This window comes from Phallusia mammillata, chromosome 4 (genome assembly GCF_965637545.1).
Source record: "Phallusia mammillata chromosome 4, kaPhaMamm4.hap1.1, whole genome shotgun sequence".
Taxonomy (NCBI): Eukaryota; Metazoa; Chordata; class Ascidiacea; order Phlebobranchia; family Ascidiidae; genus Phallusia; species Phallusia mammillata.
The window spans coordinates 26707641-26768588 of record NC_137255.1 but is presented as its reverse complement, the minus strand read 5'-3'; the positions used below and the strand labels follow the sequence as shown (position 1 = coordinate 26768588).

General features: G+C 37.2%; 4 protein-coding genes across 4 annotated transcripts; all 4 read left to right on the top strand.

Annotated features, from left to right (window-relative positions):
• The first annotated feature begins 987 nt into the window (after positions 1–987).
• Positions 988–3404, top strand: LOC145223707 (protein NLRC5-like). Its single transcript, XM_080090101.1, has 3 exons — positions 988–1185; positions 1256–1646; positions 1768–3404. The coding sequence occupies exons 1-3, from the start codon at positions 988–990 to the stop codon at positions 3402–3404; spliced, it is 2226 nt and encodes a 741-aa protein (XP_079946227.1).
• Positions 3405–24781: 21377 nt separating this feature from the next.
• LOC145223244 (uncharacterized) lies at positions 24782–26275 on the top strand. Its single transcript, XM_080089634.1, has 3 exons — positions 24782–24981; positions 25044–25437; positions 25558–26275. The coding sequence occupies exons 1-3, from the start codon at positions 24808–24810 to the stop codon at positions 25944–25946; spliced, it is 957 nt and encodes a 318-aa protein (XP_079945760.1). The 5' UTR covers positions 24782–24807; the 3' UTR covers positions 25947–26275.
• LOC145223706 (NACHT, LRR and PYD domains-containing protein 3-like) lies at positions 26018–27223 on the top strand. Its single transcript, XM_080090100.1, has one exon. It carries the CDS (start codon positions 26018–26020, stop codon positions 27221–27223), a length of 1206 nt encoding a protein of 401 aa, XP_079946226.1.
• A 1697-nt stretch (positions 27224–28920) lies between these two features.
• LOC145223705 (NACHT, LRR and PYD domains-containing protein 3-like) lies at positions 28921–30126 on the top strand. Its single transcript, XM_080090099.1, has one exon. It carries the CDS (start codon positions 28921–28923, stop codon positions 30124–30126), a length of 1206 nt encoding a protein of 401 aa, XP_079946225.1.
• Positions 30127–60948: the final 30822 nt, after the last annotated feature.

The window sequence follows — 60948 nt, the reverse complement described above, 5'->3', positions numbered from 1 at the left end:
AATTGGTGGTTTGTGTTGAGCTTTTATTTGTCACAAACCATTCAAAAAAATTAGATATTTTTGTGGCAAACCATTTTTTATTTGTCGCAAAGAGGGTCAATGTATCAGTTAACTTTTAACCAAAATATTTTTATGACTTGTTAATAACAGATTTAAATTGCCTCTTTTATTTGTGCGAAGGAAAATAGTGGTATTTCGGAAACAGTTGCGGAATGGTAAACCAGGGTTCAGAAACCTTATGAGCGCAGGCTAAAGAATAACTTTTGGGCAATAAAAAAGAATCGTTTCGACTGGTTTTATTGCGAGATTCTGCAATTGCCAACTTTATCTGTAAAACGCCTATGGAAGTATACAATGTTTACAGCGTCGCTACCCAAGTTATTTACAGCTTTGTAAATTTGCGGCGCTGCACGACAAACAGCCCCGTTGTTTGCAAAACGGATTCTGTCGTCGTAAATCAGGAGCCAGGCAATTTTGCCTGTTTGTACTACTTTGTTGTTGCCTCAGCGTCGGGTAGTTGCTATGTTTACGAAATAGGCGCGGTCACATTGGAACCGCAGGAAGCATCAAATTGAGAGCTGTAAGTTGACATAAGAAATACTTTCCCTGCAGTGCGCACGCCACTTAAACCGATTTTGATCTGTTTCATCGGTAGCCTGGTAAATTAGAGTTAGTGTTTGAGTAGCGACCTCTCTCTTACCAATTTGGGATTTTATTTGGCTTACAGCAAATCACCGTACAATTTAATTAGTTTTTGTACTTCCGTTCTATCTACACTTGCTACAAGCTGTTGGTGGTGTACAATATTGGTTTGCTGTGAAACAACGCGACAGAGCTTTCGGTATAGCACACTGTCCTATAATTACATACAACTCATGCCACCTAAATATTTAATTTCATTTGTTAATGTAACTTATGGGTTCTTGTTTACAACATACAGGCTTTATCAAGTTTGATGATTTTATGCCTGTAAGCATGTCAAAAAACATGGAAAACCAACCTCGAAATGAAAGTTCTTATCCTACTGTTAACTCGACTCAAGAATCAGTTGACCGTAAACTTAACACAAGACTGCCTCAAGGTTCTCAACAATCTGGTGAAGTTGTTCCTCTACCCGAACAATCAAGAGATGTTGTACCCCAAACTCATCCAGCTCGATTGGGTCCAGTCGATCAAGAAAACCAAGTTATAAATATTGTAGGGAAGAAAAACACAGAGTTTATGTTGTTGTTAAACACGTTGGTATGTTTTACAGCATAAAGCGGAGGCGCCACAGTTCGGAGACACAATCACCCACACAACTGGACCAGTGTTCAACGCACCAGTAGAACTTCATCAACATTTCTATACTGTCCAGCAACAACAAACGGTTCAGCATATACATGAACAACCTCACACTTCAACACAACCACCTGCACCAGTTGCTTTGGAGGAGGAGACCTCACCAAAGTCATTTAATGAAACTCCGCCCACATCACATCAACCACAGACATGCCGCAACCAGTCGACATCAACTATGGATGCAGAACCAGAAACTCTAGGTCTTACAGCAACAACACCTAGGACAGCGACAAGTCAATCAACAGCAGCCCATGTATTACCAAATAAAAATCAGCAAACAACACAAGCCAATGAAAATAAAAACTGTGAGATGGGTTTGTTTGTTGTTAGTTAAAATACAAAATTAGTAAATCTACTACTGAATAAAATACCGTAAATTAAACTGGCTTGATGCTATTAGTGCTTCACAGAATGTATCTTGTTTAGGTATACAACTGAAATCTCTACTAAAAAGAGAGGTCAAAGCCATCGCCAGTGAGGAATCGACACTAGCAGAGTTTTTAGACCGAGCTATAGAACCCGTCCCCGTTGCCATGGTCAACAAACCACAACAAATTGGAGACGAATTTCTAGCAGAAGGACATTATCACCGAAGAAAGGAACTTTACAAAACACCAGAAAGTGGCATTACCAGTGAGGAATTGTTCCCTCGTGCAAAACAGATTGCACAACAAGAGGCGGAGAAAAAGTTCAAACCGCATGAAAGGGAAGCAAAACAAAACTACATTGATAAACATGGGAATGTAGTTGGTGTAGTTGGACAAGCTGGAATAGGAAAAACCACCTCAGCAAAAAAGTGGGCCCTCCAAGCATTAGATGGACAATTGTGTAGAAAAGTATCGTTTATCTTTTACATTGTGATCAGGCTCATTGACTTCCAGGCTAAGATGACGTTCCTCCAGTTTCTTATTTCCACCATGTTATCGGATTGGATCTGCACACCTGATGAGGCAACATTTATACTCGCCGCCATTTGCAGTGACCCTCACGTTTTGATCATTTTCGATGGTTTAGATGAGGCAGCATTCAAATCATTTTCCAGTTTGGTTTCGAAACCTCTGGTACATGGAAAAAATACTGCAGAAAGTTACTTGAAGCATTTAGCAGGGGGAAACTTGCTTCCACGTGCTCGAAAGATGATTACCTCACGACCAGCTCAACTATACAAGCTCCATCCTTCATATCGACCCACGTTTATAGTTCAGATACTTGGTTTAACTCCAACATCACAGAATCAACTCGGACGTCAGCTATGTGGCGAAAAATATGATGTTATACATCAAAAACTGACCCAAAACCCTAATGTATTTGCGTACTGCTATGTTCCGGTCAATTTTATATTGACCCTCAACTACCTGGTGAATTACGATGGGGATATTCAGTTTGTTTCACTCACGCGAGTTTTTGCTTTTACTTGTAGCCAATATGTAACAACAGATCATATGCAGGGCCAAGAATGCGAATTGGACAAACTGGCTAAAATGGCCTGGGATGCATTTCTCAAAGGCAAATTGGTATTTAAAGACAAGGACTTTAAGAGAGCTAAAATTAAATCTTTGACAGCCGACGCCTTCCTTACCACATCAGTAACAAAGCAAGTGAATCTCAAGCTAACGATATTAGACGGACACAAATTAAGATATTTTTCTCACCTCACCTGGCAGGAGTTTTTCGCCGCCTTCTATCTGATGATGATCATGCCCTTGAAGGAATTTCAGAAGCAAAAGAAACATCTAACCGAGGACAAATGGGAAGTTGTTTCCAAGTTTGTCTTCGGAATCTGCGATTCTTCGGTTTTCAATAGACTTGAAACCCTTGTTGATGCAAGTTCTAGTGAAGATTGGTCACTCAAGAAGTTCTGGCTGACCGAATTATTGACTGAAATGAGCACAACAAACATAAAGCGAGTATGCAGCTGGGCTCATGAGTCAAATGAAATTGCTTCATCTATCGCCTCCTTACTACCTGATGAGCTCGACCTCGTTGATTCATCTCTCCTTCCTGATGACATCGAAAACCTTTCCTTCGTGCTCAGACACAGAGCTAACCCGGTATTACTGTGATTAGGAATGTAATTTTTGCTTCCAGAACCATGTTTTAAATAGCAGAATGCTGAATCTTTACAGCATAATTAAATCTAGTATGATATGAATGACAACCTGTCTGATTAAATCAAAATTAGTTTAATAACTTTTCCTTCATCACAGAGCTAACCGATATTGATGTGGTTTAATTTGCGCTGTAGCAAACAATGTTCCAATCGGGTGAATGTAAAAGTTTGCAACCTTGGTTTAAAAAATGTTGTAACTATCTCGTTAAATCATTTAACCTAAGTTCCTGCAAGTAAATAGAGTTTAAAAACTTTGTTTAAGGTAGTTGCTAAAGATGGCAGTGAGTTATTTGTTACATTGTTGTTACGTAACTCTATGATATGTGACGTCACCAACTGTGTTACGCTTTGACAGCTTGTGATACTTTAGTTTGTCAAATAATCGACACATAAAAATTGCCAACGTCAGAAAAGGAAGTAAGATACTATTTTTTCTTCGCGAAGGTACTTGGTACTTTCACGTAATTTTAAAGATTTACCTGATGTGTAAAATGCACGTTTGTCCTTTCATTTATTAAATGCAAACATTAGGCACAGAACGCGGGAGTAGGCAAAGTAATTTTGTCGTAATGCTTTAACTTATGGGGAGATTCATCTACCTTCTAAAAAAAGAACTAGTATCAATATATATCTGCTCTAAATTTTACAATGTTTTTCATTTCAACTGCCTAAAATGTCCAACTGTATTACATACATAATAGGGGCATGCAATTTTGGACGTGATGATTAGTTTTATTTGAATATTGCGTATGTAAGCTATTGCTGCCAGGCATATAAGCTTAAACATTGCGTGTTGCCTAAAGGAAAGTCAGCTATGGCTTGTTCACCAAGTCACAATAATTTAAAAGATAAACGAAAGCACATATTTGAAGGTCAGAATTGGCCACTGTGATATTTGTAGTGTTTTTATGTCTGCTTTGTCATGTGTTAACATGTGTTTGTTGTTAATTCAACCTCAGCTTAAAAATCTCGATCTTTCCAACAACAAGATCGGTGGTCTGGGTGCAATTTCGTTGGCTCGTTGTCTTCACAAAATCAAGGTGATTGTGCTAATGGAATGCAACATCGGAAGCGATATAATCGGACTACTCTGCGATTCTGTACTGCAACTGAAAACGCCTGTAAGTAACTTATCCTATGTATGCGAAAAATTACAGGGAAAATGTTGGTGACAATTTTGAGTTGTTGCCTGGGTCAAAATACTATTATTACGTACAGGATAGGCATTTAGTGCTTTTGTTCTAATTTTTCCAGGGGTGCCATCTGTACGTTTAGGAGCGTTGACAATCATTTTTACAATGTTTTATTACTTCGGTATTGTTTGTTAAGACAACGTTCAGTGACATTTTACTCTGATTTATTGAATGAAACGGCCGATATTAGCTTTGCTGAGATCAGTTGTGAATTAGCCACATGTTATCGCATAGTTTTTGTCTAGTTTAAATATCCATCAGCCAAGAAAGGTTAGATAACATTACTGTAACCGAACAATCTAATTACTCGAAATGTTTATTGCTGTGAAATAAACGGACTTGTTTAAAAAGCCTCCAAATATGCCAATTTTTCGAACACAGTTAAGAGTTGCCCACTACTGTGTCAGACATTCGCTATTTTTACATTTTCTTTAAAAACTGTTTGGTACACATATACACATAGGGTTCGGTTCAGGTTTTTGAAAATGTATTTTTTCGGGTTCGGGTTTTGTTCCGGTTTGGGCTAATTTTCTGGTCCGAACCGGTTTGCGTTTTTCAATCCGTTCCAATTTTTTATTCGTTTTAATTTAAATCTACCCACCATCTACATGGCCTTATCAAACTCCAAAATAATTTTGTCCGTGCACTGTTATTTTTGACACGCCCTATAAGTGTTGTCTCTTTTAAGACGCCCTAAAAGTGATATTCATTTTTTTACTGGTTTGTTTCCGGTTTGGGTCCAACCCCAAACAAAATATGGGGTTCAACTCCGGTTTGGGTTTTCAGAAAATCGTAATTAGCGGTTCGGGTGTAATAAAATTAACTGTTTAAACCAGTTAGCGGGTTCGGGTTCAGTTCCGGTTCGAATCCCTGGTTCTAACGATTTTAACTGAAGCAACAGTGAACACACCTTACCCTGACACGTTTTATAGCAAATGAACCAATCATGATAACTGGTAGACAATAGCCTTCCAATTTGACTGTTACGCGTATATTATGAATTGTTTCGTCACAGAAGAGGTTTTAATGTAACAAAGGCGGTGATGTAAAACTTAATTTAGCGATGTGGCAACACCGTTATTTGAATTGCGTTGTGTTTAAATTTCTGGATTAATGTTTATTGCTTGTAGGCAAACATCTTTTGGCTGAGCGAATCAATCAGTTTCGCTGCAATAATTCTACCAGTTACCGAAAAAACAATTGGCCAAATCGCACAAGTGGTTTACATTTCATTCTTTTACAAGTTTCTGGATTAAATAACAATATTGAAAGTTTTGCCTGTTGCGCACTGCAGGCCTTGGACACCAGCTTACAGTGCAAACCACACATTTAATTTAAATGTTACTTGTTCGTTTTCTTATTATTTGTTTAAGCATTTAAAACCCATCTCTCAAAACATGCTTGATTTGCTATTAATAATCTAAGCATATGTTGGCAAATTTTCTTTGAAACATCGGCGAAAAAACAACACTCGATATCGTAACATAACCCGAAGATAACACAGACACCATTAAACTTGACACGGGGATAACACTTTGAACAAGTTTATCTGGGAACCCATTGTTCCGTGATAAAGCCTATGTCATAGGCCCTATGAAGCGATTTGTGTTCATAATACAGGGCGAATAGGAGGAAAAACACATTTATAGTTTAATTTTTACAAACTGAAGAGCTTAAACGCGAATTTGATTGGTCAAACAGAACAAAAATTTCGGGTTTTGAAATTTTAGCGTAATATTGAAAGCAATTGGGAAAATAATACTAAAAATACAGAAGAATTAAGGTTAAGTTGTTGTTGGTTCTGCCATCAAACAAGTCAGTTTTTTGGTGCCCTCTTCAAAAATTAATCCCGAACCTTGGTTTACAGAAATATGTAGAAACTTAACTTGCATTAACCTAACAAACGCCACTTTGTTGATTTCTCATATTTGCTTTGTTACGAATTGACATGTGATATTTTGCTTTAACATCAGCTAAAAAGACTCGCCCTCTCCGGGAACAAGATCGGCGATTTGGGTGCATCTTTATTGGCCCGTTGTCTTCATAATATCGAAAAGTTTGAGCTTGCAAACTGCAACATCGAAAGCGAAGGAGTGAGACAACTCTGCGATGCTTTACTGCGACTGGAAAAACCTGTAAGAAATTTTGAAATATTATCTTGTGATTATGCCAGAGTAATTTTCAAGTAGACTTTAAATATTAGCATTCAGCATGCATTATTACGCTTAAAGGATAGAGCCCAAAAGTTTCATTTAAGTTTGCTAAGCGTAATCGCGTTAAAGCTCACCAGTTTGCAAAAATCAGTAAAAGTTCATTTATTACCCCAATCAACGATAAAAAAGAGTAATATCTCATCACTAAATGCGACCTTGTAAAAAAAACTATGCACACTGCTACACAAGTTTACTTTCCTCTTTAGGGGATTTTACTTTATTTGACACTGTGACAAATGCCATACAATGTTATGTAGCAGCCCTTACGTTGTTTTACTTAGTGTTAACCAAAGTTTATATAAAACACTAGTTCTCCAACCTATTGTTACGCAATAAAGCCTATGGAGCCATTTTGTGTCGAAAATGATACAGCGAATATAGGAAAATAACACATAAATTGTCTGATTTTTACAAACTGGATAGCTTAAACCCGAATTTGATTGGCCACATTAAACGAAAATTTCTCATTCTAAAATTTAACGAATATTACAAGCCAAATTACCCTTTTTCATGTAAATTTGGCATCTTATTTTTTATGAAAACTTTAAATATTTGCATTCAGCGTGCATTATCACGCTCAAATGATAGAACTCAAAAGTTTTATTCGATTTGGCCTATTAAATTAGCGTTTAAAGCCAACAATTTGTAAAAATCAGACAATTTATGTGTTTTTTAATTCCCTATACCTGCTGTATTAATTTGGACACAAAATGGCGTCCATCCTTGGGGCTGTATCGCATAACAATAGGTTGGATTACTTGTGTTTTATACATACTCTGGTTTGAACGTGCCTGAAACACTCTTTATTGATGTGCCCATACGTATTAGTAATTTCGCTAAAATATTTAAATAATTTTTGTCCAAAAAATGTCCAAAATTAACTTTTTATTTTTTAATTGAGCATTATTGTTAGGAAGTGAGTATTTAGCGGAATTGATTCAGGTGTTGGCAATAAATTGGTTTCGATTTCGCTGTAAAAAGGCCCGGTTTCGAGGGTTTTTTCGTAAAATTCATTGTAAATTTGTAACTGATTTTGCCCTGCGTGATAAACGGGCTTTGGTATTCATGCAAACAAACTGAGTTTGTTTAGCCAACGAGTATTTCTCGAACTTTGTTTTGTTTACAACTTCTTATACTAGCCAATGCCGTACTAAAGTCAAGCTTGGTGCTTTGTTTAATCAAAACTTTCAAAAGAAGACTGTATGATCATTCCAACAAACCGATAAAAAGAAAATGCGGCAATTGTAACCAACGGCAATTAGATTTACCCAATTTTCTTTTGCTTTTATAAATACTTATACCTGCGTTTGTCAAACGAACGTTGGCAAATCACCCTGGACTGGATCTCCTATAGCACTGGTTCTCAACTCATTTCAGGCCATGGACCACTGGGCCAGTAAACATAATGTCGTGGACCATTTCATTTTTGAGCAATGTTAGGCAAGAAGTAAGCATACGAAACAACAATTTAGGCTTGAAACATATTACTTTAAAACCGATTTTCAAGAAGTGGGATATAATTATAACAGCTAACATTTCGATACTTCTTTAAAATGTAAAATGCAATCATCTCTAGTTTATCACCAAATTTGGTGGAAGTCTTGTGGACCACCCAAAAAGTTATCATGGACCACTCTTATCTGTGTTGTAACATACTGCCCTAGGACAATGCTCTTCAACCGGTGTGCACGGTCCAAAATATGCATGGGGTGGACCGGTACGAAATGGTATACAAGGGTGCATCACAAACTTTTAATGAACCATTAATATTTGACATTCGGGATATTAGAAAAAGTAGGTTTCAACTGATGTATAAATGAACATCTGTATTTTTCCTAAATGTTGATGTCTAACACTTTCAGTGCGATCGACGTATATCCAAAGATGGCAGTAGGGTACAGTACGCTCCGATAGTAAGGTACGGTACGCAGCAAATTTCATCAAAAAGTACGGTACGTAGGTACGGTACGCAAAGAAAGCTGAGGTACGGGTACGGTACGTGGTACGGTCCTTCACTAGAGCGTACCACCGTACCAAAAGCGTACCGTACCACCATACCGTACCAGGTTGAACACAACCCATTAATTAATTTCTTTATTTTGGACAAAACTTAAACCCCGTTGCAAACTATTTTGTATCTTGAGTATCATGAACAAGTTTGCTCGCATTTGACAAAATTCATTTCCAACTATTTTAATAGGCATTGGTACGAGTACGGTACGAGCAAATTCTTTTCGCTTAATACGGGAGTGTCGTTCATTACTTATTACTTACTTTTAGCTGTAATAAATTTAAACCCGGGTATAATACTGTCGGGCGTTACAAGATGGTCGTGTTTAATAAACTCATAACTTGGATATCTTGTGTTCTCCTTCTCCTATTGTGAGTTTGAAAGACCTAATGTGGTTTTTTTTAAATACTGTGTGCAACACACGGCACAAAACAAATTTTTACACCAGCGGTACATTGGACAAAGTGAAAGCGATAAATGTTTTGTAAGCCAATGATTTCATCATAATTTACGCAAACCTTTTAAGCGCCACACAAACACAATAAATTGGACCTGCACGAAACAAAATAACCATTGACTAAAGAATTAAATTCCGGTTTAAAACAAACATTTGTACACTGCGCAACATACTTCAAAGTAACGAATAAAAAATACAGAACCTACATTCGACGACGAATGACTCCAGTTCCTTAAAGCATTGAGCTCACTACAGGAAAGCCCTAAATGAAAATTTATTTATATTTATTTTGGTCAGGCTCTATTAAACTTTAACCTTGCTGTAATGGGTTTTAGATCCCAGGGATGACAGGATATTTATTTACAGAACATTTTACAAAGAGGCTGTAATTTCTTAAACAAAAAAATAACTTAAGCTTTGTTTTGTTGAGGTTTACACTTATCATCGACGGTGTATTTTGTGTATAGACAACATATACCCGGAATAAGAAACTATGTATGACGTAAGTAACCGTGTGTTGACACAGTGTGTTATTTCAATACACGACAAACATAAAGCAACGAAATGAATCAAGCAGTCACTTACCCATCTTTTTCATTAACACCAACAGTAATTACACAAAATCAAACCGAAAAACAGACGGGATTTTTTAATTCATGTTAAAAGGCGGTGGGGAAAAATATTGCTGAAAAATATTATCCAATACAGCATTAAATAGAAAAACAATTTGAACTGTTATTTTTGTGCAAACAATGAACGCGCGTTGTATTTGTTATGTTCAACGGTTCGGTATTTCCTTATCTACTTATGCATTCAAGCACTAGCTTTGGGCGTGTTATGACATGAATATTTTTTTGCGCATGGTGTCACCTGGTGTCTGGCGAGTTATTTAAAAACGATTCTCCACATACCAGTGATTTTAATTTGATCATATGATATGTGTTCCATAAAGTAAGTTGTTTAACAAATGTTGGTCTTTCAGCAGATTTTTAAGAATAAGTTTCGACGTCCCATACGAGTTTTTTGATTTTAACTCTGCATAGCTCACATGAAACAAAATATGCGATATGATGTTGCATGTAAAATTACTTACTGCGAGCAGTGAAACGCTATTCAAGCGCATACATGGTCCGGAAGATTAGCACATTTCTTGTCGCAAATATTAAAAAAAACGAAATTTCGCAACAAAAATGTAACGACCGAGGTGTCCACCATTGATGTTAAATCATCATTTCGAATACCTACCTTACAATTCGAGTAAGCTTTTAAGCGCTACACAAATGCTAAAGCACGAACCTGTGCGAATCGGAAAAACGAACTTCACAGGTTTTACAGCAATATACTGTAAGTTGACCTGCATTACCCTAAGAAACCTCACATTGTTGATTTCTTATGTAGGCTTTGTTACGAATTGACATGTGATATTTTGCTTTAACATTAGCTAAAGAAACTCGATCTCTCCCACAACAATATCCGTGATGCGGGTGCAACTTTGTTGAGTCACTGTCTTTACAATATCGAAGAGCTGGATCTGAGTTGGTGCATCATCGGAACTGAAGGAGTGAGACAACTCAGCATTTCTGTACTGCTACTGGAAAAACCTGTAAGAAATTTTTATTCTTGCTCGCAAACAATTATAAAAATCCTGTTTCTTATTTTTAGTGATTTTAGTGACAGAGTACATTGATTCTATAAAGGACACGCATCAAAAGTTAAACTTGAAGTAAACAACCCATAGGTTGAGAAACACTGATGTAGAATATGCTATTTGTAGGTTTCGATTGATGTGTTTCACCTTGTAGCCCCAATATTTACCCCACTAGACCCCAAAAATGGGTTTATTTTCTAAACAAGTTTGAATTAAGTATTGATATTTTAGCCCAGTGCCGATCACTGTGGTTTACCTTTCAACACCCGACCTTCACATGGTTATCTCTTGAAATGCATTATTTACAACTTTGCATGTGTGGGGGCCCATCAGTTTGTTTCTATCATTGTGATGTTATATCATCATTTCTAAAGCTATAATCTTACCTTTCGAGTTAGCTTTCAAGCGCTACACAAATGCAAAACCATTAAACTGTACGAATCAGCATTTACAGCAATAGACTGTAACTTGACCTCTATTAACCTAACAAACGACACATTTTTGTTTTCCCACGTTTGCTATGTTACAAATTAACATGATGTTTTGCTTTAACATCAGCTGAAGAGTTTAGTCCTCTCCGACAACTATTTCGGTGATGTGGGTGCATCTTTATTGGCTCGTTGCCTTCGCAATATTAAAATGCTGGACCTGCGAGAATGTAACATTGGAAGTGAAGGAGTGAGACAACTCTCCGATTCTGTACTGCAACTAAGGAAACCTGTAAGTAATTTTGTTGTACGCGCGTGAACAGTCTTAAGGAAAAAAATATTTAAAAGTTTTGCATATTTACGTGGTACAGAATAAACTGATTTCATACAGGATACCCATTGACTTTCAAAGATTTTGTTACTATTGAAAATAATCAGCACATTTTTTTGCTGATAACCACACCCGAAAACGCTTTAGCACTGCAAGTGACATTATATTGCGTTTGTGTAAAGACTTGTACATATAGCATTTGTGTAAAGATTGCGTTTGTCTTTCCCGGTCACGAATAAACATCAAATTTTTCTAAAGGAGACACATATTATTTTTGTCCGTATTTTTTTTCTTTGTTTTTTTTTCTTTTCTTTTTTTCTGTCTAGCGCTGGTGTGTAACGCTCGTTTGGTCAAGAAAGAGTGCTTTAAATTGATTTAAATTTTCCCAAATGTTAGCTATTGTACCGAATTTAATGCCGAATGAGCCTGCAGTTCACCAAAACGACTGTACTAAAGTACATATTCTAGGAGTTTCATGCTTTGTTGGTTAGTGTAATGGTATTTTAAAGAATTTTCTTTCTTTTTATTAGAATTTACATATTTTCATTCCTTAAACCCCGAAATAATCGGTTTTAGTTTTAAACAAGAAATACAGACCCTAATGTGCTGCAATTATAAACAATGGTTGGCAGTAGGTTATTCGTTTAGAATTCTAAATTTGGTGATATGAAGTCAACAATATTTGCGCAGCAATGCCATGTCGTTTTATTTTATCACGCGCAATTTCGGTTTGGGCGAAGGTTTCACACTTACGATGTGATTTCAACTCCATAAACGTGTTTCGGTTTCGCTTTTTCGACTTTGTTTGACACATTGTGTTAGAGCAAAACAATCGCAGCTCAATGTGGCCAATGTAAAACCCGAAGCTCAAATCCAACTTAAGTGATAAACGCAGTTCTTAAAACTGTCACACCAGTGTCAGTCGCGATGTAAGCGTAAGAAAAACAGCAAATAATTGAAACAAATAAGGAAGGCAAAACACAACAGTTATAAAATAATGCGCAGCTGAATTTGCTGATGTCAACAACAAACAACTGAAAAATATTATTTGAAAGTCGTACCACTACTGGTGTATTGTGAGAAATAACACCTGGCTAAGTTTCAAAAAAATACATGTTTGTAACTCGTTGTTTTGATGTCCTCTCACCATGCTGTTTACGTACGATTACGTGATAAAATGATATCACGAACTTTTAATTGGTTTTCTTTTTGCTTATCAGTTGTATCATTTAGATGGAATTTCTTGATCTGTCTTGCAACAACCTGACAGATGAAAGTGTGGACTCATTGGCTCGATGTGTTCACAACATCAGCGATTTGCGGGTTCGGGAAAACGACTTTGCAAAAGCAGGGAAGAATTTCATCAGATCAAAGTCGCGAGGTGTTGTTCGTCTCTAAATACGACGAAGAGATTATTTGGTAACAACTAAACCAAAGTCACTTGAATTTTATGCATAAAACCATCTCGATGTACTGGTAACTATATTATTGCCGAACGATACAAGCAAGAATTCGGGTTCTTCATGTTGCTGACGTAAATCTGTCTTTTATAGAACTCTTACAACACTGTTAAAATATGCAAATCACAAAAGTAGTGTTTTCATTTTTTGAATATACACTTTTTTGCAGTGTAAGGTAACGAAATGCAGTTTGTGTCCCGATATTTTTAGGTCGCCATTCGTGCTTTATTGCAATTTGTTTTTTACTTCTGTTCTTCTGTTTGTTTTTCGGATTCTTCTTCCATGAGGATGAGCCCGATATAAAACAGTAAGTCACTTCCTTCTGTACAGTCGACTCAAGTAAAATCTTTGTCTCTTGTTTAAGTAATATGTTTTGTTTTTTTAAATGAGGCGCTTACAAGAATGCTTTATTTTTTTCAAAAGTTTCGATAAATGCTCATGCGATTATAAGTGATAAACATGTCGCTTTTTACCTCTATTTGGGCCGTTATTTTTACAATTAAACTTATGAACAGATCTATATATTGTGTTCCGAAGTATCTGTTTTTGTTTGGTTTATTTACTCAACCACAAAAATATCAACCCCGTTTTCATGTGTCGGTTTAATGTCACTTGTCTATAAAAGCCTCACATACATCTTTGCTGCTCTAATGTTGGCCTGCTCCTGGGCGCCACCACCCGTGATAAACGTTTTCCTTTCTCGTTTGTGGTTTTGATGTTTGAGGATCAGCCCGTTTCAAACAATAGTATGAAAATTGTGTTGAGTCGTAAAACCTTCAGCCAGCAAACAGAACTACCAAAATGTTTAATTTGCGAAAGTTCTTACTTACTTCGCCTTGTTGGACAAATTTAAAATATTGATGTCAGCAAACGCCTACAGTGCTGTTAAAAATTACTAATGTGATGTGTTAAATAGGTAATTCATTTTTTCTTGTTTTCTTTAGTTTAGGTTTCCAAATTTTGATTTGCAAACTGGGCCTTGTTTTCACCGTTACCGCCCCTAATCCTGTGTATGCATTTTTGTCACTGTGGTGCTGTTTTGATTTCTGGCTCCACTTTACCTTTTAACACAAAGAGAAGAACACAAAGGCGATTTTCGGGCGTTTGTCGTGTAGCACCAACTAGCGATACACTATAACATTTTGTTGCATATTATTGTATTCGTTGTTCATGTATGCGTCAGATGTTTACATTAGTCCAAGTTTATTTCCTTTTTTCAGTTCCTTTCTGAGCAAATACATCTACATTCTGCTATGTATAAATTGGTAGTGCGTGGTTACAGCATAAGTGGCTGATGGCAACATGCCAACTGTCACGGTGTTTCCTGGGGCACAAGTTTTTCTGCGCCTATTTGTTTAATTGACTTGTTTTGTGGCGCCGGTCATTCAATTTCGGAGACGGTACTTGGTGACCCTGTGCTGGGGGTTGAAAGTATAGGCTTTCAAAAGCTTACAGCCGGTTAGTGACAGCTTCTCGATATCATAAGAAACACTCTAATGGTTATCTTTTCAAAAAAAAGAGAAAATAACGCGTGTTAAATGGTTTCATTTTTAGTGTGTACTAAGAAGAATCTCAATATTAATTACTTGTTCAGTTGCTAGTATACGAGGTGCGGTAGGTTAGCTAGATTGTTTTGTAACAAACTACGCGCATTCGTGCGATACTTTACATAAACCTACATTTACCTTAGTTGAAGAAAAGTAAAACTTGTTAAAACGTCTACACGTTCATCGGCAAGTTCATGTTGTGAGGTTACATTTTAGGAATAGTAGCCATGTTGACGTTGGTTTTGATATTGGTGTGTACACGTTGATTTGATAGTTTTGTGTTTAAAATTGAGGAACTACTTATGCGTGTGTCATGCAGAATGCTACTTTACGAGCAAAATGTTATCGTCAATAAATCTACTCGAAATTTGACCAACTTCGGTGGTCACCATTTGAACAAATATTTGTGGTAATAACAAATATTTTCCTTTTGCTGTCCGTGTTTGTTAATCACATATTTATGTCGCTTGGTGTCAATAGCGAGCAGGCGAGCCAAAGTAATTTACAGGTTACGATCTTACGATACGATTACCGCTGATTTTAACCAAATGTGTTTAGAATAGTAATCTGTCAAATTTTGTTTGCGCCTGATTTTATCGCACTTCCATGTGCTTGTTTCGTCTTTGGCCCTCATAAACTCATGATGTTTCAGTCAAAATTGTTGTTAGAAATATGTTATTAAGATGTTTATTTATTTGATTAAATAATGTAACAGTTTACTCTGCAGTATTAGCAATTAAGCAGAACCAATTTTCTTTTGCTTCCAACCAGTAAAACACGGACAGGGTTTTACCAAAGAACTCTAGGCGCTACTGGACGCGCTTGAGTGCATTATCACATCCGCGTACTTCGTGATGCGTAACACCACTGCCGCATTGCTTATCAGAAGCTTTGACCACGTTTGCATTTAAGTTCCACTGCTTGATGGGACTAAAGCACAGTTTCATCAGCTTTTTCGCCATGTTTAGGGTGAATGGGTTTTGTCGGCACCAAAATTCCGCACGTTTGAAACATTTTTGCTTTATACCTAAAGCATGTAAAATTTACTGTTTGGTCGAGAGGCATTGCACAAGGTAGCGAAATCGAAACAGTGTTCATACAATACTGTTTCAATGGGCAGCATATTGCTGGTAGTCGCCAATCCCGCGGATGAAAATTTAGATGGTTTTATGCTAAGCATTTTATTCAACGATAGTAGTCCACATAAGCGAGCATTAAAACAAAAATGTCCTCACATATCCAAATATGTTTTGTGGTTTTCGTTTTATAAGTGCATCCGTGTTTTTTTAACTTAGTTTCTTGTCGTTGATTTCGTCCGTTGCCTTGCATACCAGTTTTGCTTTTAGACCAGGTTTACGCCGTTAGGCATATTTTGCAGATGTATATAAAATAATGAATACCCTAACAATAACCACACTCAACATTGTGGTTTTCTGTACGTCAGGTGTGTTATTAATAAATGTGTTTGTTATAAAGCAAAGCTTGTCGCGGTTCTTGCAGCTTTTTTGCCATCTGGGCACTTACACCAAAATGCCTTTTTCCCACAGACGTGTTCCAGGCACCTTTCGAAATCGTTGTTACGTTTACCTACTTGTGTGCAGTTGTTTTTATGTTGGCTGTAGGTTTGGACGTTTATGTTAGACACTCAACACAGGTTGTAAGAAACTGTTTTCTGTTTTGGGGAGCAGCACATTTTTCACAAGTTTGCTATCATTGCTTTTGGTTTTATTTTATCTGAGATGTTACTAGTTCACATATTTTAATATTTATCAACTACATCATGCTTTTTAGACTTATATAATAAATTATTGTAAAGTTTACCATTATTCAGAGTTTAGACTTTTGTGTACATTGCGTTATTGTGATTTCTTAACAACATTTACCAAGTTGCCTTCGAACCAGTTATGATTTGTGATTTACCTTTAAGCCCAAATGCAGTGAAAATGTTAGCAATAAGGTATGTTCTCTCTAGATTTACTACCGATGGTAAAGTAGATCCTTTTTTCCTGATGAGCCATTTAACATTGCGTAAGTTGTCAACAATGTCAATGTGAGGGTTTTCACGTCGAACTTGGTTAGGATTCAAAATCAGTTGATTATTTGTGAATGCCTGCTGGGTCATGTTTTGAAACTAGTTTCTTTCAAAGCTTTTTCTTCATATGAATTGATTTTCATCTGCCATCCCGATAACTGTGTGAAAGGTGTTTTATTTCGTCTATTTTTTGAAAAAAAATCGAGTGGTTTTGACTCAAAAAAAAATATTAGTTCTTGTCACATCGTGCAGTTCACTTAAGCTGTTTGATTGTCATTCGAAACAATAACTCAAAAAAAAACGCGTAACTGAGTTCTTAACGATGTCCTGCTAAAAGCTTACTTGACTGTGTGATTTATTGTTAATTTAAAAGACTACAAAAAGGTTTTTTTCGGTTAAATTTGCTTCAACCTTTTAAAATGAGACAGACCTTACAGAAAATATTACGAAAGAGCTTGTAATCAGGATCCAACGTGCTAAAAGTAATAACTATTACTTATGTGACACTAGTTTGTCAGTTACCTCTGACATTTGTACTTTTGTTACATTTTGTGGTTTGAACATTTTTCGCTGGCGGCGCAGAGATTTTGTGGTTTGAACATTTTTCGCTGGCGGATGATAAAGTCGTGAAGTTGGTGAAGCATTTAGTAAGCATTGCTTGTGTTACCATAATTTTTGCGTCGTTGTGTTATCACCTTGTTTCACGTTAGCCACCACCTGTGTCTTGTATTGTCTTTAGTTCACTAAGTTTGATTATCAAGAGTTGTTTTCTGTGTATAGCCTACGCTTATTTTCCTAAAACGTAGTTACCTTAATTTCACGATGTGTTTTTCATGTTTTTCACTTTAATTCCGCTTCACATCTTTTTGTACGTTCACGTTTACCATTTAACTGTTCGTTTTGCTTTCCAGTGCATTGTTTATCATTATACGGGAATTTAACCCACGGCACACATGGTGTTCACTGCACCTGATTTAACTCCTCCCCTGTCGTTGCTTTTCGCAGCATTCCGGATACAATCCCAGGTGTACATTCTAAAGTAAGCCGCTAGGGCGATCATAATTGACTGGGGCGTTTCGACCACGTGACTTGTTGTTTTCCTTGTTTCTTTTTCTAGTTTCGTCGCTATCCCCTTTTCGTGTGTTTTCCAGTCCTTTTGCGGGCCACGTGTTGTTACAAGGAGTTCTTCCACGGCTGTCGTACTGTTCAGTTGTGTTGATTTTTGTGCAGCGCAGTGACTTTGCCAATATTGCAGAGATTGTTTTGTATAGTGTTTTAAATAAAGATAGCAGTGCTCGAACGCGTCTAAACTAGGTTTTTACGTGGCTAGCCGTTAGTGCAGTGTTCGAAGGCTTTTGGCAACCATTAAATTGGGCGCCATAAGTTAATATGGCAATAACTCATTGTTAAAGTCCAGACACCCCAGCAAAAGTGAATGAATGGAATCGAAGCAAGTGGGCGTTTTATTTATGGCGTTTTGTTTACTTGCACCCGCCTTACAATCATTTGCATCTTCCATATATTTAATGGAAGGTAAAGAGAAAAACAAAAGCGGTTTGTTTGTCACGTAGCACTGAGCTAACTATAATTTTGTTGGGTCTCATTGTATTCGTGATTAAGGTATGCGTCAGATTTTTACATCAAGTTTATTCCCCTTTTTCAGTTCTGAACTTGGGTAAAGAGAAGAAATTACAACAAAACAACAACGGATAGTTAAAGCATGCTCAAATATAATCATCCAGAATAAATGGTTCGGTCTTTTCAAACAAACTTGGATTGTCCCAAATTTTTAACTCCAGTAGATAGACCAATAATGTTTGTTGTTGTTTGCGGTATGTCTTTGTATTATGTAACAGTGGCAATTATGTCATGTTGTTTAAATGGAATTGTGATTCTTGTATCTTAGTAAGAATATTAATTGCTTTTTCAGTTGCTGGTTAACGCGGTGGAAGGTTGGTAAAATCTCGCTCGGCAGCAAACTACATTTAGGTAATATTATACACAAACCCACATTCACGTTGGCCGAAAAACAATTCAGGCGACGGACAAGCAGATTTCTATTTTGTGCAAGCAGATTGTTATCGTCAAAAAATGGTCACAAACAAATTTCAAGTGCATTTTTGGACGTAAAATTCTTGCTTAAGCAAAATAAGTCACGGCTGTCCATTTTTGTTAATCACGTATTTCTATCGCTTGGTGTCGGTAGGGAGTCAAAAATGTGAAGTGGTGCCAGTAATGGCCTGGTTACGATATTACAAAGCGATTACGGATATAGTTTGTCACAAAATTTTTTGGGCACCCGACTTGTTCACACTTCCATGTGCTTGTTTTTTTGTCTTTTGTTCCGTTAAACAAATATTATTCCATTCGGTTTTGTGGTTTGAAATATATTTTTAAGATGCTTACATTTAACGTGTGTTTTAAATGGTAAAAATTGTAACAGTTTAATTAGCAATTTTAATAATTAAGCCAAAATGACTGGAAGTTTTTTTTAATTTTGTTTCCAAAGGCAAAATCACGATGAGTCTAAAATATAGGCGCTACTTGACGCGCTTGAGTGCGTTTTCACATCCGCGTACGTCGTGATGCGTAACGACGCCGCCGCTGAGCTTATCACGAAGCGTGACCTCATTTGCATTCAAGTTTTACCGCTTGATGGAACTAAAGCGCAGTCTTCTTAACCGTTTTTTCATGTTAAAAGTTTGGCAGATTTTAAAGATAGGGTTTATGAGTTTTTTTAAAGACAGTTTCATCGACAACAATTCTACATGTTTGAAACATTTTTGCTTCTATTCTCCCCTAAAGCATGTGGGATTAACTTTTTGTTTGGGAACCATTGCAATGCGGCTACGAAATCGAAATAGCGAGTAATAGGCTTTTCGTCAAACATTTTATGAGTTCAAAAAGTTTATTTTGCTATTTAAACTGAAGACTGTTTAGCAAAAGTGGTCAACATAAGCAAGCATAAAAATCACAATGTTTTTGCAGACCCAAACAAGTTTTTTAAACATGTTTTCCTTAAATAGATTGTTGTCGTTGGGTTTCGTCTACTGCCTTGCATTTTCCTGCAGACCAGATTGCAAGCTTCGTTATAAATATGATGATATTCCCCAACCATAAAACACTCAAAAATTCGGTTTTCTGTGTGCCCAATTAGTTATTGATAGTTAAATGTGTTTGCTCTCTTGCTTCAAAACTTGCCGCGTTTCTTGCAGTCATCTTTTGCCAGCGATTACCAACCTGCCGCTCGGGCACTTACTGCCAAATGCCTTTTTCCCTATAGATGTTTTGTTGCAGGCACTTTTTGAAATAGTAGGCTATAGTTACGTTTATGTATTTGTGTGCAGTTGTGGTTTTTGTGATGGCTGTAGTTTAATTTTATGTCAGATTCTTAGCACAGGTTGTGAGGAATTTAGTTCAGCTTTATTTTTTGATTTGTAAATATTTCAGTAGAATTGAAATTATTTGAAACGTTTGTGGCATAGTTGTTTCCTTACAAGGAAATCTGTCGCAATATGATTGTTTGATTTACTACTGTTATTTCTGTCAAAAATATTGGGACCAACGATTTATTATTGTTGCAAACAAGTGAAAATTCAAACGTTTAGAAATATTTCTTTACATCGCGGTAAATTCTAAATGAATTTGACAATTACTTTTTTATAAGGTACTTCCGATGACATACTATAACTACATCATGCTTAGTTTATCATTTTAATTTCTACTTAATCTGATCTTTTATTGTTTCTTTCAGTAATTTACCTAAGTTGCCACGGTAGCTCAACAGAACGCCATTTTTTTAATTGAAATCAGCCAAATCGTTGGCGCCTGCCGCCTAGATGATCGTTTCATCGTACGTTTGTTAGGTGCTTGTGTTGGTGCACTATTTGTGCTAGCTTGGTTGAGTAGTAATTACTGCAGTTGAATGTTTCTACATTTTATGTATACGATGAAATAGTCAGCAACAAGGTACGCGTTTTTTAGATAGACTACCGATGCTGCGTATAATATAAGATGCTTTAGTGCTTTAAGTCATTATCAATGTTCTTGCGGCAGTTTGTTTGCAAAGTTAAATTGGTAAGAATTTTTAAAACCAATTTGATTGTTTGGTAAGGATAATATAGACGCCTAAACTTGCTTGCGCGTGTTTTGAATCTAGTTTTTACTTCATACTTTGCTTTCCAAAATATAAGATTATATGTCCGTTCCATAACGAGAGCTGTGTATATGCTGGTTTATTCTATGCTGTTCTAGATTTTATTATGTCAAAACTATTTGGTTCGTGTTTAGCTTTTATTTGCAATACGAGTCGTAATTAAAGAAGTGCGTCATTTACGATGACAAGGTAAGTCATTGCTATATAACAGTGTTTTATTATTTTTGCGGATGGTCTTTTTGCAACCACTTGGTTACCAGTTACTTTTTTGTTTGTCAACATAGCCGTCAATGGGATAAAAATGTATTTGATCTGTCGTGTTTTATGCGCAATGCAATTTTTATGCTGCAGTAGCACTGGGAAATAATACTGTTTGAAACAGTGGTTCTTAACCGGTGGGAAATTTCCCACTAGTGTGAAATTTGAATGTTTTCAGGGGGAAAATATGTAAGTCGGGTAACCAAACTCGGGTCCGACGGTCGAATCCGGCTTTTAATTAACCGTTGAAAGTTATTTTGCAAAAAATTTTCCGCAACAACATGTAAGATTAATTTCACCAAGGCTTACAAGACACATAGAAATCTAAAGGCCGGGTTTGTTACATCACAGACAAGACTTAGTATTAATGACTTTGCTATTTTGCTAATAAAAGCCTTTCCTTGGTTGATTGTGATGCAATAAATGACCAATACAAGCAGAAGAGACTACTTAATATTCCAAAATGTTTAATCTCTCACAGAAGCACTGTTTAAACTAAATAAGATTGCAGTATACCTTAAAGGTCAAGACCAAATCGCTTTACGAGATTATTTCATTTAAAATTGTTTTTTTTTTGTTAACGTGGGGCACAAAACATCATTATTAAAATAACAAATGGGAAATTCGAGGTGGTTAACTTTTAGTGGGAAACCACACCAAAAAGGTTAAGAACTACTGGTTTAAAACGTCCCTTCAGCATATTTTTGTGCAAAGTACATGGGATTGAGGTCTAACGGTTTGGTCACAATTGTGCGATATTTTATGACCAGATGACGCAGCAGATCTAGTGTTTGTTGCTGTTATTGTTATCTAGTGTTTTTTGTTGCTATTGCTATTGTTAAGGCAACGAATGTTCAAAGGATAGTTGATGGAGCCATATTTGCCTACACTTATGACTAATTATTGCGTTTTTGTTATTGTTGATTTGATATGTTCACATGGGTAATTATTTCATTATTTTGTTTCATACGCTATGACACATCTCAACGATATTGGAATGCATTGCCCGAACACTTTTTTCATTGTTATTGTTTTGGAGCATGTTTCTTGCAACTTGTGGTAACTATGAACAATCGTTGCTCCATTCCTTCCAATAACTTAATTGCATGACGATTTATAAAAAATACATAACTTTGTGCCGGGGCAAATTGGATTAAAATTGAATAACGATGATTTTTTTCAAATCCCAAAGTCCGTACGTAAGTTACCGTATTTGCGTTTTCTGGCGCAAGGAAGGAAGGTGTCGGGTCGACATAATGAGGTGTCGAGTTGCCTTAATAAGCCTTAACTTCCTTCTCTTGCGGTTGGAACGCACGCTGTATGGTTTGCGCTAGCTGTTGTTAACGTTGGCGGCATACGAAACAAAATTTCTCCAACATACCACCTATTGCCTACCCTACATATTGTTTTGCGCGTTCCTTACAATTTCTCGTCCCTGGACCTCAATAATAATCCACGTATTAACGTAAAACTTTCTTACGACGCGCAGGATGTGACCGAATACGAACGTCAAAACAAAGTGACATTCGAAAAACTATTAAACTTTGATGTCCTTCGTCGTCGATAAATGTTCGATAATTTCCGATTCTACATTCTTTCTTTTGGTTACAAACCAAACAAAATAGCCATGCCGCAAAAAAGTATGTTCTGACGAAGTTTCGTATTGGATCCAGGAAAGTTTGAGTTTCAAAGAAATTTGAAGCTTATTTTACCCATGGTTTGAATGCACGAAAGCAGGAAGTAACGCTCATCAGTCATTTCGCCAACTCAACCTTACTTCAATAGAATCGATAAAATGCGATATCATGCAGAACGCAGGGAAACTCCGCTGATTATTGATGAAGTTGCTGAAACCTTTGTTCCCACTTCCTTATGGAAAGTTTGGGACCTTCTAATACAAAGATTGCTTAACTATATAAAGATGAGAAATAAATGACGCATTTTCTGAAAGTAAACTTAGACACATACTAACTTTCATTTTCTCGTGGTGTTAAATTGCAATCTCTTCACAACTGTACAGCTCAAAGGCACACCACTGATTAAGTTTGCGCAATGTACATAAAAAGCGATCTCGCAATGTTTGCAGTAGAGATGTGCCGAATGTTCGGTTGGCGAATTTAATCGAAGATTTGGTTCCGTTCAAATAATTTGTTGGTTAAACCACGGTGGAGGCAACCTTAAACCCCATACAACTGCCTGGCAGAAAAACAACTACAACTTAAAAGATTTTATGTCAAACGCGTAGCTTACAACTTCGCATGAAGTCAAAAATGATTCGTTTAAATCGGCCGAAACCAAATTAAGCAGATTCCGTGCTTTTCTTGATTACATTGACTGATTGCGCGCAGCATGCCATTGTATAGGCCAGTGGTTCTCAACCTTTCATGCAACATGGCTCCCTAAAAGTAACTTTCGGGTCTCGTGGCCCCATAAGTAACCCTGTAAGGCCTGTGGCCCCCTACCAAAAAGGTTTGTAGCAAACTCAACTAAACTGTAAAGTCCATGATCTATCTGGACAATTTTTTTGCTAAAAATAAATCTCAAAATGGACAAATAGTGTGGACAATATTCGATTAAATATGGAAATTAAATCATTTGCAACACATACTTAATTCTGAGCAGTATTAAAAAAAATGGCTCACTGATTTTTGGTGGGTGATTATAGTGAGCCTACTCCTGTGGTCCCCCAGAATACAGCTCGTGGTATAGGATAATGGCAATCATAAATACGAAAGTTCACCGGTCAAGGGGTCACTACAATGGTTCAATAAAAACACTTTATTTGTCAACTTTTCGTTTCAAAAGAATCGATCTAAATTACAGTAAATGTGTTAGACGTACAAAATTTTGCGCTACCTACAATCTGAAAATTTTATGGGAAGGTCTGCTGCGTGCTCCAAAAACCCCAACCCAGGTCTTGTCTGCCGAGGCAGAAGGACTGAACCTTTTTGACAATTAACTTGAAGATTTTGTAGCGGTTTAAGTTTTGCAAAAAAGTTGAGATTTGACATAGATATTTATAGCAAGAAAAAAATTAAGCCACAACAAGAGAAATGCCAAAAATGCAGTTTAAATCGTACAATAATAATCGAAATAATCGCTCTGTTTTAATTATCTTTGAAATACTAAATTTCTTTGACATTAACGTTGATAAATGACCATGAAAGTCATGTGGCAGTCGAGCACATATTTCTGTACAACTTGTTACGGTTGACATCAACTGTATAATGTTAGCTATGGTAAAACTGCAAAACTTAGGGTGAAGAAACCGCGCGACAGGAATAGCGATAACAAATGTTGTTAAAAATGTCATTGCTCGTTTTTTATTGTTGGTCATGTTGTTTGCGATTTTTACAAAAATACGAGGAAAATATTGGTTATTGTTAAGTTCTGTAACCTTTTCAGGGAGATGCAATGCAACAATACGCGTTACGAACTAGTGTGTAGTTTTGAGAGTTTAGTTTTAATTTCTAAGCGGATTTGTTGCTGTCCATCAAACAGACCAAGTGTCTCAAAACTCGTTTGAAAATAACATCATCACTCGATTTTTAACGCAGCAATACAGCATAATTGTTGTGTTTGTCATGCAGGGAATAGGCAACTGTTTTTATTATTTTCAAAAATGGACGAAGATGCGTCAAATACGCCTGAATCTGAAAATGCTGAACCCCTGTCCCCAAGCTTGGGTGAAGTTCTACCCCAGTCCAGCCCATTCGAACAATCAAGGGAAGTTGTACCCCAAACACGCTCCAGTCAAATTTGTCCAATCGGTCAAGAAAACAAAGTTATAAATATTGTAAGAAATAAAAACAAAAACAAAAGTGTTTGTTTATTTTAATTACTTGCGTGAATTTGCAGGATAAAGCAGAAGCGCCCCAGTTTGGAGACACAAACATCCACACAACTGGACCAGTGTACAACGCACCAGTGGAACTTCATCAACACAATTATTATACCCTTGTTCAGCAACAACAAACCGCTCAGCATAGCCATGAACAACCCCACACTTCAACAAAACCACCTGCACCAGTTGCTTTGGAGGAAGAAACCTCGCCAAAATTTGCTGAAAATCCGTCCGAATCACATCAACCGTGTACAAGCCGCAACCAGTCGACTTCATTACTCGAAACGGCACCAGAAAACTTCTGTGCTACTGCAACACAACCAGGGACACCGGGAAGCCAATCTACATTAGCCCAGTCTTCAGCAAATCAACATGAACAAACAACACAAGTCACAGAAAATGAAATATGTATGAACAGTTTGTTTGTTCATTTAAAATACAAATCAACTTAAACTTACCACTCAATAACACTGCGTAGTGTATACTGGCGTGATGCGATTTGTGTTTCACATAGTTTTTCTTGTTTAGGTGAACAACTGAAGTCTCGACTAAAGAGAGAAGTCAAAGTCACTGCCAGTGAAGAATCGTCACTAGCTGAGTTTTTAGACAGAGCAATAGACACCGTCCCAGTTGCCATGATCAACAAACCACAACAAATTGACGACGAGTTTCTAGCAGAAGGACATCACAACCGCAGAGACGAACTTTACAAAAGACCAGAAAGTCACATTACCGGTGAAGAAATGTTCCCTAGTGCAAAACAAACTGCACAACAAGAAGCTCAGAAAAAATTCAAAGCTCATGAAATAGAAGCAAAACAAAACTACATCGAAAAACATGGAAATGTAGTCGCTGTGGTTGGACAAGCTGGAATAGGAAAAACCACCTCAGCCAAAAGTGGGCCCTCCGAGCGGTAGATGGACTACTGTGTGGACGATTAACGTTTGTATTTTACATAGTGATCAGGCTGCTTAATTTTACGGCAGAGATGACACTCCTCCAGTTTCTCATTTCCACCATGTTATCGGATTGGGTTTGCACACCTGAGGAGGCAACCATGATACTCGCTGCCATTTGTAGTGACCCTCATGTATTAATAATTTGTGATGGCTTAGATGAGGCAGCATGTAAGTCATTTTCCAGTTTGGTTTCAAAACCAACGCTACATGGAAAAAATACTGCAGAAAGTTACTTGAAGCATTTAGCGGGAGGAAACTTGCTTCCTAGAGCTCGAAAGATTTTTACATCACGACCAGCTCAACTATACAAGCTCCATCCATCATATCGACCCAAATTTATAGTCCAGATACATGGGTTAACTCCAACATCACTGAATGAACTCGGACGTCAGATATGTGGGAACAAATATCATATCATACATCAAAAACTTGTTCAAAACCCTAATGTATTTGCTTACTGTTATGTTCCTGTCAATTTCATATTGACACTTAATTACTTGGTGAATTACGAAGGAGATATTCAGTTTGTTTCGCTTACCCAAATTCTTGCTTATACTTGTAGCCAATACTTAACAACAGATCATCTTAAGGGCCAAGAATTCGAATTAGACAAACTGGCTAAAATGGCTTGGAATGCATTTCGAAAGGGTAAGATTATGTTTGATGCCGAGGACTTTGAAAGAGCTGGAATAAAACCTTCCGCAGCCGACGCCTTCCTCACCACATCAATAACAAAGCAAGTAAATCTCAAGTTGACGATATTAGATGGACACAAAGTCAGATACTTTTCTCACCTCACCTGGCAAGAGTTTTTTTCCGCCTTCTACCTGATGATGATCATGCCCATTGACGAGTTTGTGGATGTTTACATGCAATTGTTTGATGATAGATTGGAAGTTGTTTCCAAATTTGCCTTCGGGATTTGCAATCCTTCGGTTGTTAATGGACTCAAAGCCCTAATTCCAACCAGATTCAGTCAGAATTGGTCACTTAAAAAGTTTTTGATGGCCGAACTTACTACGTCGAACAGAAATCTTTGCCTAAATGACATCAAGCGAGTTTGCAGCTGGGCTCATGAGTCCAATGATGCAGAAATTGCTTTCTCCGTTGCTTCCCTACTTCCTGATGAGCTACACAGCAGCGATACATTTTTTCTACCCGATGACTTCGACAACCTTTTTTTCGTGCTTCAACACAGAGTCAACCCGGTATTACTTCTTATGAGGAGAATATAAAATTTAACAACATGATTTTCTTCAAACAAAATGAATGTAACGTAAAAAGTACTGATTATGAACACTAAATTAATGATTAGAACACAATTTACGGTTGCTGCTAATAAGGCAATATCTTTATTTGTTCGTTTTGTTGTGACCGTAAAAAGGATGTGTGACGTCAAAGGGTACCGTGATACAATTTTTTGAAACATTGGAAAGCTTTTTTTTCCTGGCAGCTTGCGCTACTTTTTTGAAAATGTCAACAACCGCCATTGTGAGTAAATGGCATTTTAAAGCATCTTAGGCGGTACTGTTGGTTTTATCCAGTATATTAAAACCTGCCACCGTCACCAAATAACAGTGTTGGCATTTTACAATGCGAAACTAATTACTACTTTGTCATGTGGAGAATATAATTCTCATGCTTTATTTTAAGAAGTTGGTAAGGTTATGTCGTGTGTAACGCATGACATTATAGGCTGCTTTTGCTGGCATCAAAAGGCAAATAAATTGCGGATAGTAATAAAATAATTCTGCTCCCAAGTTTTGCGATGTTTTTCAATTTAACAACTCAAGTTGTCGACCTGTACTACATAAAGGATGCACATGCAAGTTTTGACTTGTGGTATAGGTTTAAAAAAGAGAATTTTAGCTATGGCTTATTATACATGTTACAAATTAATGCGGCTACACTCTAATGCGGCTCAGTTTTTGTCATTACAACATATTTACAATATTCAGTTGCGACAAATATGCATATCACAAATGTCGAAAATGAAGCTTGCAATGCGATTACAAATGTGATTTCCAGTAATACAGCTACAGCCACTTCTATACGATCAAACAGTGATTCTTAAACAGTGTGTCGTGGCACACTGGTGCGCCGCGAGATATTTCCAAATGTGTTGCCAAAAATTAGCTCTTCTAAAGTGCAAACATTGTGGTGTTCAGCGTGCATTGCACTAGTCGCATTTAGTGTTATTTATCCTCATGAAGACGACCTGTATAGGACGTCGAAACGTCGGAATACAATTACATTTGCCAAAAAAAGCTCTACAAACTATGACTGGCAGCAATAGCTTGTTATTGTGGTGTTATATAAGACTTATAACGAAAAACGTGCGTCCATTACAACGTTTAAAAGCTTATTCTTTTTTAGTTGTCATTAAAACCAACTTCAACCACAATAGAGTCGCAAATTAACATGTGCTTGTTGTTAATTCAACATCAGCTGCAGATACTCGACCTCTCCGACAACAAAATCGGTGATCTGGGTGCAATTTCGTTGGCTCGTTGTCTTCACAAAATCGAAAAGCTGGTGCTTTGTGGATGTGACATCGGAAGTGAAGGAATCAGACAACTCTGTTGTGCTGTACTGCAACTGAAAACACCTGTAGGTAATTTAGGCTTTCGTATGTAGGCGAACAGTGTTTTATGTTTCTCTCTGGGTTGCCATTTGTTTGTCTTAGAATTGCTGACAACCATTTTTGAAATGTTTCACTACTCCGGTATTGTTTGTTAAGATAATATGAAATAGAAGCAAAACAAAACTACATCGAAAAACATGGAAATGTAGTCGCTGTGGTTGGACAAGCTGGAATAGGAAAAACCACCTCAGCCAAAAGTGGGCCCTCCGAGCGGTAGATGGACTACTGTGTGGACGATTAACGTTTGTATTTTACATAGTGATCAGGCTGCTTAATTTTACGGCAGAGATGACACTCCTCCAGTTTCTCATTTCCACCATGTTATCGGATTGGGTTTGCACACCTGAGGAGGCAACCATGATACTCGCTGCCATTTGTAGTGACCCTCATGTATTAATAATTTGTGATGGCTTAGATGAGGCAGCATGTAAGTCATTTTCCAGTTTGGTTTCAAAACCAACGCTACATGGAAAAAATACTGCAGAAAGTTACTTGAAGCATTTAGCGGGAGGAAACTTGCTTCCTAGAGCTCGAAAGATTTTTACATCACGACCAGCTCAACTATACAAGCTCCATCCATCATATCGACCCAAATTTATAGTCCAGATACATGGGTTAACTCCAACATCACTGAATGAACTCGGACGTCAGATATGTGGGAACAAATATCATATCATACATCAAAAACTTGTTCAAAACCCTAATGTATTTGCTTACTGTTATGTTCCTGTCAATTTCATATTGACACTTAATTACTTGGTGAATTACGAAGGAGATATTCAGTTTGTTTCGCTTACCCAAATTCTTGCTTATACTTGTAGCCAATACTTAACAACAGATCATCTTAAGGGCCAAGAATTCGAATTAGACAAACTGGCTAAAATGGCTTGGAATGCATTTCGAAAGGGTAAGATTATGTTTGATGCCGAGGACTTTGAAAGAGCTGGAATAAAACCTTCCGCAGCCGACGCCTTCCTCACCACATCAATAACAAAGCAAGTAAATCTCAAGTTGACGATATTAGATGGACACAAAGTCAGATACTTTTCTCACCTCACCTGGCAAGAGTTTTTTTCCGCCTTCTACCTGATGATGATCATGCCCATTGACGAGTTTGTGGATGTTTACATGCAATTGTTTGATGATAGATTGGAAGTTGTTTCCAAATTTGCCTTCGGGATTTGCAATCCTTCGGTTGTTAATGGACTCAAAGCCCTAATTCCAACCAGATTCAGTCAGAATTGGTCACTTAAAAAGTTTTTGATGGCCGAACTTACTACGTCGAACAGAAATCTTTGCCTAAATGACATCAAGCGAGTTTGCAGCTGGGCTCATGAGTCCAATGATGCAGAAATTGCTTTCTCCGTTGCTTCCCTACTTCCTGATGAGCTACACAGCAGCGATACATTTTTTCTACCCGATGACTTCGACAACCTTTTTTTCGTGCTTCAACACAGAGTCAACCCGGTATTACTTCTTATGAGGAGAATATAAAATTTAACAACATGATTTTCTTCAAACAAAATGAATGTAACGTAAAAAGTACTGATTATGAACACTAAATTAATGATTAGAACACAATTTACGGTTGCTGCTAATAAGGCAATATCTTTATTTGTTCGTTTTGTTGTGACCGTAAAAAGGATGTGTGACGTCAAAGGGTACCGTGATACAATTTTTTGAAACATTGGAAAGCTTTTTTTTCCTGGCAGCTTGCGCTACTTTTTTGAAAATGTCAACAACCGCCATTGTGAGTAAATGGCATTTTAAAGCATCTTAGGCGGTACTGTTGGTTTTATCCAGTATATTAAAACCTGCCACCGTCACCAAATAACAGTGTTGGCATTTTACAATGCGAAACTAATTACTACTTTGTCATGTGGAGAATATAATTCTCATGCTTTATTTTAAGAAGTTGGTAAGGTTATGTCGTGTGTAACGCATGACATTATAGGCTGCTTTTGCTGGCATCAAAAGGCAAATAAATTGCGGATAGTAATAAAATAATTCTGCTCCCAAGTTTTGCGATGTTTTTCAATTTAACAACTCAAGTTGTCGACCTGTACTACATAAAGGATGCACATGCAAGTTTTGACTTGTGGTATAGGTTTAAAAAAGAGAATTTTAGCTATGGCTTATTATACATGTTACAAATTAATGCGGCTACACTCTAATGCGGCTCAGTTTTTGTCATTACAACATATTTACAATATTCAGTTGCGACAAATATGCATATCACAAATGTCGAAAATGAAGCTTGCAATGCGATTACAAATGTGATTTCCAGTAATACAGCTACAGCCACTTCTATACGATCAAACAGTGATTCTTAAACAGTGTGTCGTGGCACACTGGTGCGCCGCGAGATATTTCCAAATGTGTTGCCAAAAATTAGCTCTTCTAAAGTGCAAACATTGTGGTGTTCAGCGTGCATTGCACTAGTCGCATTTAGTGTTATTTATCCTCATGAAGACGACCTGTATAGGACGTCGAAACGTCGGAATACAATTACATTTGCCAAAAAAAGCTCTACAAACTATGACTGGCAGCAATAGCTTGTTATTGTGGTGTTATATAAGACTTATAACGAAAAACGTGCGTCCATTACAACGTTTAAAAGCTTATTCTTTTTTAGTTGTCATTAAAACCAACTTCAACCACAATAGAGTCGCAAATTAACATGTGCTTGTTGTTAATTCAACATCAGCTGCAGATACTCGACCTCTCCGACAACAAAATCGGTGATCTGGGTGCAATTTCGTTGGCTCGTTGTCTTCACAAAATCGAAAAGCTGGTGCTTTGTGGATGTGACATCGGAAGTGAAGGAATCAGACAACTCTGTTGTGCTGTACTGCAACTGAAAACACCTGTAGGTAATTTAGGCTTTCGTATGTAGGCGAACAGTGTTTTATGTTTCTCTCTGGGTTGCCATTTGTTTGTCTTAGAATTGCTGACAACCATTTTTGAAATGTTTCACTACTCCGGTATTGTTTGTTAAGATAATATTTGCCAACATTTTTATCTAATTACCTAAAGGAAAGTAGTAACATCAGTTATTTATTCCATGTCGAGCGTACGCTGGGGTGCCGAACGATTTTTGTTTTTTCTTGATATCCAAAAGCCAAACAGGTTGAGCAACTCTGTTAGAGGGCAGCAATCTGACTTTTCAAAGCCTTTGCTAGTTGAGTTGTACTACAATAACGCCACTCAAATGTTTATCGCTGTGAATAACCCCTAATTAAACCCACACTTGTTGAAACTGTTTGGTACATATAAAACATTCATGTTTACCACACTTATTTTCTAAGCATATTTTTATGCTAAGTAGTCAGTCCAATCTGCGATTCTGTATCGCAAGTCAAATACACCTTACGAAAGGTGAACGTAATGCAAGGCGATTAATACTCAGTTCACAGTGTGGATTTTTAAGTGGTTCAATATTTTTGTGATGTTATGAGTTTTTTCTGGTATACAAGGGTTTGCTAATCTACGTCCCGGAGACGCATGTGACTCTTCGATACCTCTAATGCTGCTCGGTTTTTGTATTTACAATATCCAATTGCGACCCATTATGCAGATCACAAAAGTCGAAAAAAAAGTGTAATGCATTAACATATGACCTTACAGAGTTCCAGTAGTTATAGCTACAGCCCCGTCAATACCTAACATTGATTCTTAAACTGTGTGTCGGGGCCAAGGTTGGCAGTACGGTACGGTAAGTTTGGTGTTGACCGTACCACGTACCTCGCTACGGAGAGTGATACCAAGATGGCGCTTAACGGAGGCCTGCCCCATTTAACAACCTGCCCCATTTAATAAGGAGGCCTGCCCCATTTAACCCACTGCATAACCCGCGCATTCGAAATTAAGGGTTGATCAACAGCATATATTTTAATGCCAAATCATTGGTGCAAAAACGACTACGAGATTTACTATGTTATTGTCATGTGCGCGTTTTAACATTCGACCTACAGTGCGTGTAAATCTCCTATTGCATAGCAGTCAGCCCTGTAAGGACAAAATATTATGCAGTGACGTCATCAACTGCTTTATTCCTCTTTTGGTACAGTGACATTGTGATGAAATCATGTCACAAACAATTAAAATTCAACATTCTGGCAATTTCAATATTATCTGCTAATGGTAACGATTGAAAAAAAACCTTTAAATCTGCATTTATTATGTGTACCATCACGGTGGTACGCTCAGGTGAAGAGGCGTACCATTGTTCCGTACCAGTACCTCTGCTTTCTTTGCGTACCGGGCCTACGTATCGTACTGTTTCATGATATCTTCTGCGTATCGTACCATACCATACTGATATCCTTGGTCGCAGCACATTGGTGCCCACTGAGAAATTTCAAAATTTGCTATTCTAAAGTGCAAACATTATCTGGTGGTATATAAGACTTATATTTGAATACAAGCGTGCAGTACAACGTTAAAATGTTATTCGTTTTGCTGAGTTGTCATAAAAAGCAATCTTATTTATAACACAATAAAGTTGCAAATTGCTTTTTTTACAAGTTTGTGTTTACCTGCCAGGTGTGCCGCGGAATAAAACTTTGTCATTGCGTCCCATGCATGGAAATTTTGAGAAACTCCATCATAAAACATAAGTGGCAAACTGACGGTGCGCAGATAAACACGCAATGATGCGACTGTTTTTGGTCGCAGTGTGTGTACGGGCGCAGAAAAACCTGTTTGTTAATATTTTTCTGTGAAACACCGGAGAAAAAGCCAAAACTCGATGTCCTAATATAACCCGACTGTAACGCAGACACTATCAAACTTGACAAGGGGATAAAACATTAAAAAAGTTTACTTTGGTTCACATCATTTGAAACCTACATCTTTTTTCTAATATCCTGACAGTCAAATATTAATTGTTCATTAAAAGTTTGTGATGCACCCTTGTATACCCTTTCGTACTGGTGCACCACATGCATATTTTGGTGCACCCTAGGGTGCACCGTGCACACCGGTTGAAGAGCACTAAAGCACATGTAGCTAGCAGACTAGTATTTTCCCCCACATTGTCCGACATCGCAACAATTTAAATGTAACAACCGATCAACATTTAAATATCCACAAGGCTGCAAACGTACTTTGTGCAGTACGGGAGCGGTTTTCTTATACTTACTTTATTATAAGTCAGGCTCAGCGTGCCGGGCCTTTTTCAAATTCCAGGTGTGATGGGAAAGTAATATCCAAAAAACTTAACCCTTTATTTTTATGTAACACACATTACCTCAAACGACTCTAACACCAACAGTACAAAACACCAAAATAGAACTTGTTAACAAAATCTTCACTAGAGGGGGTGGTTTACAGATCTGAGCATTTAACATCCGGGCTGTACCTGGCTGGCCCGCGTGAGTTCAAAAAAATTAAAACATAAATAAAAAGGGGTGTATAATACACCTATTTATGATGTGCATAAAATACGGTACTGATGCTTTTATTTCGAAAGATATTTCGAAGAACATGAGTAAGCGAACAGCTAAATGTGATGCTGGTTAAAGTCTATATAAAACACAACTTGTTGCGCGATAAAGCCTATGCACCCATTTGTATCCAAAATAATACAGTGTCGGGTTACTGAGCAGAATCCAGTTATTGTTGGTTCGGCTCTCCATCACAAGACAGTTTTTTGGTGCCCTCTTATAGTTTTGTTCAGTTCTTTGGTGCCCAACAAATAATTTCCACCACTGGTTTACAGAAACATTTAGAAACTTAACCTGCATTAACCCAACATACCTTATATTGTTTATTTTTCACTTTTGCTTTATTACTAGTTAACATGTGTTATTTTGCTTCAACATCAGCTGAAGAGACTCGACCTCTGCAGAAACAGTATCGGTGATGTGGGTGCATCGTTGTTGGCGCGTTGTCTTCATAATGTCGACGACCTTGCGTTGTGTGGATGTAAGATTGGAAGCGAAGGGGTGGGACAACTCTGCGATTCTGTACTGCAACTGGAAATACCTGTAAGAAATTTGGTTTAGGCACGAACAGATGTTATAAAAAATTTGTTTGTTATTTTTAATTAGTTCAGTACATTGATAAAGGATACGCATCAAACGTTAAATTTAAAATGAACAATAGTTCTTTCCGCTGATAACGGCATTATAAACATTACTGCAAAGCTTACATTTAAAATATCCTTTAATCGATATCAGCGGTAGATTTTATGTCTTTCCAATTTATTTGTCGAAAGTGCAGAAACACACACCACACCATAAAAAACGCGTTTGTCTTTACCGATGACGGATATACATAACTTCTCTTCATTTCACTTTTTTGTTTCACATTTAAAGCGTGTTATAGGTCCAACCATTGACTCTAGTCAAAATTTCCACTTGTTAAAATGCTGGAATCAACACATGCCAATAAAAAGTTTTTACCACACATCGTCTGATTTTGTCGCATGCATCAAAATAAAAAAAAACATCAACATCGACTTAAAATGACAAAAACTGCATCAGCAACTTTACAGTTGAACCGGGGTGTTAAATATATTTCGCGTTCACCAATGCGAAACTGTCGTTTATGTATTTGAGGCTCCATTAAATTCCAAGCGGGATGCAATCCGATAAGTATAACAAATGTAAATCTTGCTTACACTTTGTTCTTTATCGTATAGTATACTGTAAATTTAAAACTTTTTTTGCCCTGCGTGATTAACTTGAGTAACGCAGTTCAGTATTTATGTAAACAAACTACGTTTGTATAACTATTGAGTTTTTCTCGAACTTGTTTTGAACTTTCTTATACCAGTGACTGCCATACTAGGGCCAAGCTTTGTTGCTTTGTTTAATCAAAAGTTTTAATAGAAGACTTTGGAATCACTTCTACAAATTGATCTAGAGAAATTCGTCATCGTTCGATTCAGCGTTATTAAAAAAAGAACTCCTGCAATTAGATCCCTTCAGTTTTCTTTTGCTTTTACAACTTCTTATACCTGCGCTTGTCAAACGAACGTTCGAAAATTGCCCTCGACTGGAGCACCTAAAGCCGAGCAATGCTTCTCTTAGACATATAAACTATGTAACAAAAGAAAAGCGGCTGTTTGCGCACAATCTAACAATACTTCAGTCTTATCTATGTTGTAACATACTGTTCTTGGATAACTGTAGGGCAATCCAGCAATAATAAATAACTCCCAAACTTATATCAGAAGGACACCATGGTTTGATACATCTTCATCCAAATAATGAACTAAACTTACTTAAAAATGGACAAAACAAAACAATTAAAGATAATGCGCAGCTGAATTTGCTGAAGTTAACAATAAACAATTGGAAAGTTTTATGCTAAATAAAACGACATACCATTGTATTCTGCGCAACATTATCTTTCTTAGTTAGAATGTCAAATAGAAAAATATATTTAATAATTAGAAAAAAATAAAAATAATAAAAATAATTATTTGTGTCCTGTCATCATGCTGTTTACGTGCTATTACGTGATAAAAGGACATCATAATTTTTTGATTAGTTCCGTAAAAATACACAAATCATACTGATTGAATTCACTTACCAGTTGTTTTATTTAGATCCAATTACTTGACTTGTCTTGGAATGACCTGACAAAAAGTGCTGAGTCATTGTCTCGATGTGTTCACAACATTCACGATTTGTGGGTTTTGGGAAACAATTTCACAGAAGCAGGGAAGGATCTCATCCGGTCAAAGTCGGGAGGAAAAGTTGTGTTCGAATTCTAAAACATTTTTTACGATAAACAAACCCGAGCAAAAATCTTGAATGCAGCGTTAACTAACTCTCAACTCTGATTCCTGTGCGTAAAAGAGAGGGTTGTCGAACATGTTTATCTAGGACACGATGCTCAACGTAACAAAGTATTGACTTACTCAGTATGTCGCACGAAATTCACTTGCGGTGCGGATAATGCAGTGTTACACTGTTTTGTTGGATTACGTTCTTAGGAAAGCGTTCGATCATATTTGAGTATATCCGTCTGTATTGTTTTATTTTGGACCTTCGCTATTGTAGATCTTGCACATAACACGTAACTTTCTCAGTACGAAAACCCTGTTTTCCAGCGCCACCACTGGTGATATTATTGGTCACTATGTTGGCTTTGACTTCATCTCATTTTCCGTTCATGTTTTGATAAATTCGCCACTATGCCGATTACTATTCGAGTTTCTGCTTAGTCTGACCAATCTCAAATTTAAAATTTAAATTTTCGCACAATCTAACCATTTTGTTGTGACTTATTTGTTTTTTTGTGATTTGTTTATTAAATGAACCTTTGAATGTAAATCCTAATTAAAATGTATGAATATTTTTCTGTGCTTTTACGCTTTTGATTTTATCACTTGTTGAAAACTGAAATGCTGTAAATGTATTTCATTTCAAAGTTCCACTAAATATGTTGCAGTGTTTTTGGTTGCTGTAAATTGTTTTTGAACTTGAGCTTAGAGATGAATGATTTTATACCGTTTAAAATTGTATTTAATTCTTGTACTTTTTGACAATTTCGTTCTGGTGTTGGGCTTTTTACTATTACAGAGTTAAAATCTTGTATTTAAGACTCGAATATACGGAGTTGTAATGTTACGCATGTGCCTGTTTTCTATTGTTTACTTCTCATTGTCAGCGCTCAGTATCGTGAACATTACATATATATCAGATGGAATGTTAACATTTAGTTTGTGTATTGAGATTGATGTTGGGTTTTCTGTTTTCTTGTTTTATTTGCTTTGTTTAACACAAAATCGTATATGATTATGTGATTTAAAGTTTAAACATCGAATTTTGTGGTTGATTTGTATGAGGGTTTGCCTAAGTGTGACCGTTTAAACAGACACTGCATCTGCTTCCTGAACCCATATTTGCTCCTCTGTGACTTCCGGCTCTTCCTCAGTTCGATGCCGACAAACTTCTAATTCAATCTTAAGCACCCCGTTGGATCTAATATTCTTACCAGCGTTAACATGTAGTGTTTAGTGCCACCCCAACGCTTTTCAGCCCAAACGATGTATCTGGGAAGAAAATATAATATTATTGGAATTACAAAAGCCTTAACCGTCAACATGTTCAAAAGTTTCCTTCGTTTTGTAAGTAGATTGTATATTCATTTTAAACGCATATGAGAATATTAGCCCAAAAGGGGTATATGGCAAGAAATTATAATTCAATCTTAGATATCCGTTTGAAACTAATATGCTTACAAGCGAACCCTAAAAGCCCTTACAGTCAACATTTTCAAAAGTTTTATACCTTTTATAAGTAGATTGTGTATTTTAGAGAAGCCCAGCCCAAACGGCTATCGCTTTCTTTGCCACTTTTGCTCTCATCCTCTGTGTGTACTTGTACTGCTCTCATCTTGTTTTACTCTCGACCTCCACCAGCCGATTTGAATAATGTCGTTTTATTTATTTTGTCCCAACACGTGCAAAGCCGTATTGAAACATTTGACGGACTTTTCCATTCAGGGTGGTTAAGAGTAATATTTTTTTGTCATAACTCGAATAAATCAAATGTAGTTTATCAAGAATGAAGGTGACGCTACCGAGCTGGCATTTCTAAGTTTATTGAGAAATGCTGTACAAGTACTAGGTAAATAGCACTAAATACACTTTGAAAAGATAGAATAAATTATTGAAATGACGCTTCTGTAGCGAATCTTTCCTTTTCACGCTTTATTTTTCCTGCGACTTTTAAATACATTATCTTCACAAACTTATGTTCACTTATTCTTTTACATTACTTTGTTATATATTTGTTTGGATCATCACACACCTTCATGCACATAACGTTTTTTTTTAGTTTGTTATTCTGTACTTAACTTTTGTCTGTCTAATCGTTGTTATGTTTCCCCACTCATTTCTTTCCTTAATTGTATTATTCTCACCACACAGTATATTCACTGAAATGTTGTTGTTGCACACGATGCTTTTCCTGTGTTTTATACGTTCGCCTCATATGTGTCATTGGCGTGTTCACGCTCGTTGCTTCTGTCGATACCCGTAAGTGCCTTTTGGAATCACGTGATTTGTTAATCACCGTGATTGATGTAGTAAAACGTGCTTGAGACAGAAGCAAGTTCAGTCTTCCTCTAGGCGCCGTGCCAGTAACACCGTGTTCTTTTTTGTCGTGTATTGCTGGCGTTGACTTGTAGTGGAATTTGCCGAATTCGGAGTTGTTTTACGCGAATGCTTTTTGTCGTTGTACTTAAACAAGGCGCCAATTAGTGAAACCGGATTGTGGTCTCTCCTTAGACTAGTGATGAGCCGTTATAGTAGGGTATGCAGGCCACGACGTTTGAACAAAAAAATATAAACTTTGGTCAATATGTCGCAATTGCGATTCAGATAATGCTGAGATATTTTTGTTGGCATAAAAGTTCTTGTAAAAGCATTAAATCATATTTGTTACAAAACAGTTTCGTTTTTGCTTTAGTGTTTCAGTTTATCCGTCTCGCTCTTGCAGGCCTTACACATTACACGCAAATTTCTCTTTATTGTGAATTTGCCACAATGCCGATTTGTTTCGAGTTCGTACTTGGTCTGACCGAATTTTAATTTATTTTTTTTACGCACATTTGGGCGATTTTGTTGTCCATTGATTGTAACTTGTATTTATTAACGAACCTTCGAATGTAAATCTTGGTTAAATTATGTAAATAGCCTATTTTTCTGTGCTTCTATGCTTTTGTTATTGTCACTTGTTGAAAACTAAAATGTTATAAATCTATTTTATTTCAAAGTTCCACTCAACGTGCTGTGATTTTGGTTGCTGTGAATCTGTTTTAACCTTAAGCTTTTATGCCGTTTAAAATTGTATTTAATTCTTGTACTTTTTGACAATTTCGTTATGATGTTGGGCTTTTTACTACTACAGAGTCAAACTCTTCTTAGATACGTCTTTGGCTTAAACGTACAGAATTGTATTGTTACGCATATTTTCCGTTTTTTGTGCATTTTGTAGTTCTTTTTGTCAGCGCTTAGTATCGTGAACATCAGTTCAGATGTAACGCTAACATTTGGTTCCGGCTTCTTGTTATCTGATTTAATTGGTCAAGTTCAACTTAAAATCGGATATGGCTGTGTGGTTTAAACATCAAATCTTTGATTTTTTTGTGGGGGTTTGCTTTTGCCAAAACGTGACCGTTTAAACCAGTGGTTCTTAACCTGGGGTTCGTGGACCCCCAAGGGGTCCGTGAGATTGTTTCAGGGGGTTCACGGACGGAAATATGTTAAGTATCATTGACCAACAAAAGCATATATTTGAGTTTCTCAACCGTTTTTACAATCCTGCATACGAGTGCACACTGTTTATTACACCTTTATTATGCCAAGAACAAATTACCGTGATTGTCTTCCCTATTGTGACATCATAAAACACATGGACAATGAACTTTATAGGACAAGTGATTTGTGAAGTTATATATACCAGAAATATTATCAATTCGATGCATTGACCACTACACTACAGAAACGTCATTGATTTTTAAGGACTGTGAAGGCGGATTTAAATGCTTTAAATGCATGACAGGGTATAATGCAAGAAAAGGGAAACATGAAACGACTTATGGTAAATTGCGTGGGGGTCCGCAGACTTACAAAATTCATAAAAGGGGTCCGTGGCAACAAAAAGGTTAAGAACCACTGGTTTAAACACACCATGTATGTGCTTCGCAAATCCATGTTTGATTTGAACACAAGCCGTCTGCTCTCAAACGCCACCCGCAGATCTTATCTTTTCTGACTTTGTGCATGTGTCGACTGCATTACTGCAACATTTAATAGACTTTGATTAACAGTGAATATTTGTTTGTCATCTGGCTCGATTTAATTAATAAAATGTGCCTAAATTTGGATGCCGCTAATTAAACAGTGATAGGCCAACAGACTTTCACATATAAATGATTATTTTGTGTGGCGCTTTGCATAAGAAATGTGGCACTTCGCATAAAAATTACAATCAGGTATGTTTACTGCTTTATCCACTACAACTAACTTGTGTGTGCTAAGAACCAGCTGATTTGCCCAAAGCTAAAGCATGTATCTTACTTATTCCTGTCAAAAACAACTTAATAGCAAACAAATATGTTGTTTGAATAAGAATTTTTGTAAAGGCAGGCCTACCCTTAATAGAATCATGTGCTTTTATGTGGCAGGTTAAAACCCAATATCATATCAGATTTTTTTAATTACCCTCTAATTATGCTAGGCGTCTAATCATACTGGCACAAATTTTACATATAACTTCGGTACAACTGTAGTTTGTTTCACTTAAAACTTAGGGCAAATAGATTTATTTACTGTTTGCTGAATACTGCACCAATAAACAACCGGACTATATATAAACTGTAATGTCGTAAAATGCAAATGATTCAAGTAGTGCTAAAAATTGAAACGTTTTGCTTTTACAACCCGAAACGTCATGTTGTCCTGACTCTAATGGCAGCAAAATCTGGGCCTTTACTACTGCAGGGTGGCGCCCATAAGCAACACGAACTTATTCATTACATCATATCTCTGGAGAACCATCCGGTCCTTTTTAATCGATATGTGTGTATTAGAATGATTAGCAGAGGCGATTATGTTAGATTGATTGAAACTGTGAACAAGAAGTGGGAACACTCATGTTACTCTACTTCAAAACACGTTTACATTCACCAACGTGCTAAAATTAAAAATATGTTGTGGATTCATGTTAGTTTCGGCCTATTATTTAAAAATCTTTTTGTTTTGGGGATTTAGTGCCAAACTTACGTACCACAAAATTTTTCATCTCCATAAAAGTATGTGTGACTTTGTCGCAAGTGACGCATATCACTAACCAGTTTGAAGTAGTCCCCTGAATGTAACGTTTTCAGTTTAGTATTTTTATGATAAAAACACAACTTAAAAACAACCTTCCTTGTCTTTTTCGCTCCTTTGCAAAATAAGATGAACCCAATATCGTCGTTTTCTGTTCTGTTGAACATTTCTTCTCTTTTTTACAATAAAAAAGAAGCAAATACTTAATAAAAGCAATTCCTTTCTTCCGAAAAACAGACATCTTTCATACAGCAGCAGTTAAAACAAATGGGGAGATCCCCGTGAAAGTGCGGATGTGAGGGCGACAACGCCAGCGCACGAGCGCGCGAGCTCGAGTTTTATGTCTGTGTGTACGTCACTGCGCCCGCGCAGTAGCTCCCAGGCGTACGCTATAACCCCGAGAAATCCTGTGTGGATCTGGTCTAACACAGAGTCACTTTAGGAATGTGAAAAAATAAAACTTTACGTTGCGGTTGAAGCTGCAACCGCACCTATGCATGATTCCTCGCCAGGGGTGCACAAACAAACTTTTCGCCATAACAGCCGCATCGCAAATACTTTTTTCACCAACGGCTGCCAAGTGTCTTCTTGTTTTTGTTATAAATACTAAAGTAAAAATAGTATGTATACTATCTAATTGCGCCTAAAAGGCCAAAATTAATTATTAACTTGATGTACAGATTGAGCTAAACAGTCTAGCGATCGTTTTATTGTTTATGAAATCACAATCTTTATTGTAAGGCATGATGTGATGCCTTTATCGCATTGTTGGCACGCATTAGGCGTACAAAAAGTCGTACACTTATGCCCACTAGGCTGGTAATACTCTTTTAGTCCCAAATCTGTTTTGAGCAGCTTCGAAATACCAACATATAATATGTAAAGTATTACTTATGTCACGACCGCCAGTACATATGTTGAAGCATACATGCTCACGGTCACAAAGCTCGTATCCGTGTCCGCAGGTTGTGCACCCCTGTTGCAGACCAGTCTATTTTAACAAAAACATAATGTCACATAACTATTTCTTATTCGTTGGTTTTGTCATTTTTTCAACAACTTTAACTTTATGCAATCAGTTTTGTTTCACGGCATTTGGTGTTCACCGACCAATCACTCGAAGCAGCTTATTCGCATTCTGTCGCTTGATGTCGGTAGAACGCCGTATAGTATGCAATTTTCGTGCATGTAAAGCAGTGGTTCTCAAAGTATGGGTCGCGACCCAAACATCGGTCGCGCAGGGTCAAAACATGGGTCGCGTAATGGTGGTTCAATTCTTCCAACGAACTATTACTGCATTAAGTAAAGACAAACTTAATGTAGTAGTAGTAAAGTCCCCTCACTCGACCACGTTGTACAGTTAAATGAACTAATCATTGCAACATACTGACAAAAGCCTTCCAATTTTACTGTTACGCACATGGCGATTGTTACGTCATAGCACGGCAAATAATAGGACAAGTTAATCATGCGAAACTGAACGCGGAGATGTAACAGTTAGCGGTTGAGGATGAGTAAGTATTCGTACAAGGAAACATTTTTAGATTTGGAATTCACTTCTATCAATGATTATTATGCTGCAAAGCCACAATGTGTGTTATGTAATGTAGTATTGTAGAATCGAACTCGTTAAACCTGCAGCCATTTTGACATGGGCAGACTCATATGCGGCGACCACATGGCCTCGAAATTGTTACATTTTTTTAATGTTTGAGGTCGTGAGATGTTCATAAAACTCAGATTTGGGTCGCGGTCAAAAAAGTTTGAGATCCACTGATGTAAAGAATTATAGTGGTGGCTGTCTTTTGTGCATTTTCCCCACGTTATTTTAGCGACTGATCTTAATCATATACATCTGATTTAAATTTTTGAGATTGTGTTCAATTGTCCCGCGATTTATTTAAATTAGACTTTGATTTGTATTTTGTTTATCAATTTTTACCAAAGTTTTATTTGTTTACCTAAGCGTGCATAACAATTAAGTAGATGTTAGCAATGGTGTTACAGCTTGTAATATGGAATGTTGTGACAAAACCAACCGAAATTATTCGCGCTGACATGCTTGAATGCGTTTTTAGTTTCGGATATTTCGTGATGCGTGACGATACCTCATCGCCTATCACGAGTTGTGATCTCATTTGCATTTAAGTTTTACCGCTTGATGGGACTAAAGCGCAGTTTAATTTGATCAATGCAGAGTTAAACGTTAGAATTAGACTGTATTGCGTGACGTGTGCCCTTCTACACGCGCTTGTGTTGTTATTTGAATGAGGATTGCGGTCAGAACCGATCTTAATCACCATAGCGTTGTCGTTAAAATTATATGTGCGCGACATGATGTCAAAAAGTTTTGTTTTCTACAAACGGCGTTGACTGTAAGCTGATCCATCATACACTTAATGTCGCGATTGTGCGATTTGTGTGAAATCGTGAACGACACACGAATCACGGCGCATCCGGGACACTTAGTTTAATATTACGCCACTTCCGGGTACATTCAAGTCGTAACTTCCCTTACACGCAAATGTTCCGTAGATTGTGTTTTAAACATACGTGGAAAGTTGCTAATAGCAGTTTGCATACTTTGCCTTGCTTGTTGACGATTTTTGTGCGTCTCAAACTAACTCGAGGTGTAAGTTTTATCAGCACCCAGCGCCTTGTCTCGTGACTACACCCGATTTTTGTTGAGTTCTTTTCAGAATAACAAGCTGTGTTCTTCGAGTAGAAAATTAACAATATGCTGGACTTATTTTTTACGCAAATGAAAAGTCTTTGTAAGGGTTTGTTTACTATTGCTTTTTGCTTTCGTGATTTTGAGCAAATGTCGATCAAATGCGATGAATATAATTGATAAGTATTCCGGATTTTAGCAAAGGTAAATAGGTTAACTGTACTGTGACTGGTTCTGTACCTTAGTGTCTCAGTAGGTCGTATGTTATTCATCTGTGTTTTTATGTTTGTTGCCTGATTTAACGTCTGACGTGTCAAGTAAAATGAAACATTTTTTACTGCGTTGTCGACCACAGCCGACAAGTTCCTTTAAATTGGTTTATTTGATCAAACAAGGATAGTGATTTAGGTTATGAGTAAGGTTGTTACGCGTGACAGAAGGATTGAAACCTTAAACATTTATTTTAAATTTAGTCAATTCAAACGACCACGGGTAACGTAATGCGTTATTCACTCAGATAGCAGTGTTTGCATGTAAATAACAAAACATTAATTGTTGCTAAATAATTTGTCGTTTTTGTAATTGTACATGATAAGTTTGTAAGTTTTGAGCTTGTTTCTGTTTGGTTAGTTATTACCTTCACAGTTACTAGTATCTAAGTTTACCTGTGAATAACGTAAAACCCATTGTTGCTGTAGTGGTTGAAATAGTTGCGTTTTACATTATTAGTTTGCGCGTTGTGTAAATGTTTTGTTAATGGATATTATTGACTCAAATACTATGACAGCTTTTTACGCTTGCTTTTTTTCACATTTCGACTCAACCGTTTTTATGAAACTGTTTCTACTAGACTAGAGAATAACGCTTTTTTTGGGCATTTTGAGTTTTTCTCGAGCTAGAACAATTATATAATATTTTTGGGTATAACGTTTTCTTTACAAGCTTTGTATACCAAGTTTTTCTCAATTTTTCGCAAAAACAAAGTTAACTGTTAAATGCTATTGTCGGAATCTGAACATGCAACATGAAAATCTGTTAAATTATGTTAAATTGTTCTGCGTTGTATGGCTTTGTTGTGTTTTTTTAAAACAATTAAGGGTTTTTTTATTTGTCACAAGCCATTTACTCACCAGGTAAGAAACATAAGATAAGAACGTCAATGTATTAGTACACTTTAAACCAAAAAAATGACGTCTTGGCAAAAGTATGACTTGTTAATGTCGGAGTCTCATTGACCCTAATATTTGTGCGGAGCACACATGTGATATTTAGAAACAGTTGTGACAGCATCGTCAACCAGAGTTGAAAAACCTTATGAGCGTAGGCTAAAGTTAAATTTGTGCTGGTTTTATTGCGAGACTCCAGAACTGCCATTTTTGCCAGAAAAACGGCCTGTTAAAGTATACTGTCGTTGCCAAAGTAGTTTACAGCTTTGTAAATTTGCGTCGTTGGACGACAAACAGTCTCAATGTTTGAAAAGGGATCGTGTCGTCGTAAACCAGGAGCCAGAAACCTTAGCATGTGGCCAAAAAACGCGAACAAAGACTTTTACTAACTTCGTGGAGCTAAGCCCCGACCTGTGACGAACCTCCCTTTATTGCAAAATTTGTTTTTTTGTGCTGAAAAACTGCATTGAACAATCAAACGACATTGCTTTACGATGACTTACCCTGCTTGTGTTCAAAGGCCCCCTGCTTTGTAGCTGTTTGCATTGTTGGGGGACGAGCGGTGGTGATATTTGGAAAACCTTCGCGGTGACATCGTAAACCGGTGTCTAAAACCTTTTAGTAAGAGCTACAATCAAACCATGTACGCCATAAAATGTCGGTATACTACTTTCGTTTTGTGGCTTATCGTGTCCTACCAGCTTTCAGGACCAGACATACACTACATTGCGATCAAAGTATTAGCTTTTGCACCACAAATTATTCCTTTTTTGACAATTGTGTAAAATTGGTACAAACAGCTCAAATGCGTTTACTCTTTGCGCAGTTTGACATTTTCTTTTCGTCCGTGTCAGTACAACGTAATACTCTTCACAAACTGCAAATTACGAAGCTCATTGATTTGATATTGTGTATTACGTAGCTAGATCAGGTTTTTATTTATATCGCTTTAAAAGCATGAAAAAATAAGATTTTTGTGTAGTTGCGTAACAGTCAGTTAATTTTTAAAACTTAACGTCTGTGTTACAAACCTAAGCATTCAAGTGTCAGTGAAATTTTCGGGTATTGCGATTATTACCGTGCCAATAAAACGACAAAAGTTTTTTGATGATCGCTTGCTTGTTAATGCTGAAGTGTCCAACTGTAGTGTGAATTGCCCCGTTTTTGACTTTGCGAAACAGAGCAGTGGCATATATATATATTGTCGAAAACCTATTGACCCCTTAAGTTTAATCATCGATGTAGAATTTGCGTTGCATGTCTTTAAATATGCCCACTTGCTATAAAACGTCATGTGACCATTAATCGAAGTTAATTCAAAACAAAATAAAACTGTAGTTCCGCTTTTCGGGGCGTTTTCCTGTTGTTGTTTTTTCGTTTCTATACCATTGCGACCCGATCTTGTTAACATGCTTTCCTCGTTTTGGTCGTTGGTTCCATACCCACCACTTTTAAGTGTTTTAGTTGGACAATGTAAATTTCAACATACCGACTCTAAATCATGGTTGTTTTACGATGTCTCGTCAGTGCAGTAGTCTAGTTGTTGGGTAAATACAACATAGCGCGTCGTTGTAATTCAAAGGGTTGGGAACCTTGTGCTAATATAGAAACATGGCGACAATGAATAAAATCATGTTAAAAGTGGATAAATTACTTACCTCTTGGTGTTTGCGACAAACTATTTTGTAAGCTAAACGTTGCTACTTTAAAATGCTTGTTGAGATATTTCAATTATGTAGGTGTTGTTTCAAGGACAAATTTTAACGTGTTGCTCTTAAGCAGAGGTGCACAACATTTTTGCTATGACGACCGCATCACAGATGCTCATTTCACCAATGGCGCCTAAAAAGCCCAATTAATTTTTAAATTGATGCACAGATTGAGCTGAGCAGTTTGAAGATCAGTCTTAACTGTTTCTGATGTCATAATTCATATTGGAACGCTTATGGTACCTGTTTTTTCGCTTTGTTTGTAGGGATACAAAAGCCTGACGTATATGGCCTCTAGGCTGGTAAAACTTTTTCCAGTCCCACCAAATCTGTTATGCGCAGTATGACAATCAAAATACTTTTTTTTAAATGCAAAATAGTTTTATTTTTGTCATGGCCGCCAATACATTTAAAGTTCATGGCCGCACAAACTCGTCTCTGCGGCCGAACGGCCACATGACCGCAGGTTGTGCACCCCTGCTCTTGTCTTTCTTTCTTGTTTACTTGCAATGTATTATTGTTCTACTCACAATTAGTTAAACACCCCGAGGTCACAAAATAGTGTTGTTTACGATAGTTAGCATTCGATAAATTGCTGCAAAAGGTCTCGATATTTTCCGTATTTGGCAACAAGCTGAACCAAATCACATACAAGTTTTTTAATTAACCCGTTTGTGGTAATACGAACAATGTCTCATGGGACTGCATGCTATACCGCGTGGTATCGCATGGTATCACAGTTTTATTAAAGTAAATAAAACTTGAAAATTAAGACTTAAATGGTTTATTTCTTTATGTTGTACATGGTAAGTTTGTAAGCTGGTCTCGTTACGGGACCGTTAACATCGATATAATTATCATGACAATTTGTTATATCTGTTAAAGAGAGTTGAGTTTATTTCGCGTGGTGAAAGAACACATGGCGACTCAAGTGCACTAAAACAATTACGTAGCCAAAAATAGCTGTGCTGCGTTAAAACGTAATGTGTTTTGAGTTACTTGCAGTAATCTACATTTTTAGTGGTTTCATTTATAAAGTTGTCACTGTTACTTACTTTTGCTACATAATGTTTGCGCACCGATATATAACGCAGTGATAAATTTAGCTTTGGACTGGAATATTGCGTATCTTTCATGCGACACTGGTGTGTACATCAGCACAAGATTTTGCTAACACTATCTGTTTCCCGGTAACTATCTGTTTGTGCTAGGAACTACTGAATACGTGTCTCACAAATAAATTTTATGTCTGTTAAAATCTTTTGTTTTGTGAAGTCGGACTTCTATTTCAATTGTCACAGATCTTTTATTTGCGGTATTAAGAACGAACAGTGTGTCAGTGAACTTTACAAAAAGTTATACATCGCTGTTGTTTCAAACTAGCTAGCCTTGTTGGTGCCAAAGAACGTATTAAAAGCGCAAACGGTATCGTTTCGCCTTTGTAAACCACCGTTCAGGAACCTTACGAGAGAGAGCTAAAATATTTTTTTTGCAAAAAACGACTTTTCAGTTGGTTTTGTTGCCAGGATTTAAAATTGTCACCTAGCGTTGTTCCCAAAGTAGTTTACAGCTTTGTAAATTGGCGTCGTTTGGCGACAAATAGTTTCGGTGTTTGAAAAACGGATCATGTCGTTGTAAACCAGCAGTCAGAAAACTTTAAACGAGCGGCCATCTAGCTATACATCAATTTTTAACCATCTTTGTGAAACTAAGCTAGCTTAGACCTGTGGCAAAATTTCCCTTTTTGATAAAATTGTTTTTTGTGCTAAAAAACGGCATGGAGCCATTACCGACGTTTTTTACCATGGAATACCCCGTTTGTGTTCAAAAGCTACGTTGTTTTGCAACCGTTTATGTTTTTGAGGGGACATAAGGTATTATTTTAAATACTTCTTAGTATGGATCATTTTCATTTTAAGTTGTTGCAACGTAAAATAGGAGAAAGAACTAGATGTGATGCGAGAATAAATAAAATCTTTTTAAAATGCTAGTTGTATAAAGCATGATATAATTGTACAAAAACAGTTTGCAACTTTTAGAGCGCTGTTTCATTTGTCATAAACTTCCCTATGGTCAGGTTGAGAAGTTGGGCGCAGTGGTTCAGTGTGTCACTGAATTTTAAAGCGGGGAATTAAATGTTTCAATACTTTGATTTTATTTTACGAGCACTTGCTTCGTCTTTGCCTCGGCGTCGGGTGATTTCTATGTTTACGAAATAGGCGCGGTGGACCGTAAGAAGAATCAAATCGAGAGCGTTTAATTGATATAAGAAATATTTTCCCTGCAGAGCGGACACCACTTAACCCGATTTTTATCTGTTTCAAAGGTAGCCTGGTAAATTAGATTTAGTTTTTGAGTAGCGATCTCTCTCCTACCACTTTGGGATTTTATTTGGCTTACAGCAAATCACCGTACAATTTAATTAGTGTTTGTATCTCCGACTCTACGCTTGCTACAAGCTGTTGGTGGTGTACAATATTGGATTGCTGTGAAACAACGCGACTGAGCTTTCGATATAGCACACTGTCCTATAATTAAATACAACTCATGCCACCTAAATATTTAATTTCATTTGTTAGTGTAACTATTGGATCTTGTTTACAGCATACAGGTTTTATCAAGTTTGATGGTTTTATGACTGTAAGCATGTCAGAAAATATGGAAAACCAACCTCGAAATGAAAGTTCTTATCCTACTGTTGCCCAAACCCAAAATGTCCGTAACCGAGCAAACTTGACACAAGAATCACTGCCTCAGGGTTCACAACAATCTGTTGAAGTTGTACCACGAACCGAACAATCAAGAGATGTTGTACCCCAAACTCATCCAGCTCGATTAATTCCAGTCGATTATATGAACAAAGTTATAAACATTGTAGGTAATAAGAGGGCAGAATTTGTGTAGATGTTAAACATTTCTGTGTTTTGCAGGATAAAGCAGAGACGCCACAGTTCGGAGACACAGTCACCCACATCCACACAACTGGACCAGTGTTCAACGCACCAGTAGAACTTCATCAACACAACTATTATACCCATGTTCAACAACAGCAAACCGTTCAACAAACATTCTCACAACCGCACACTGTTTTGGAAAACGAAACCACGCAAAAGTCAATTGATCAAACCCCCTCTGCATCACATCAACCACATACCTTCCACAGCCAGCCGACTTCATCACTTGATACGAAACCAGAAATTCTTCGTTCTACAACAACACAACCTGGGAGAGCCACAAGCCCATCTACAGCTGACCGTTGGTCAGCAAGTCAACTTCAACAAACAACTCATAATGCTGAAAATGAAAAATGTAAGGACTGGTTTGGTTAAATTTAAAATACAAAACAGAGGTTAGTGCACAGAGGCGTGATGCAAATAGCTTTTTATATCTTGTTTTGTTTAGGTGAAGAACTGAAGTATCTCTTGAAGAGAGAAGTCAAAGCCACTGCCAGTGAAGAATCGACACTGGCTGAGTTTTTAGAACAAGCTATAGAACCCGTCCCCGTTGCCATAATCAACAAACCACAACAGATTGACGAAGAGCTTCAAGCAGAAGGACATTATAATCGCAGAGAGAAACTTTACAACATACAAGAAAGTAACATTACCGGTGAAGAAATGTTCCCTCGTGCAAAACAAACTGCACAACAAGAGGCAGAGAAAAGGTTCAAAGCGCATGATATGGAAGCAAAACAAAACTACATCGAAAAACATGGAAATGTAGTTGGTGTAATTGGACAAGCTGGAATAGGAAAAACCACCTCAGCAAATAAGTGGGCTCTCCAAGCGTTAGACGGACAATTGTGTGGAAGCGTATCGTTTATTTTTTACATTGTCATTAGGCACCTTAATTTCACGGCAAAGTTGACCTTTCTTCAGTTTCTCATTTCCACCATGTTATCGGATTGGAACTGCACACCTGATGAGTCAACCATTATACTCGCTTCAATTTGCAGTGATCCTCATGTTTTGATAATTTTTGATGGTTTAGATGAAGCAGCATTCAAATCATTTTCCAGCTTGGTATCGAAACCAATATTACATGGAAAAAATTCTGCAGAAAGTTACCTGAAGCATTTAGCTGGAGGAAACTTGCTTCCACGAGCTCGAAAGATTTTTACATCACGACCATCTCAACTTTACAAGCTCCATCCATCATATCGACCCAAATGTATAGTCCAAGTACTTGGTTTAACTCCAAAATCACAGGATGAACTTGGGCGTCAGATTTGTGGAAACAGATACGACGGTATACAACAAAAGCTGGCCCAAAACCCTAATGTATTTGCACACTGTTATGTTCCTGTCAATTTCATACTGACACTCAACTATCTGATAAATTACGATGGAGATATTCAGTTTGTTTCACTTACCCAAATTCTTGCTTCGACTTGTAGCCAGTACGTAACAACAGATCATCTGCAAGGTCAAGAAAGCGAATTGGACAAACTGGCCAAAATGGCTTGGGATGCATTTCTAAAAGGCAAGATTCTGTTTGATACCGATGACTTTGAAAGAGCTGGAATCAAATCTTCTGCAGCTGACGCCTTCCTCACAACATCAGTAACAAAGCAAGTGAATCTCAAGCTGACGATATTAGACGGACACAAAGTAAGATACTTTTCTCATCTCACCTGGCAGGAATTTTTTTCCGCCTTTTACCTGATGATGATCATGTCCAGTGACGAGTTTGTGGATGCTTACATGCAATTGTTTGACGATAGATTGGAAGTTGTTTCCAAGTTTGCTTTCGGAATTTGCAATCCATCGGTTTTTAATAGACTCAAACCGCTTGTTCCATCCAGATTCAGTCAGAGTTGGTCACTCAAAAAATTTTTGATGATAGAGCTTATTGCCTCGAACAGCAACCTTTGCCTTAACGACATTAGGAGAGTTTGCAGCTGGGCTCATGAGGCAAATGATCCAGAAATTGCTTCGTTTGTTGCTTCCCTACTTCCTGATGTGCTAGACCTCGGTGATTCATCTTTTCTACCTGATAACGTCGAGAACCTTTCCTTCGTGCTTCAACAGAGAGCATACCCGGTATTACTGGTTACGCTTAAGCTTTCTGAAGCATTGCTACAATGAGGAACGTGTAGAATGTTCACAAAATAATCCAATTTCAAAAAATATAAAGTCTAGATGAGTTTAATCCGAAAAATAGGCAAATTGTTATCTAGCTTAAAAAATACTGGTAAAATCGAAATCACGACAGTTACGCTTAGATGCTTAGTTGTGACAACTCCAGCAACTGTGATGTCGATGATTTGGGGGCAGAAATGTGTTTGAACACTTGGTATTATTTTACCGAACGTACATGCCTAATAGCCCACCATGTAGGCTGATTCATTAGTAAGTATTTAACGCAAAAGTAATATACACTAATTTTGTAAACATGTATTGGGTTAGCAAACAACATTGTTCGGTTTGTCTAATATCCCGGCATTATTGCCATCGTTAGTAAATGAAAAAGAAACTGTTGGAACTTTATTAAGCGGAAATCCTTATTGCTATAACAAGCGCCTAATATGATTCTCATGCTTTATTATTAGGCTTTAAAGAGCACTTGCGCTCTTCCATTTTCATTGTGCAAGACAGCATAAGTTATTATGCGTGTTATGTCAGACATAATTTACAATTAAAGTATCACTAAAACACTCACGGAACACCATATTGCTCGGGTCTCTAGTGTTATACAAGTTATTTCAACAATATAAAATGCCGACTTGAATTAACAAGATTTGATGCATAAAATATGTGCACGCAACTTTTTACTTGTAATAATCCTTTTTTTAAACAATAAATGTTGCCTCAAACATGTTTAAATGGCCTATTAATATCGTTGCAAAATATCTAAACTAAACGATAAGTGGAAGTATCTATTCTATTGTTTAAGGGTCAGAACATTGTTATGTGTTAACACGTGCTTGCTTTTATTTTAACATCAGCTCAGCGAACTCGATCTTTTCAAAAACAAGATCGGTAAACTGGGTACATCTTCGTTGGCTCGTTGCCTTAGTAAAATCGAACAGCTTGTTCTGCGCAATTGTGAGATCGGAAGCGAAGGAGTCAGACAACTCTGCGATTCTGTACTGCTACTAAACAAACCTGTAAGTAATTTATTTTTGTACGTGAATAATCTTCAGAAAGTTTAATTAGTATTTTGCGGCATTAGGTGTGTTAGAACGCTTTTATTACAAGTTGCGCATTTAGTGTTTAATTTTCACCCTTGGGTGCTTTTTGTGTGGGGGGGAGTTCACATTTCACTGTAAATTCTTGACCTAAAGAAACAACACCAATTATTTATTCCATGTCGTAATACAGCAGTCGCTGGGTTTGGATGTTTGTGGGTGCCACATAAAATAGGTTGGATAACAATGCTATAATTAAACTCATGTCTTGTGTTGTAAAATTGCGCTATAACATCTTTATTGCTGTTGAAAATGTGTAGGCATTCTGGTCCCAACTTAAAGAACGTAACCATAAGTTGATTCTGTACTGCAACTCAAATAAACGTTAAAAAGTGTGGTGTTTCATAACTATAAATACTCTGTTGACAGTTCGGATTGTTGTGTTGTCATTTTTTTATTCTAAACGCATATGCTTTATATTATATCATCATTTCTAATGCTTGCTTCACAATTAGGGTAAGATCTCAAGCGCTAAACAAATGTAAAAGCATAAACCTGTACGAATCTGGAAAATTATCATCAGTTTTTACAGAAATAGATTGTTACTTGATCTGCATTAACCTAACAAACGTCACATGTTTTTTTCATGTTTGCTTTGTTACGAATTGACATAACGTATTTTGCTTCAACATCAGCTGAAGAGACTCGATCTCTCCTACAACACAATCGATGATCTGGGTGCATCTCTATTGGCTCGTTGTCTTCACAATATCCAAAAGCTGGAGCTAGGGGGATGTGAAATTGGAAGCGAAGAAGTAAAACTACTCTGCGATTCTGTACTGAATCTGAAAATACCTGTAAGCAATTTTGATTTATGCACGTGATAGATTTGAAAGTTTTGCCTGTACGAATCTATAAAATCAACATTAGTAAATCACAGTACGCCAGGCCCATTGAAGGCGTCATACTGAATCAGCCGGTCACCAAGCATTAACCACCAAGGCAACGGTGCTTGTGATTCGACTTTCGGCGGATTCTCTACTGAGCCTGCGTAGCTCAGTTGGTACAGCGCGAGTCCCGGAAACACTCCTGTCGTGGGTTCGAAACCCACCGCAGGCTAGATTTTTCTAGCCTACGCCTTGCCATTTGGTGGTTAATGCTTGGTGACCTACTGATTCGGTATGACGCCTTCAATGGGCCTGGCGTACTGTGATTTATATATGAGTGTGGCGTGATCGCTGGTCTGCATCGACGCTTCAGGGCTGATCCCAGTTATGAAGTTTATCTTAATCAACATTAGTATTTATAGAAACCTATTGCAATTTGACCTGCATTGACATAACATACTTCACATTGTTTATTTCTCACGTTTAATTTGTTGTTTTGCTTTTAACATCAGCTGAAGAGCCTCGACCTCTCCGGGAACACGATTGGTGATGTGGGCGCAATTTTATTGGCTAGTTGTCTTCACAATATCGAAGTTCTGGAGCTGAGGTTATGTAACATCGGAAGTGAAGGAGTGAGACAACTCTGCGATTCTGTACTGGGACTGAAAATACCTGTAAGTAATTTTGGGCATGCGCGTGAACAGTCTTAAGATAAAAATGTCGTTTTTGTCTCTTTTCCATTATTTTTGTCGGGGCGGCAAATAACATTATACTATACATTAAAAGATAACGTTTGTCTTTCTTGGTGGCATATCAACATCACAAATCAAGCAGTTACTTAACCATATACACATCGTCAGATTGGTCCAACTCGCATGCATTAAACGAATTTCTTATGAAGCACACTTTCTGCGACTTAAAAATAGCAAAACTGTATTAGCAACCTCATTGTGTTAGAACATTATCATATCGGGCTAGTTGCCCGGGCCAAACTGACTATGCTCCTCCACACCTCCCTGTCCGCCATTGCACCGCTTAGATCTTCGGGCCGAATACCAGCATCCTCGGCCAACTGTTGTATGTATGTCTTGTACGGTGTTAGAACAAAACAATCGCATCAGCTCAATGTGGTCAATGTAAAACCGGTAGCTTAAGTCCGACCGCAGTTCTTAAACGTACACACGGCGCGCCCTAGTTTTAGTCACGATGCAAGCTAAGTTTAAAGAAATTTGAACAAATTAAAGGCAAAACGCAACAGTTATAAAATCAAGCGCAGCTAAATTTGCTGATGCCAACAATAAACCACTGAAAAATATTATGTTACTTGTAAAGACGTACCATTACTGTTGTATTATGCGGAACATTACCTAGCTTAGTTTAAATGTCAAATAAAACACATATTTATAATTCTTTGTGTTAATGTCCTGTTATTATGTTGTTTATCAACGGTTGCGTGACAAAATGAAATCTTAAATTTTTAATTGGTTAGACAAAATTGCATCAATGATACTGATTGAAAACTTAGCAGTTGTTGTTGTTGTTGTTCAGATGAAACGTCTTGATCTGTCTTATAGCGACCTGACAGACGAAAGTGCTGAGTCATTGGCTCTATGTGTTTACAACATCAACGTTTTGCATGTTCGAGATAACAACTTCACAGAAGCAGGAAAGAACTTCATTAGATCAGCGTCGCGAGGAGAAGTTGAAATCTAAATGTAAAGTAAAAACGTATTGCCAAGCTAATTCAAACATCAACAACTTCAATATTGTGCTTATTACCAACTCTGATTCTTGTGCGTAACAAATATGATTGGCTTCCCATGTTACGCAGGATACGACGTTTCAACACAAAAATAGAATTAATCACTTGAAATGCGGACAATGCAGTGTTTCAGTGTTTTTGTTGGCATGAAAGTTCTTAGAAAGCATTGAATCATATGTTACAAAACAGTTTTTAAGTTGGTATCTCAAAATATACGTCCATATTTATTGATCGCATTACGCGTAACTTTCTTAGCACCACAATTTTGTCTTTCTAGCGCCACCACTGGTGACATTATTGGTCAGTATGTGGGCTCTGACGTTTTATCATTTTTCGATTATTATTTAATAAATTTGTGATAATGCCAAATTTTATTTGAGTTCTTACTAAGTCTTACCTGTTTTTTAATGTTACAAAGTCAAAACCTCCTTAGATTTGTCTTTGACTTGAATATACAGAGTTGTAATGTTATTTACCGGTTTTCTGCATTTGTTGCCTTTTGTTGCGCTTTCTGTGCATTGTCGGCGCCCAGTATCGTAAACATTACATCAGTTGGAACGTTAATATTTATTTTGTGGATTCATTCGGTATTCTGTTTTTTGGTTAGATTTCTTTTGTTTAACGAAAATCGTATGTGATTATGTAGTTAAAACATCAAATCTTGGATTTTTTCGTGTGTGTTTTGCTTTGGCAAAACGTGACCGTTTAATCACAGACCATGCTTCCAAATGCATTTTTTATTTGAATACAAACTGATATCGTTTTATCGCGGCTTTTGCCCTGACTTTCGGTCTGCATTTGTGCGGGTCTCATGTTTATCTACCCTTGATCGCCACTACCCGATCTTATCTTTTATTATACGGTATAGTAATACTTTTATGTTTGAACAGTTTGTGTTTCTTCTGTAGAAGCATTGGTGGTGCAGCGTTTATTCAAAGAGAGTTTCCTCTTAGTTTACATCACTAGGTGCAAGAAAACATAGTGATGAGATGTTTGGTTTTCCCGGTTAATACGAGGCAACGCTGTACGTTTGGGTGACCTGTTGTTAGTAAAAGCAAGACGACGAAACCTATGTTTACGTGTTTAATAAACATGCGAGATGCAGGAAAGCAGATCATTAGATGAGTTGAGTTGAGTTGAGTTGAGTTTATTTCGCCGGGCAAAATCGTAGCAGCACAATTGCGCTAAAATATTTACCAGGCAGGAAATAGCTGCGCAACGTTCAGACGTTAAAATGCGCGACAAAGATGGGGGTACAATTGGTGGAGGGATGGAAGACGCGCTGCAGCTACACCGTTATTATAAGCGTTATTTGACGGGGACTCACATCAGAGGGTGAGGTTGGCGCATTTGGACATCGAGACTGGGGGGGGGGGGGGGCAACGTTGGTGGAACCTGTCAAGTTGGGACCTAAAAGCTAACCACCCGTGCTAGGGAAAGAGGGTGGGGTTCAACAGGAAAAGAAACCACCCAAAGAAACCCTGTTGGATAGTTTCAGGCGGCGGAAGAAAGGGTGCAGCACGAAACTCAGTGACGATATTAAACAGTACTAAAAAAAGAATGGAACAAAATATACAAACAGATAAATAAACAATTAACAAATAAACAAAGTAAAGTAACTTTAAAAATAAATCTTTTGGTGGTCGCGTCTCAGAGAGGGGTTCAGGGCTTCAGGAGTTGGTAATGACCTAGCCAGTTGCAGCTGCCTGTGGAAACAACTGCAGCAAATTATCTGCTCATGCAACTACCAGACATTAGCACACTTGCAAGTAACTATGTTAGTTCACAGCACGCGGTGCTTGATATGTTTAAATAGTTTCAAAGTGAGATAAAGTGCAAGTCATCATAACACAAGTCATCACAACAAAGAAGTGCAATAACAAACCCACACACACACATACGCGCGCATGCGCTGAAGTGCAATAACAGTTAAGTTTACATATACTTTACTGGTAATAACCAATTGAATTTGTAGTTTGCGTTACAACAGGAAAATTTGTTAGTAGAAGTGATAGATCACATTACAGCCGATACAGTGTTGAATTTCGTTCACACAAAAAGCAGTGATGTTCCTAAAACGTCGTGTTGTGCTGGTATTACAAGTTTTTAAGAAGTGTGGTACTGGTTGTAAATACGTACGATGAACAATAGTATTGTACTGACCCTTAGTGTAGACAATCATGAACACTTCGTATATCTGACTCTCTGAATAAACGAACTATCTTCTGATCATATTAAACCTATATGACGCCGAACACTGCTGTTAAAAGTTTCCAAGTCTATATTTCGACAGAACGTTTCGCACAGCACAACGAGCGCTACTTGCAATTTGAGAACACAACACAAACACTACGATCTAATGTATCACGTTCTGCAACTGGCCAAAAATTGATTTATTGGGTTTGGGTCGCTGTGAAGATAATTACGTTGGGGATTTTCCCAGAGAAGTTTCAAAAAAGTTGTGGAACAATTTTTATTTTCTAGCATCCAATTAAGGTTATCGTTACCAGTTTAAAATTACGACGTGTTTTTAGGACAGTGGTTCTCAAAGTATTGGTCGCGACCCAAACATGGGTCGCGCAGGGTCAAAAAATGGGTCGCGCTGCAGTGATTCAATTCTGCCCAAACGAACTAATACTGTATTAAGTAAACATAAACGAATTTTCTTAATGTAGTAGTAAAGTCACCTCATTTGACACGTTGTACAGTAAATGAACCAATTACTACAACATACCGACAATGGCCTTCCGATTTTACTGTTACTCACATAGCCATTGTAACGTCATAGCACGGGGAATAATATGACAAGGTAATCTTGCGAAACTAGACGTGGAGATGTAACAGTAAGCGTTTAAGGATGAGTAAGTATTCAAACAAGAACGCTTTTTGATTTAGAGGGATTCACTTCTATCAATAATCATGGTGCTGCAAAGTCACAATGTGTGTTTTGTTAAGCAGTGTTGTCAAACGAATCGACCTCGTTAAGCCTGCAGCCATTTAGACATGGGCAGACTCATATGCGGCGACGGCGTGGCCTCGAAATTGCAGTTCGTCTCGTTAATAATAATCTTTGAATATTTTGATGTTTAAGGCTTGGGTCGTGAGATATTCATAAAACTCAGATTTGGGTCGCAAAAAAGTTTGAGAACCACTGTTTTAGGAGGTTGTTTAGTTAATGATGTAACCAATCGAAAGCAATAACCCACAAAAGATTAACGTGTGACATGTTTTTCCGCCGTCTTCTTACAAGAGGAAAGCTGTGCTTTTACAACTTACAGTACATATTTGCAGCTTGTACCGTAATGATGCATTAGTCAATAAGTACTGTTAGAATTTTAAAATAACTAAACGACTTTTGATGTGATCAATGGACCAAAATGTTTTTAACCAAAATTATCTGCTTTTTTAGGTATTGCTTAGTTTAATTTGCAAATACATATACCAATCACAGCTGCTATTTAATTTTTTATCTATTCACATACTAATTTTACCAGTTATGCAGAGATAAAGTTACATAGTTGTTTGCTCAAGTTGATTTTGTTGTATAAAGGCATCCTTGTGATGCAGTCATCTAGGGAAAAGAGTGTGGTCTCTGAGCCCTGGATTATAAAATTTAAGTGTAAACACTGCTACTGCTGCAACAGGGTTTTGCTGTAAAAAAGCTATTGCTGCCAGGCATAGCATCTGCTTGGGCACAAATTTTATGAATCATTTTGTTCCAACTGTAGCTTGTTTCACATAAAACTTAAGGCACATACTTTTATTTACTGTTTGGCAAATACTGCAACAATAGAACAACCGGACTATATATATAAATTGTACCGTCATAAATCGCAAATGATTCAAGTAGTGCTAAAAATTAAAACGTTTTGCTTTAACAACACGAAACGTCATGTTGTTCTGACTAATGGAAGCATAATCTGGGCCTTCACTACTGCGGGGTGGCGCCCGCGAGCAACACGAAGTTATTCATTACATCATATGTCTGTAGAACGACCACCGGTCCTTTTTACTTGATATGTGTGTATTAAAATGATTGGCAGAGGCGATTATGTTAGATTGATTGAAACAGTAAACAAGAAGTGGGAAAACTTATGTTACTCTACTTCAAAACACGTTTACATTCACCAACGTGCTAAAATTAAAAATATGTTGTGGATTCATGCTAGTTTCGACTTATTATTTAAAATTCTTTTTGTTTTGGGGATTTAGTGCCAAACTTACGTACGACAAACTTTCTCATCTCCTCAAAAGTAAGTGTGACTTATTTGAGCTTAACACAGAGTCACTTTAGAAATGTGAAAAAGAAAACTTTAGGCCGCGGTTGAAGCTGATAATACTCTTTTAGTCCCAAATCTGTTTTGAGCAGCTTCGAAATACCAACATATAATAAGTAAAGTATTACTTATGTCACGACCGCCAGTAGATATGTTGTAGCATACATGTTCACGGCCACGAAGCTCGTCTCTGTGTCCGCAGGTTGTGCACCCCTGTTCTAGACCAGTTTATTGTAACAAAAACACAATGTCACATAACTCTTTCTTATTCGTTAGTTTTGTTATATTTTTCAACAACTGTAACTTTATGCAATCAGTTTTATTTCACGGCATTTGGTGTTCAACGACCAATCACATGTAGCAGCTTATTCGCATTCTGTCGCTTGATGTCGGTAGAACGCCATATGGTATTCAATTTTCGTGCATGTAAAGAATTATAATGGCGGCTGTTTTTGTGCATTTTCCCCACTTTATTTTTAGCGGTTGATCTTAATCATTTACATCTGATTTAAATTTTTGAGATTGTGTTCAATTGTCCCGCGATTGATTTAAATTAGACTTTGATTTTGTATTTTGTTCATCAATTTTTACCAAAGTTTTATTTCTTTACCCGAGCGAGCATAACAATTAAGTAGATTTTAGCAATAATGTTACAGCTAGCAATTGGTAATGCTATGACAAATCCAACCGAAATTATTCGCGCTGCTGACACGCATCAATGCGTTTTACTTTCGCATACTTCGTGATTCGTGACGACGTCTCATCGCCTATCACGAGTCGTGATCTCATTTGCATTCAAGTTTTACCGCTTGACGGGACTAAAGCGCAGTTTAGTTTGATAAATGCAGCGTTAAACGTTAGAATTCTACTATGCTTAAATTGCGTCACGCGTGCTCTTCTACACGCGTGTGTACTAAT

Excerpts from the sequence above, each read along its gene's own strand:
- LOC145223705 (XM_080090099.1), top strand. The coding sequence starts at position 28,921 with ATGACACTCCTCCAGTTTCTCATTTCCACCATGTTATCGGATTGGGTT.
- LOC145223707 (XM_080090101.1), top strand. The coding sequence starts at position 988 with ATGGAAAACCAACCTCGAAATGAAAGTTCTTATCCTACTGTTAACTCG. Across the intron at positions 1,186-1,255 it reads CAGTCGATCAAGAAAACCAA|CATAAAGCGGAGGCGCCACA; the intron begins GTTATAAATATT and ends TATGTTTTACAG. Across the intron at positions 1,647-1,767 it reads AGCCAATGAAAATAAAAACT|GTATACAACTGAAATCTCTA; the intron begins GTGAGATGGGTT and ends TATCTTGTTTAG.
- LOC145223706 (XM_080090100.1), top strand. The coding sequence starts at position 26,018 with ATGACACTCCTCCAGTTTCTCATTTCCACCATGTTATCGGATTGGGTT.
- LOC145223244 (XM_080089634.1), top strand. The coding sequence starts at position 24,808 with ATGGACGAAGATGCGTCAAATACGCCTGAATCTGAAAATGCTGAACCC. Across the intron at positions 24,982-25,043 it reads AAAACAAAGTTATAAATATT|GATAAAGCAGAAGCGCCCCA; the intron begins GTAAGAAATAAA and ends GTGAATTTGCAG. Across the intron at positions 25,438-25,557 it reads AGTCACAGAAAATGAAATAT|GTGAACAACTGAAGTCTCGA; the intron begins GTATGAACAGTT and ends TTTCTTGTTTAG.